The sequence below is a fragment of the Diabrotica undecimpunctata genome, chromosome 5 (genome assembly GCF_040954645.1).
Source record: "Diabrotica undecimpunctata isolate CICGRU chromosome 5, icDiaUnde3, whole genome shotgun sequence".
In the NCBI taxonomy this organism is placed as follows: Eukaryota; Metazoa; Arthropoda; class Insecta; order Coleoptera; family Chrysomelidae; genus Diabrotica; species Diabrotica undecimpunctata.
Genome location: NC_092807.1, coordinates 18,872,026 through 18,944,114, shown reverse-complemented (window position 1 = coordinate 18,944,114; position 72,089 = coordinate 18,872,026).

Here is a 72,089-nt window from a genome sequence, read left to right as displayed (position 1 = left end):
CAATAATGACATACGCAGCAGAAACACGACCTGACACAGAGAGAACAAAAAGGATGTTAGAAACACCAGAGATGAAAACACTTAGAAAAATTGATGGCAAGACACTATGGGAGAGAGCTCGAAGTACAGATATATTACGTAGATGCAAGGTGGAGAACATCAACAACTGGGTATAAAACATAAAAGAGTAGAATAGAACGATCATATAAGCCTAATGACAACAAATAGAGTAGTAAAGACGGCAAGAGACGGTTCCCCAATAGGAAGACGATCAGTAGGAAGAGCACGAAAACGATAGAACGACAATTTCCTGGAGGCACATTGAAAAACAGACAAAGTCATGTCTACATAAAAAGAAGAAGAAGAAGATTCTCCTTCTCAGAGTTCAAGAACAACACACAATAATTATTAATAACGAATTTTAGGAGCCCACCCTAACTACTCCAAATCCTTTGAAATAAAGTAGCTAGCCAAACCGATTTTCCATGTTGTTTATTTGAAATATAGATTGTACTTTTGCATTTTTTAATAATATCTCAACAATTACATCAGAATGCAGGTCAGGTCGACTAGCGTAAACATATGGTATAACAATCGGTAAGATAGTTTCGAAACAAATTCAGATTTCTGCTTTAATCTGGAGCCTTCTAAAAATTGCAAGGCATGGCCAGACGTTGATAAAGATGTTAATAGAGACATGGAGAATCTAAAATTTGCATTCCACGACATGTCTCGTCAACTAAGCAGAAATCCTTAACGAATTTGTTTATTGTACTCATACAGAGTAGATCCGAATAAAATGAAAAAGACAGAAAAGATTCGATTTCACGTTCAAAGCGTCTATGTATCTGTTGATACGTATTTCGACTTAGTAAGTCTCATCAGAACAGTTATTCATAGCCGTTCTTAACGTGAAAAATAATCTTCTCTGTCTTATTAGGAAGCAACAATAAAATGGCTTCGTTATGGACGCAATAGCGACATCTGATAGAAAAATCGGTAAGATAGTTTCGAAACAAATTCAGATTTCTGCTTTAATCTGGAGCCTTCTAAAAATTGCAAGGCATAGCCAGACGTTGATAAAGATGACGACATGTCTCGTCAACTAAGCAGAAATCCTTAACGAATTTGTTTCTTGTACTCATACAGAGTAGATCCGAATAAAATAAAAAAGACAAAAAAGATTCGATTTCACTTCAAAGCGTCTATGTATCTGTTGATACGTATTTCGACTTAATAAGTCTCATCAGAACAGTTATTCATAGCCGTTCTTAACGTGAAAACTAATCTTCTCTGTCTTATTAGGAAGCAACAATAAAAAAATTTAGATTCCACATGTCTCTATTAACATCTTTATCAACGTCTGGCTATTCCTTGCAATTTTTAGAAGGCTCCAGATTAAAGCAGAAATCTGAATTTGTTTCGAAACTATCTTACCGATTTTTCTATCAGATGTCGCTATTGCGTCCATAACGAAGCCATTTTATTGTTGCTTCCTAATAAGACAGAGAAGATTATTTTTCACGTTAAGAACGGCTATGAATAACTGTTCTGATGAGACTTACTAAGTCGAAATACGTATCAACAGATACATAGACGCTTTGAACGTGAAATCGAATCTTTTCTGTCTTTTTCATTTTATTCGGATCTACTCTGTATGAGTACAATAAACAAATTCGTTAAGGATTTCTGCTTAGTTGACGAGACATGTCGTGGAATGCAAATTTTAGATTCCCCATGTCTCTATTAACATCTTTATCAACGTCTGGCTATGCCTTGCATTATTTAGAAGGCTCCAGATTAAAGCAGAAATCTGAAATTGTTTCGAAACTATCTTACCGATTTTTCTATCAGATGTCGCTATTGCATCCATAACGAAGCCATTTTATTGTTGCTTCCTAAAAGACAGAGAAGATTAGTTTTTACGTTAAGAACGGCTATGAATAACTGTTCTGATGAGACTTATTAAGTCGAAATACGTATCAACAGATACATAGACGCTTTGAACGTGAAATCGAATCTTTTCTGTCTTTTTCATATGGTATAAACTCTACTATTAAAAACAAAAGTTATTCATAAAACCAGAAGTTTTAAAAAACTAATTCTGTGATACATAAGTTCTGCTGATTCTGCAAGGCTGAGTAACAGGCGTTTGTATTGTAAATTTACGTATTGCTCATTTAGCTTTGAACTGAATCACGTAATGTTTTTTGTTAATACGATACTTATTTCCAAGCTTCTACTTTAATAATTAAATGTAACCTAAATATTCAAAAACTTAGGAGAGAATCTCTCTCCTGATGCCACCTTTCTATCTCCTGAATATGTAGCTTCGTTAATTTTTAATAATTTTTAAACTGTTTGTCCTTGTGTCGTGTTTTGTTAGTGTATTATTTAATGTTTATGACATTCTCCATATATTGTTGGATAGTCTAATTTTGACGAAATGCCTCTGAAGATGCTCTAGGATCGAAAGTACTTGGGCAAGATTTAATAAAAACTGTGCTCGATATCTGCCTTTTATTAGATTAAAATTTATTTATTCGAGCATTCAACCTTAGATCACTTAATTATCATTGAGTTAAACATCGCCATTAAATTAAATGTGACCACCATTTTTAGGCACGCCACTGAACAATTAATTTTTCACAGGCTTTCAACAGCTTTTCTTCTTTAGCACGTTGATTAATTAGAGGAATAATGAGCTTGCTTCATTGACCGAAGAAAATAACTCATCTTTATTTTGTACATTTCATATTAATTGCTTTTTTGCACGAATATTTTTATATTATGTAAGGCCCTATGTATTAGTTGTTGTATGGATGTAACAGGTCGTGTTTTACAATGTAGTAGGATGTTTATTAATGCGGTTTAAAAGTACAGGGTGAGCTATGGTTAAATATATTCTATAATAAATTGGACGTGGCTAACCAAATTCTACTACATTTTACTGAGGAGTTTATAATATAAATTGATTCGTTTACTAAAATAAGCATTTTTCGTTCTTCACGTAGGTATTCACTGTAATATATTTGTTTTTGTATATGAATCCGCCCAGATTGCCTGTTTTTAATGTAAAATTCATTATATCCACAAAAAATAATTCTTTCTAAGATTCCTGCACCATACTATTCTGCTCTTAGGTTTGCCAGTTGGGATCTTAGATCTTCTCAGCATCTTGCGTCACACCTTGTATCACCCATTTTTTACTTCCTTCCTTACCTTAATATATTTGAAGAAAACTTGGAATTCGAACTTACCAGTTAACAAGGTAAGATTTTTTACATAATTACAGTCCGCTTTTAATTTTTTTTTTTATAAAATTAGCATTTTGCGACACCATATTTATTTATATAGCTAAATATATTTATATTAAATATAAATTATTTCTATTATATTTTAAGACTATTTTTGGGGTTAATAATTAACGTGAATTACGTTAATACAGCTTTCGTAGAGAATCTTGCTCTAGACGCATGTTGTCCCTAATGTAACTGTCGGACAGTTTGTTAGTGACCTCAATACAAATGACATTAGACTTAGGTCATAATTTAATTATATACTACAACATTAAAGTTTCTTCGTCTAAGTCAGGACATTGGATGTCAAGACTTCATTGTAGCGTTGGATTTGTGTGTTTTGTGTTTTTCTTGTGTCTTGGATGTATCAGCTGTCCTGTTTTAGGCTTGTGCCTCTTCAGGACGTGTTTCCTTTGTGATGGGTGTATGGCACTGGGATTTTTTATGTGTCCACTGGTATGTTGCGGTGTTTGTTGGTGGTTGTTGCTGCTCTAACTAGTCCTGGACAATCGGGGGCGAAAGGGATATAAGTGAACGGTTCCTTTCAGAATTTATTTGGTCTAAAACAGAATTAGTAAATATATGAAAATTTTTATATGTTTATTAATTAACAAAATCTATTAAATTATTGTATAAATGTCGCGACGCGTGAGGGCAGCTGTGGACTGGTACCTCGAAAAATCGAAAAATCGACGGGGTATCATTGTGCAATGGGATCGGAAAACCACAGAAAACCGATCCCCCCCGTCGGTGTCAGTTCGAAGTGAACATTTAGTATTATAATAAGCGACGGTAATAGAGGGGAGTTGCCTCCTGAATGTCAATGTATTCATCAGGGAGCTCGTTGCTGGCGAGTTCCAGCAGAATAGCGGGTAGGAATGGGAGTTTGGGTTTAGGTCGTCTTCTGAATACATTGCCGAGGGACGAGCAGGTAGTTTTGAGGATGCTTTGGGCTCTGAGGTTTTGGCCCCGGATGGTGCGAATTGTATAACTCCTGCTCAGAGAGGAAAGCCTCTCATTGATGGGCTGGATATTCGACAGGCGATGAATGAGTGCAGAAGGATAGTCGCGTCGTTTTCTGTTAAGTTTACGTAAGATTCTCCTTTCCAGTGTAAGTAGTCTATTGTTGAGATGTTTGGGCATCACAGCACAGATGCAAGATCTGTACTCGATGACCGGTCTGATAAATGTTTTGTATGTATGGATAAGTGTGCGTGAGTGTGTGCGGCCGAATCTGCCAGTAAGAGCGTTGGGAAGTCCGAGTCGGCTCCTAACCTTATTATAGGTTCTGTCAGTATCGTTACTCCAGCGTAATGTTTGCGTAAACAGCACGCCGAGATATTCGACCTGGTTTCGGAGACGGAGTCGTTCTCCCCATAAACTCAAATTGTGCCTTTCGGTGATGATAGGTGTGATGTATTGGCTGCGATAAGGGTGCCTGAAAAGGATCATCTGTGTTTTGTTAGGGTTTGGTGTCACTCTCCATCTCTGACACCATTGTTCAACAAGGAGCAGATGATTTCGAGCGAACCTAAGTGTAGAGTCGACGTGTGGTGTAGTTGTAAGGAGTGCTGTGTCGTCTGCGTATAGTAAAGTAGTTGTATTGGTATACATAAGGTTAGGGAAGTCGCTGTTGTATATTGTGTAAAGTATTGGTGCCAACACGGAACCCTGAGGAACTCCCGCAGTGGGAGTGAAGGATGTAGAGAATCGATCACGCTCCCTGACTGTGATCCGCCGTTGAGAGACATATGAGTGGATGAGTCTGACGAATGGAGTTGGTAGCCCGATGCTCACGAGTTTCTTGACCAGTCCCACATGCCAGACTTGGTCAAAGGCTTTTTGAACATCGGGGAAGATACCTAATGACAATTTGCCGTCGTTCAGACTTTGTGTAAGGTGTGTGACGATTTCAGTCAATGCCGTTTTGGTAGAGTACCCTTCTCTAAAGCCGAATTGGTAAGGAGGGATGATATTGTGTTTTGTGGTGAAGTCTACGAGTCTTTCTTTAAGGATTCTCTCGAAGACTTTCGCCAGGACGTTAAGGAGAGATATCGGCCTATAAGAGTGTGGGTCGGTACGCGGCTTGCCTTTTTTCAAGAGCATAGTTGTATATGCTACTTTCCAAGGTTTTGGGAAGTAGCAGAGTTTAAGAGTGGCATTGACTATGTTCGTCAAGTATAGAGTGACGCTCAGCGGCAGGTGTCGCACACAGTTCCTGGCAATCTTGTCAGGCCCTGGTGCGTTTGATTTGCCAATTTGGCAGAAATGTTTGAAGGTTTAGTGATCCACAGGCGCCATGATTGGATGTTCATGGGGTGCCTGAGGGTCGAAAGGGGTTCTGAGCAGTCGTGTTATGTCTCTCACTGCGCGACCACAGAAGGCATGATCAAATCTCGGATCGTCTGGGGAGACTAAGGTATTTTGTAAGTGGGTTTTGAAAGCTTCTGCTTTCTGTTGGTTTGAGTTAATAATGTGATTGTTCACCACAAGGTGAGAAGGATTGGTTTTTTGTTTGGTTAGGCATTTGAATTTATGCCAGAATCTACCGCTGTCACGGTAATCAAGACTGGAGGTCGCTGCAGCCCATTGTCTGGACTGCAGATTGTTGACCTGAAGTTTGATCGCCGCAGACAGCCGGTTGTATTCTGTTTTGACAAGGGGGGATGTCAAGAAAGTCCTGTTACATTTTATAGGGTTGATAAATCAAATTAAAATAAACGTTATCCCCGCATGATAAAAGTGAAAAGGAGTTCTGAACAACACACTCAAAAAATTTTTTGTAACAAAAATTAACTTTTGGAAACAAATTTACTAAAACTTATTCTGTTATTGATGACAAGACAACTAGGCAGCAATTTCTTTTAAAGGAATTTCGTACTGAGCTTGAAACTCATAAAAATAATGGAGGAAATGACCTTACGATCAAGTATGTGAATGGCTGTCCAAAGATAATCAAATTTCGTTCATAATTTTTTTGCACCAAAATTTACGGATTGGCTTCTTATGTATACGAATATAAACTTTCTTAGGTTCAAATTTAATGAATTTATAACTACTGTTCAACTTTTAAAACCTCATATTATTCTCCTAACAGATACTTAATTCCTCCATCCTAGATGCTATTGTAAACATTGATAATTTTACTATATTTCTTAGAGATGGAGTACCCGTCGAGGGGGAGGGCTATGCACCTATTTAGAAAAAATGAATTAATTATAATACTTTTTCTATCAGTAATACAACAATAGACGTACTCGGTACATAAATTATCCACTTACTTATTACTAATAACCCTTTTATAAATATTTATTATAGTTTGCATTTACCGACCTCTGAATACAGCACTGACTCAGATTGACAAACTTGAGGAATTATCATCCCTTGAAAATCTCATTGTTGTTGGAGATTTTAATGTTCCAGAGATTAGCTGGCCCATTATTTGCAAAATTGATCCTATCAATTCCCAAAATTTGTTTAAAAACTTTATTATGAAATTAAATTTATTACAACTAATAACTGAACCTACAAGGTTTAGAACCAACAATATCCTTCAATTTTAGACTTATTTTTCACAAATGACGTTCAATTAATTTCTACACTTGAAGTGTCCTCTCCTGTGGGTCTTTCTGTCCACTCGCTTATTACTGCTCACATTCAATTTAGTTTAACATCGCTTTGCAAAAATAGTTTTGTAACGTATGCCACTACTGATTCCTTTAATGTAAATTCAAGTTTTATCTCAGTTAAACTGGCAATCTATTTTTCTTAATCACTCTGATCCATCGTCAATGTGGGACTCTTTTCTTCATACTGCTATTACAACAATTTCTGATCATACAACAGAACGGCAGCTATACAAAAATCGACTAAAACTTTGGAATAACCTCTAAATAATGATGATTTTCTCGCCCACCGTAATTTTTCTAACCGAGTCAAACAATCGTTACTAAAGTTAAGAACAGAATTTGAAGAATCTATCATTGCAAGTGGTAATAGTAAAAAAGTTTATCGGTACATTCGCACATCTTTATCTTCTAAAGTCTCCATACCATTATTTTACAAAGCTGACGGGACTTTATTTTCTTCGAATAACGAATCTTCGGAATGTGTATCCTTATTTTTTCTCAGGTTTTTACAGATGAACTTAACGATACCATTTCTCAAATAATGTGCCCACATTTGTCTAAAACTTTTGATAATATATCTTTCACACCAGATTCAATTAAACATCATTTATGGAAACTACGCAATAATTCATTACCTGGATTAGATGGACTCACCTCCTTTTTCCTCAAACAATGTACAGAATCTGTAGCCATTCCTATATCTCTCATAATGAATGCTTCTTTTAATCAAGGTTCTCTCCCCCTATCCTGGAAATTGGCTTCAGTTACTCCTATATTTAAGAAAGGAAATAAACTTAATTGCAATAATTATCGTCCAATCAGCCTGGTTCCTATTGTCGGCGAGGTCATGGAATTGATTATTTTGGAAGTTATGTCTGAGTTTCTTCTTCAATAAAATGTCATCCCTCACCAACAGCATGGCTTTATCAAAGGTTGTTCCTGTCGATGTAGTCTACTTATACTTCTCCAAAGCTTTCGACTGTGTTTCAAAACGTCGATTACTAGCTAAATTTGGTCACTATGGTATCCACGAAAAGTTAAACAATTGGATTCAAGATTTTCTATCCGACAGATACTTTAGGGTTCGTATTGGGCAAGACCACTCACTAGATAAGCAAGTCACGAGTGGAGTCCTACAAGGATCAGTACTCAGGCCGCTACTTTTTTGTATCTACACTAGTGATATTACGCTCATTGTATCCAGTAAGCTTTTCATTTACGCTGATGCTTTGAAATTATATGTGAATCCAATCATTAACCAACATGTTCTTCAACAAGATCTTGATGCAATATTTAAATGGTCCTCAGAATGGTTACTTCCGCTTAACATTAAAAAATGCGTTTAACCCATCACTACCGTACTTTATTAATGGACTTAAACTCGGTAACCTCCCACAACGATCTCGGAGTGATAATTAATAGTGACTTAAATTGCTCTGATCACATAGTGTCGGTGTGTAAACGTTCAAACTCGAAACTGTTTTTGATCCGTAAATGTTTTACACGTATATATCTAACCTGTGTTAGTAAACTTTACTCAATATACTTTCGACCTATTCTTCAGTTTGCCGGCCCGGTATGGAATCCAGATCTCAGTCACGATAAAATCCTACTTGAAAATATTCAGCGTAAAGATACAAGACTGGCATACGGCCGTGCAAGACCTAATTATGAAGATAGACTATCCATGGCTCATCTTACGGCATTTAAGCAGAGCGACGTCTTCGAGGTGACCTAATTATGTCCTTCCGTATTTTAAAACATAATTTTGGGAACCTTAACACCATTATTCACTTTAAATTAAGACAAAAGATTCGTTAAGGCCATCGTTACAAATTAAAGAGGGAACAAACCACTGCATGGTCCAGGGTGAACTTCTTGCCAAATAGAATATTATTTAATATCTGGAACAATTTGGATCAAGACGCCATATCGGCAACTAGTGTTAATATCTTTAAAAATAAACTTGATAGCGCTGTATTTTATTTATAGGATTGTGTTATTTTCGGACCGCATTATTTATTTATTGTTTCACAATTTTTATATGATGTACTTAATTGTAACTTTATAATTGGTATTAGTTTTAGAAGGATATTTTTCTGTTTTTTTTGGACAAAATAAGAGCTCGCTCCTCTGCCCTCTTTATATATTGTTATGATATGTAAAATCGAGAAAAATATTGGTTTGTTTAAAAATATTTCAAAGTTCAAAAACATTAAAATAATTCAGATAAGTAGGATAATATCCAACAAACATTTCGGAGAAGGAAAGTTATTAAATCCTTGGATTTCCTGTACTAAACAAAGTGTAAGCTTTACATCAATCATTTCTTTGTTATACTTGAGTGACCCGCATAAGTTTAAGTGAAAGCCAAAGAATTGAACGGGGTTTTTCAAAATCCATTAATGCAGTGATTAAAGACAATAGAAGGGATTATAGAAAGAGGTTTTTGTTAGTTTTTAAGATTTATAGAAAAATATTATTTGTAAATAAGTTTTAGGAAATTTATAATTATAGGTAAAGATTTGTTTGTTATCGAAATGAAGAAATGGGGGAATTGTGACGAGTTGTGATTGGCGGAGATTGAAAAAGGTGGGATAAGTGTGTGGGAGAAAGTTTAGCGAGATTGGGGAGAGAGAAAAGATATAATCAGTTGGTTTTCCAAATCTGTAAGAGGAACAAGGATTGTTCTCTGGCGGTTCCTGAGAAGTATCAAGCAGTAGTGTTGAATGTTAGTGAGTTTTTGTGGAGTTAGTGTATCTGACAGAAGCTGGAGCAGCAAAATATTGTAAGTCATATTTTCCTACTTATATTCCAAGAGTCACTGTTCAGGCCAACGAGAGATTCAGTTTATCGTAAAGAGAAGATATTCCAAGAGTCATTTTTCACTCGGGCCAACGAGAGATTCAGTTTATCGAGAGGAGAAAGGCTATCATAATTTGAATGATTTGTGCTTTTGAAGGAGATCATTAAGGACGATATACTTGCAACAATCTGTTGTACGATTGCTGATTACATAGGGAGCGGTTGAGAGGAGATAATATAGTCTACAAGGAACAAGGATTTGGACCACTCATCATCAGAGAGAGATATTTTGTTTCTGCAGTTTTTTTTTCTTTTATTGATAACACAATTTTTACACGTAATTTGGAAAGGATATAAATATTTTGATTAGGAGAGTTAGAATAGTTTGGGATTTTGAGATTTCAATTAATATTGTTTGTACCATTAATTTTGATTGTTCACGTACGGAGAACAAAATTTTGAGAATCCTTATATGAGATTTGTATATTGAAAACTTTTGAGTGTGAATTATTTCATTATTTTTATTTCAATATATAGTGTTAGATCATATGTGTTTTTTATTATTCCGGTATTCTCTGGACCTTACCTTTCACATGTAATAGCATAGATATTGAAGCACGAATTTAACCCTGAGATAAAAGAATTAAAATTGTGATAGAGTAATAATCATATCATTTAAATAATTTTAATTAATCAAAAAAAATTTAATTAGCTAATTATTGCTTGGCGCACCAAGACTTTAAATATCACAATAACTGGCTTCCAAAACGTGGGGCTTGAAAATATCGCAGCTTTACATTTGAAGGAAGGGAAAGAGATCTGGAATAAGTACAGGTGATCCAGAGATAAAAACATATAACATTGAGGGAATTTGAATTTGAAAATATTTTGACAATTTTTCCAGGGAATATAAATTTGATTTATTGATTGATCGTAGTTAGTGGATATTTACTGCTATTGAATTATTTGATTTTATTTTCTTTACCAATCGTACATTTGATATTTATTTTGAATTATTTGAATTTTACTGATTGCATATTTGATATTTGTCGTGAAAATTTAATACATTTGGGGAGAAATATTGTCGTGTTCTGAAACATATAGAGTGTTGTAAAAGTTCACATTTGGCGGGGACAAAAACAATAACAAAAAGTAACAACATGTCTGTCACAAGGAGACAAAGTAAAATGCAGGAAAGGAAGGAGGATAACAGAGAAGAGGAAACAATTGTTGAAGAAGGATCGGATAATGAAGGAAATGTTACAATAGTTGAGGAGAAAAAAGAATTATCAGGAATAGAGAAAATATTACAACTAATGCAAATACAGACACAAACAATAGAGAAAAACCAAAATGAAACATCAAAGAAAATGGATGAAACAAAACAAACAATGGCAGAAACAAAACAAACAATAGAGAAAAACCAAAAAGAAACATCACTAAAAATGGAAGAAAACCAACGGGAAACAAAACAAACAATGAACAAGCAAAATATTGTAAGTCATATTTTCCTACTTATATTCCAAGAGTCACTGTTCAGGCCAACGAGAGATTCAGTTTATCGTAAAGAGAAGATATTCCAAGAGTCATTTTTCACTCGGGCCAACGAGAGATTCAGTTTATCGAGAGGAGAAAGGCTATCATAATTTGAATGATTTGTGCTTTTGAAGGAGATCATTAAGGACGATATACTTGCAACAATCTGTTGTACGATTGCTGATTACATAGGGAGCGGTTGAGAGGAGATAATATAGTCTACAAGGAACAAGGATTTGGACCACTCATCATCAGAGAGAGATATTTTGTTTCTGCAGTTTTTTTTTCTTTTATTGATAACACAATTTTTACACGTAATTTGGAAAGGATATAAATATTTTGATTAGGAGAGTTAGAATAGTTTGGGATTTTGAGATTTCAATTAATATTGTTTGTACCATTAATTTTGATTGTTCACGTACGGAGAACAAAATTTTGAGAATCCTTATATGAGATTTGTTTATTGAAAACTTTTGAGTGTGAATTATTTCATTATTTTTATTTCAATATATAGTGTTAGATCATATGTGTTTTTTATTATTCCGGTATTCTCTGGACCTTACCTTTCACATGTAATAGCATAGATATTGAAGCACGAATTTAACCCTGAGATAAAAGAATTAAAATTGTGATAGAGTAATAATCATATCATTTAAATAATTTTAATTAATCAAAAAAAATTTAATTAGCTAATTATTGCTTGGCGCACCAAGACTTTAAATATCACAATAATATATATATATATATATATATATATATATATATATATATATATATATATATATATATATATATATATATATATATATATATATATATATTTAAATTCTCAACGCGGTTCTTCCCGAGAACTCAGTAATTTTCATATATATATATATATATATATATATATATATATATATATATATATATATTGTTATGATGTATTGTTTGTTTGCATCATTAATGACATCAAAGCTGCCATATTGACATTTTCCTCTCTTTCTGGATTCATTTCTGCAGTATCTTGTAGAGCTTGAACTAAAATCTCCTCTTGTACAGGTTGTGTTTCTACTTCAACATTTTCTTCATTCTTTTTGCTTCTTGTACCTTTCTTTCCTTGAGACATTTTGAGACTTTACTTGTTCAAATATAATTAAAAATAAAATCTATAATTTTTGCTTTCTAATGAAAATTAATTTAGTTATATGAGAGCACTTATCTTCCCAAACTAATTCTTTTAAATAGAGAGCCACCGCGTTGGGCGCCAAATTGTTATGATGTGTTGTTTGTGAATGATGAGCAATGAGTATTTTTAATAATATAATATATAGGGTTCTTATCGCGGTTCTCAAAGAATTAGTTTGTAAGTACTTTTTTAAATTACCTTTATTATAACTATTATGAAACACACATATATATCTAACCTAGCCAATGTAAAGTTAAAATGAACTATCTTTAATTTGAAGTTCTTATGAAACTAATTAAATTCTCTAGACAATGTAAAATTTATACAAACTATCTTCAAAATTGAAATTGTTATGACACTAACTAAATTATATTAACAAAATTTTGTACCTTTCTTTCACTGAATGCCTAAATGAACTGTTTTCCACTATATAGATTATAATCACCACTCAAATGTCTTCTTCTCAGCTTCAGATATCCTTGTTTTTGTGAAATTACTTTTTTCAATTATCAGCTTTTACCAATTTAAGATATATTTTTCTTCACCAGCATTTATAAATCACCAAGCAAACCAGCAAAACAGCATTTATATTTATTCTTCTTTTCAATATACCAATATCCAATTATTATAAGTTGATTTATACTAATCTCCAATCATAATATAATTTTAATTTCTTCCAATATTCTTCTAATATACTTTTTTAATCTTTAATAATTATTTGTGTATAATTATAAATATGCATTAAAATATATGCATAATTTTTAATCTTCATTTAACTCACTATATTAAACAATTGGACTATTTGTAACTGATTGACTAATTGAATGGACTGGACGGACTTTCTTACTAAACTGCTTGACTGACTGACTTCTTGAATCCAAATCACCGGGTATTTATATCTTTTTGGATGTTCCAGAACCATCTGGTAAGAAATCATGTTCCATTTGTTCTATTAAATACATGTCTGAATTTTCTGGAACAAACCATTTCGCATACAAAGCCATCTCCGGTGATCTAGAGAATTCCTTACTTATCTATCGAGAATTTTGTTGGCATTTAGGCTTTTCAGATCAGAGTATACATTTAAATCAGTAACTTATATAAATTAAACATTTTAATTTAATAAATTACACATTTTAAACAACATATTATCATTATAACCCCACTTTATATTCGTAATTATTCTTAAACGTCACTTCAGAGTATGTATATCTGGTTGCCTAGTCACATGGCTCACTTAAATATATCTACAACATCATAATTACTAAAAAAATACTTTTTATATGCTTATTTCTTAAAAATGCCCTCACATAAATATATTTTTATTAAATTCTCTAGTATATAACTTCTTAAAATAACCAAATACTTGTTATATCTAAAATTATCTAGTATATAACTTATAAATTATTTTCTTTAAACACCAATCATATCAATATATATATATATATATATATATATATATATATATATATATATATATATGTATATGTTAATAATAATAATTTTCTAGTTTTAATATTAAGTTGACAGTGTTTTCAAAGATGATGGAAGATGGTCTCTTTTTTTCGGACTCGTGCTACATGAACCCTACTTAAACTTATTGTGTTTTTTTATATTTCATATAAGCCTATTTTTTTATTAAATATATTATTTGATAAACTTGTAATATTACTAAGTGATATTTTTTCTAAAAAAATTGCTTTTTACAATGTATAACGCATAATCACATTCATGGAATGACACTAGTAAGGTCATGGGAAATAACTGCGTATATTTCACGTTATTGAAATGTACATTTACATTTAAAAAAACCTAAAGGCACTAGTAAGTGATATTTAAGTGAATGCAGAGACCTAAAATTCCGCTTCAATGCCTTCGAGTTTCACGAAACAGGCTGTGTGTGCGCCTAAGCGCCTCTGGCATGGGAGGTAACACTTACGGCCCTCTAGATGGCACACATTCAAAACTGAAGAAAAAAAACTACATTAAAAAGAGTACTATATATTGTATCGTATTGGTGACAAATTTTTATTATATAGGGTACACAAACATTATCTACAGAGTACAACAAATTGTAAAAATACTTTATTGTATTGTGTTTTTTAAGGCTCTATCTAAAGAAGTTAATAAACAATATAAAACGTCAGTTTCTGAGATAAATTCACATTTAGACTAATTTTTGTGTAAAATAGACCAAAAACCTTAATTTTTTCAAATTACGTAACAGTTTTATCGTGTTTTTAAATTGATATTTATTACACTCTTAGGTAGCTATTTAATTTAAAGATAATCATTGGTGACATGAATGCGAAAGTTGGAAAAGAGGAAATATATAGAAGAATAACAGGGGGACGAAGTTTACATAAGGAATCAAAATAATGAAAACAGGAAAAAGTTAATAGAATTTGCTACAGAGAACAAAATAAAGATAGCTAGCACAAGGTTTGATCACAAAGACATTCATAAGGTAGCATGGACTTCTCCCGATGAAAAAATAAAAAATCAGATAGATCATGTCCTAACTGAAAGCAAACATGATAAGGCAATGATCGATTGCAGGAGTTACAAACGAGCAGATACCAACATTGACCATACACTAATAATAGCAAAACTGAAACAAGAACTACTAATAATACCAAAACCTGTTAGAGATAGATTAAATTACCAATTAGGGTGCCTTCAAGAAAAGCAGGTTATAAACAGACTAGAGAAAGAAATAAAAAAAAACTAGAGAATCAAGTCAAACAGGATATAGATGAAGAGTGGCGGACCATACAGACAGCCATGTCGGTAGCAGCGGAAAAGTGTATACGAAAAGAGCATATAAAAAGACGGCAAGACAGGTTCGATGAAGAATGTCGAAATATTTTGGCAAGAAGAAACAGGGTAAAACTAAAAAGAGATACTCTAAGAGAAAACTACTAGACGACTCACAAAAAACGAGCCCAATAGTGAGATCCAATACAGGGGAATTATTTGCAACAACAGATGACTAAGTAGAAAGATGGAAGGAGCATTTCCAGGAGACGCTGGGTACTTCCAGAGATAATGTAGATAAAATTGTCGAAGACTCGAAAAATATAGACTTGCATATACCTTGCATATGCCATTTTTAAGAAACAATAAGTCGTTGGGAACCGAAAATATTGCTGCCGAATTTATAAAATCTAATCCTCTACTAACTGCTGAACTTCTGCTTCCCATAATCAGATATGTGTGGGGAAACAAACCGGATTCCAGCAGGCTAGAAAGAAAATACCATGATCAAACTTGCTAAAAAGGACAACCTTATACTCTGCAGAAAATGAAGAAGAATAACCTTGCTTACCGTTATAAATTAAATTCTTACGACCATCATACTCAAAAGATTAATCAAACTAAGTTGAATTTCGGGCCAATCAAGTAGGTTAGGTAAAAAGTAGGTTTTAGACCAGAATCCTCTTGCATAGACCACATCAATACTGTGAGGGTAATAATGGAACAATCGGTGGTATGGAACACACCCTTACACTTAGTTTTTGTCGATTTCGAGCGGGCCTTTAACAGCTTATCACATGCTTCTATGTGGAAAATTCTGGAGCCAAAAAGCATCCCAAAAAAATAACTTTTATTATAAAGTTACTATACACTGAGGCCAAATGCAGGGTGATACACAATGGAATCAATAGTGAAAAATTCAATGTTTTTACTGGAGTGAGACAGGGATATGTGCTTTCTCCGTTTCTTTTCAATATAGCTATAGACTACGTTTTCTCCAAACTAGACGCTTCTAGACACAAGAGGCATTCAATAGACATTAACCTCACGCCTAAAGAATCTAAAATTTGCTGGTGATATCTGCCCCTTAGAGCAGAGGGTCTAAGGTGTGACTGACCATTTATCAACACTTTCCACTGAAGCAAATAAACTAGATTTGAAACTAAATATTAATATCACCAAACTCATGAGATTCAATGTACGAAATATCTTACTATTTACAATTAACAACTTACAGATTGTAATTACATATCTTGGAAATGTCATATCAGAAAGCAGAGGCTCGGAAGATGATTTTCGTATGAGAATACTAAAAACTCCGCATGAATTCAGCATCTACATATTCCAGTCGAACGACAACTCCGTTCTATTCTACGCCCGTGAAACCTGGAAAGTGACAAAAAAACTTATAGATAAACTGCAGGTATTTGTTAACGAATACCTACAAAGAAGGGTCCGTATTTTGTGGCTAAACACTATCAAAAACGAAGATCTTCTACACCTTACCTAACAAAAGAGACGATAGAGAATGAAATAAAGTCCAAAAAGAGGGGTTGGATCGGCCATACACGCAAAAATAGCTCCTGACTTGCAAATACTGGTGGAATCACAAATGAAAAAGAAAAGGAAGACGGCCAGCACAAACTTAAAGATTAATTATGGACGAGATGACAGATAAGACTCAACGGCGCGTTTCACCGAAATCCAAATAGTATAGTAGTATAGTAGTATGTACTTTAGCGTACTTTGACTATTGACCTTGACGTTACGCCTTTTAACGTCTACCACGTACACAATATTACGTACGCCAGATTAACCTTACAAGTCACAATTCTAATGGCATATTTTGACAGTTTGACGTGGACACAAGTTTACTCAGTTTTTGCACAAACAGTTGTACTTTTTGATGATATTTTACATTGGTTTATATGGGGACAAATAAATTTTTTAGCATTATGCAAGTGTCTCATGCTGCTTTCAAGTGTCTTTACCATTACGTAATGTCTCATTTTGACATCTATCACGTACACAAAAGTGAGTGCGTCAGATTGACGTTAGAAGTGACAATTTTAACGCACATAAAGTGCTTAGCTAGTGCTCTATGCTCTACTTAGATATTGAGAGATATTGATGTGACTTAACCCATTAATGTCCATTGCTACATATTTCGCCATCTACTAGTCAGAAAAATGGTAAACATTAGTTGTTTTCCCAATATAGGTTACAGAGTAGATGAAGGTAATTGTTTATCATAATGTTAGAAATTTATAACCGCTTTTCGGTAAAGGGTGATTAGTTTTGTGCTAAGTTTTCTTAGGTTTTATTATAGTTCACCGGTTGCATTTTAGAAGGGTTTGTAGGATTTATTTTGAAAAATCTTTTGTAGTGTTCAACTAGTAAGGTTTCTAAATATTAAATAGTGATATAAATAGTATTGAAATTTATACTCATGAGTATTTTGAAGGTCTTTGATTCTATAATACGCTAAGCAATCGTGGTAACTAATCAATATTGTTTCTGTTTTAGAAAAAAATGACAAAACATATGATCCTTATAATTCCAAAGATACAGAGGAATTGTTAAAAATATACGAAAGTTTAAAAGATGACGATATTTTGGCTCAGGAAATCGACCATTGTAACGAAGCTCAACTCACGTTGCATTATCCAAATGACGGAAATAATTCTGACAGAGATGATGCCGGAATTAATAAGGAAGACCAGTTCAATTACACTTTTCAAAGTATTGGCCAAGGTACACTATCTCAAAGCTGAAACAGCAAGGATATTACAGCTGTTTCTCGAAAAAATACAGCAATTGAGAAATCAGTGCTGTCAAATATAACTGTGACTAAAACTTACGAAGCAGGTAACAAAAGAAAAAGGGATGCTGCAGAAATTTCACAAGATTCTGAAAACAGAAAAAAAATATATAAACGCCATAAATGATATTTTCAAAAACAATATGGAACCCCATATACTAAACGAATGGAAACAAAATTTAGCCAATCGATGTGTTTAAATTATTTTTTGATGAAAATTCATGGACTGTCTTTGCAAAGAAACGGTAAAGTTTGCTTCACAAAAATTTTGCCCTTTCTCTTTGTCCGTTGATGATTTATATAAATACTTTGATACCACCCATTGCCTTCTAGGAGAATGTATTAGGAATGGCGAGAGGACTCTCACTCACATCTAGTTAGCAATACTATGAGTCGAAACAGATTTGAACATTCGTAGATTTTTGCACATAAAAACGATAATACGTTAAATGGGTAAAACCCATTATAAATTCTCAAAATTCTCCCCACTCAAAGATATAAAAAAAACAGATTCGTGGAACTTTCCTGGCTCTATCTAGCGAAGAACATCAGCTCACTCTTGTTCGCTGGAATGACAATAATGAAGTTACAATGGCAACTAATATTTCAACTCCAGAAATATTTACTATAGGAAACTATAACAGATGGTCCAGAAAAAACAAAAAAAATTATAGTGGTCTCTCAACCTCTCAATTTTGGAAATGTGCAAATGTATTACAAGGAAATGGGTGGTGTAGAAGTATTCGATAAGCTAAGAGATTTATATAGGATTCGAATTCGATCTAAAAAATGGTATTATGCGATATTTAGATTTTCCTTGAATGGAGCAATAGTCAACATGTAGCTTCTTTACCGCAACATAGAGGTAATTTCTTTACTAGAATTTTACAGGCGAATTGTGGATGTCCTGCTGACAGCTCCAGATATTCCAACGCCACGTGGCGTACGTTCAAAATCTTCAAAACATGCTCCTGACGAAATTCGTTTGGAAAATCTGGGTCATTTGGTGGAAAAAATTGATAAACAACGAATTTGCGGCAAATGTGGCAAGTGTACCAAATATCGATGCATTAAATGTAATGTAAATATCACACGTAAAAATTTTAAAATAAATAATATTTTATGAAATATTGTGTCCTTCATTGCCCAGCGTATGATATATCATACGTCAAAAAAAGACAGTTACAAAGAAAACAAACGTACATTTTGCAAATTTTTATTAAAAACAACCTCTCCTTATTTCCTTCTGAAGTTTTGATTTCGTTTTGATAAAAATTTAATTTTGGACATTAATGTATTAAAGCACTATTTCAATTTTGTTACTTTGTTGTACCCTAATATTATGTTACTCTAATTTGAATTAAAGACTGCTATTGGGTATTTACATTTTGTATCCATATCCAAATAATGCAGACAGATATTATAAATAATTCTCCCGTAGGTGTCATAAAAGCAACCAAAGAGCTTAAAAGTGTTTTTTATTTTGGTAAATTTGGTGTTTTCAATAAAGCAGAGAATTGTAAACATCAAGTTAGATTATATTACATATTCTAATGTGGGAGTGAATAACTTTCCAACCGAATGAAGACTTATTGCATGGCCTACTCAAATTATGATTTTTTCGATGGCTCGATATATTTTCTCGTAGCTCAATGAATAAGACAAAACTTTTCAGAAGTAATTCATTATTCGTGAAGAATAAAAGAGAAAAAAATATGACGACGACGATAATATGTAAATAATATCTGGAGGCGAAGTAATATTTTAGAATACGAATCTCCATTCATTGTGTATTGGAGTTGAACCGGGGGCAACGCACAGTAGACCAGCCCATACATTTACATATTGCCAAGTTGGCGGCATGAAATATTCAACTGAGCTCGCTATCTCACACAGTAGCATGTACCTACATATAATACAAGAAATCGTCTCGGCAATATAATAACATGCTAGAAATTATAATGTTTAAGATACGAAATAAAAATATAAACTACGTTTACACTACAAATTATTTCGACAGAAAGTGAACGTGTAGCTTACGCAAATAAAAAACTCAGCATTTTAAATAAAAGCGCTCTAAAATAATATTATCGATACATTTCTGTTTTTTTTTAAATTCTGAGCTGTCTTTTCTTATTTCTGTATCATCTTTCCCTTTAATACAATGAAATTGTGATGGGTTTTACTCCCATCTAGAACACACCATTAAGAGAAGAAAATTGGAATATTTTGATCATGTGATGAGAGGGAAAAAGTACCGATTGCTCCAGTTAATTATTCAAGGAAAGATTCAGGGCAAACGAAGCGTGGAGAGACGATGTATATCTTGACTGCGCAATTTACAAGGCTGGTTGCAGTGCACATCTAACCAATTATTTAGAGCAACAGCTTCAAAGATACGAATAGCAATGATGATTGCCAAACTCCGTAGCGAAGAGGGCACTTGAAGAAGAAGAACACATCCAGCTCATCCAAGAGACCGATCCAGATATTCTTTGTCTACAAGAAACAAATTTGAAGGAAACCCAAAATCCGTACCTAAAACAAAGGCTATTATCAGATTAGATCCACATCTCTACGCTCAAGTGGTGGTAACTACCTCTATTTTTGTATCGTCAGATATATATTCCGAAAAATTTAACATCATTTCTAATTTAGAGGTAGTGGCTGTTTTACTCTAATATTTTCAACTCTATTGTAATACTCTAATAATAATAAGGGGGTAAATCATACAGAAATTTCTAACTTATAAGCAGAACTCCCATCCCCATTCATCCTCGTAGGGAATTTCAATGCTCCAGCACAATGTGGTGTTCTAACAGTACATTTGGCAGAGGAAAAATGATAAAAAACATAATTAGCAATGAAGATATATTTTTAATCAATACTGGTTGTAGCACCCAGTTCAATATATCTTCAGGAAATTTTCCAAATATCGATCTCAGCCTTTGTGATCCAAAACTAGGTCCATCTCTAACATGGTGTCCATTAGATAGTCTGTTTGATAGTGATCATTTCCCTATACTAATCTGACAATAAACCCAAATCGTACAACCCAGTACGTAAATGGCGAATTGCACAAGCGGACTGTTGTCAATTCAATTAAATGTGAATATAACATAGACTACCTAGTTGATCAGTTTACCAATTGTATAATTAACTCCGCTCAAAAATATATAGGACAATATTCTGTTAAACCTGCACAAAAATTAGTTCCTTGGTGGAATGACACCTGTGCTGTAGCAGTTCGTGTATGTAAGAAAGTTCTGAATAGTTCTGATATAGAACAAGACTAATGAAAATCTTATTAAGTTTAAATTAGCGAAAGCTAAATCAAAACGTATCATCAAGGAAAGCAAAAAGACTTCATAGAACCTTTATATCAATTCTATTTTTTCGGACACACCTCCAAGCCAAGTTTGGAACAAAATTAAAGATATAAAAGGTCAAAGCACCGCCTACAAAATCCCCGCCTTAATTCATGACAACAAAATAGTGACTCAAAGTCAAAGTATCGCCAAGATTTTCGCGCATCACTTTCAATCCAAAACGCTAAACCAAAATAAGTCTCCTTATGACAGAGGTAAAAGAGTGTAAACTCTTTTAACATCCCAAGTGGTAAAACTAACGATATTTCCAACCCAATAAATCAACATTTTTGTAAACAAGAATTGACTCTAGCCCTATTCACTATAAAAAACTCAGCTGCTGGCCCTGATGACATCCCCTTAATTTTCCTCAAATATCTCCATGAAGAAACTATAAACAAATTGCTTCAGTTGTACAACCTAATCTGCTCCCGACAAGAATTTCCTTCCAAATGGAGGGAAACCATTATATTTCCTATCAAAAAAAGCAGCTTCCTTCCCAACCCCAAAATCGTTTAGGCCAATCTTCCTAACATGTACCCTTTGCAAATTATTGGAAAAAATGATCAACAAGCGATTAATCCGGTATCCAGAAAAAAACAATATCCTCAACCCTGCTCAATCAGATTTTAGACCTAATAGAAGGACCACTGATAATTTATTGATCCTACAAACATATATAGCAAATTCTATGGCCTCCAAACAAGACGTAATCATAGTAATTTTTTATATAGAAAGTGCTTTCGATATAACATGTAAGTCGGTTATTCTTAAAAAAACTGGTAAAAAATAATCTTACGGGCAACATATTATGCTTTATAAACAACTTTTTAAATAATAGAAATTTCAGCCATCAATGATATTTGCTCTCATATAAAATCTCCCATTAAATTTGCCTATATGCATAAGACCTTATTGTATACTGCCAAAGAAAATCCTCAGCTGCAACCTCATCTTTATTACAAAATTCTGTTGAGTCCCTTACTACATGGTCCGAGAAAACTGGCTTTAGGTTCTCTTCCAATAAATCCAAAATAATTAAATTCACCAGGAGATACAAAAGCGCAGAAATACCCAAAATAACAAGAATAAAAGAGTTAATTGAGCATTACAAGTTTTTATGACTAACTGTCGATGGTGTCACCTCACAAACTCACCTGGTGTCGTAATAACGATGAAATAAAAGGCAACTGTTTAAGCAGAATGAATTTGTTAAAGACATTATCCCACCATAAATGGGATGCCGATGAAAGTGTACTACTCAAAAGATATCGAGCTATAACCGATCCAAATTATTAGACTATGGTTGTATAGTTTACTTGTCCGCATCCAATAATTTATTACAATCGTTAAACTCTGTTCACAACACTGCTCTCCGAATTTGCTTAGGAGCTTTTCGATCCAGTCCTGCTGAAAGTCTCTATTGTGAATATCATGAACTCCCCCTTTACCTTCGGAGGTAGCAACTACTCCTATCTTATGCTAGTAGAATTTCGTCAAATCCGACTAACCCTGTATTTAATCTTCTGACTTCGTCAAGACCTGTACTCGTAATTTTGCCCAGATATATACTTTCAATCCCACAGATCCTACAACCTTTGTGCCAAGACACAAAATTATCCCAAACAATTGCATCTATAAAATCAGAATATTGGTCTAGAAGATACTCCCCTCCGTAAATTTAATAAGCAACAAACAATGCTTTAGCACTGATGCATCACGAAACGCAGATGGTTGGCTGTTCTGTCATCACAGTTGATACAGTATTAGGAAAATACCGAATATACAACGAATGTAGCGTGTTTTCAGGAGAACTTTTTAGTATTTCAAAAGCTCTCGAGTTCCCTTTTGACAATCATCAATGTGTTACTCTGTGCATCGATTCCTTATCCGCAATTCATTCTTTAAAAATTATTTACAATTATTGCAAAAAATACTAGAATCAATTTATCTCCACACTTCCCAAGGGACTTCAATAATATGGGTCCAAGTCCATGGGTCCATAACATCCAAGGAAATGAGATCTCTAAGAGCGCTGCAAAAGAAGCATCTACATCCAATTTACTCGTCTACAACATATAGCTTCAAGAAGATTTAAAATCAAAATTCAAAAGGAATATCCAAGACAAGTGGCAGGAACTTTGGATCACCAAAAACACAAAGCTCAGAGAAATACAACTTAATGTTAACAGCTATTTATCTCTAGCATATCTGAACAGAAAAGAGAAGATAGCAATATGAAAATTGAGAATAGGACACACACGTTTGACACGCGGGCATCTAATGTCCTCTACAGACCAACAGTTATGCTCTCACTGCAACGATATTCCTATTACCGTCAAGCACATTCTCACAGAATTTCAACACTACCAGGCCACTCGCGTTGCCAACAATATAACCCACAGTCTAAAAGAACTTCTGAACTGTTCAAGCTGACTCAAGAGCCTAATAGACTTTTTAAAGACTATACAATTGTTTAACAAAATATAATTTAAATTATATTGTTATTCTTTACTATCGTAGACTCTGTATCATAACTGTTTAGGTACTGTTGTAAACCGTTGCTTCTGTGTCAATGAACTAAGATGTCGAGACACGTTAATTCGAAATAAAAAAATAAATAAAAGCGTATTATTTAAACACAAAAACACTTTACTTAGTCTTCTTCTAATGTTTTAAATTTAAACTAGCATTCACTTTAGTACTTTTTATTTCACCGTCTCCTTCCGAAGTTTGGCGACCCAAATGGCAATTGTATTTTTAGAAACTGCAGCACAATACGAACAATTCTTCGAAGGCATTTGTTAACAAACACCTGCAGTTTATCTGTAGGTTTTTTCACTTTCCAGGTTTCACATACGTAGTCTAGAACGGAGTTGTCATTCGACTGCGAGTTGTTAACTGTAAATAGTAAGATATTTGGTGCATTGATTCTCATGAATTTGATGATAATATTAAATAAAGTTCCACCGTGAAGATGGTTGTTTCTGAGCGAAGTTTGAATATAAGATTAGATGCCGGGAAAACTATAGCTGAGCTAACACCATCATAAGATTTAGATGCGTCTGTGAAGATAGTAATACAATTTTTATGTGATTCTAAAAAGTTTATTTTTAAGAAAAATATTTTTAAAAATTATCCATTTAAGAATTTTCAGAAAAGTGGAACAAGACATCACTGAAACCCAATTTGGATTTAGGAATGCCATGGGTACACGAGAGGCATTATTTGGATTTAGCTTCCTCATGCAAAGATGTATGGATGTAAACCAACCACTCTATGTTTGTTTTATTGATTACAATAAGGCATTCGATAAGGTGCGACACAACCGTCTTATACAGTTACTTAAAGATAAACACATTGACAAAAAAGACTTAAGAATAATAACTCATCTCTACTTTAACCAAACAGCAAAAATCGGAGTAGGCAAAGAACTTTCGGACGAAGTAGAGATAAAAAGAGGCGTAAGGCAAGGTTGCATACTCTCCCCCTTATTTTTCAATCTATATTCGGAAGAAATAATTAAAAAATCACTCAAAAATGTAACAATTGGAATAAAAGTCAACGGCAGACACATAAACAATATCAGATATGCCGATGATACTATACTAATTGCAGAGAATATACAAGATCTACAGACACTTTTAGATAATGTAGTAAATGGTAGTGAGGAAAGCGGACTAACGCTTAATGCTAATAAAACAAAATTTATGACAATTTCCAAAACACAACAAGACATTTTAAACATAAGAGGGGTTCCAGTAGACAAAGAAAAAAAAAATACAGATATCTTGGTACAATTACTAATGAAAATAACGAGTATACAGAAGAAATAAAAATGAGAATTGGACAAGCTAGAGCAACATTTAATAAGATGAGAAAAGTATTATGCATTAGAGACCTTAGTATGCAACTCAAAATAAGAATATTACGTTCATATGTGTTTTCGATGCTGCTGTATGGGGTGGAGGCCTGGACCTTCAAGAAAGAGTTAAGCGATCGACTTGAAGCATTCGAGATGTGGACCTACCGAAGAATATTAAAAATAAGTTGGGTAGATCGAATAACAAATGTTGAGGTCCTTAGAAAAATGACAAAGGAAATGGAAATCATGAATAAGAATAAGATAAGAAAGTTACAATATCTCGGCCACGTCATGAGAGGGGATAAATATGTGTTGCTACCAACAATAATGCAGGATAAAATACAGGGAAAACGAAGTATTGAAAGAAGACGCATCTCCTGGCTCAACAATCTGAGAAAGTGGTATAATTGCAGTTCCGTCGACTTGTTCAGAGCTGCAATCTCAAAAGAGAAAATAGCTGTGATGATTACCATCCTCCTTAAAGGAGACGGTACCTAAAGAAAAAGTAGAAGAAGTTGAGCTTTTAATTAAAGTCATTGGGGTATTCCTTTTATTGCATTGAGTATGAAAAAGTATATACTTGTGAACAATGTACCTTTTTAGTACGCAGGGGGTGCTTTTACTTCCTAGGGGGAGAATGATCAAGGTTTGTTGGGAGAACGATTGAGAAACTAATGTTTAAGGAGTTAAGCGCTATCCTCACCCGCTGGTAATAAGGTTTTGCCGTGCATTTTTTGTTGCTGGTTTTTATTTTCTGCGATGCATATGGCATGAGTAAGTGTGAGAATGTGCGTCTATGTTGTAAGTTAGGTTTTGCGCCTTCTCTGCATAAACTTTCTATTGGAGTGGTTCGAAAAGTACCAAAGGCAATTCAAAGCAATGTTGTATGTGCCTGGTCAAGTGGTTTTAACATTGTTAAGGTTGCGGATGAGTAGGCAATTGAACCGTAGTCGATTTTTGATCTACTAAGAGATTTATAAAACAAAATCAACGTGAAATAATCTGAACCCCAATCGCGGTTTGAAACAGTTTTTAAAAACAGAAGAGACAAGCAAAACCGAAAATATGCCTAAATCAAAGTAGAAGAAAATGTTTGTAAGGATGTAAAAAATGGATGATTATCTATTTACCGATTCGTAATAAAAAAGTATATTAAAACTGACAAAAAGATACTTTTAAACTGTATGTATAATGTACGTGTACATATATTAATAGATTAAACTAATATGTAAACGTAGTCTACCACATAGAATATTCATGACGCCATTGACATATGAATTATTATCAGACGGGTTTATCATAACTTCCATCTTGTGTAATAGATTTATTACTGTTTTAATCTAAAGGTGAAGATTTTTGATTTTGATAATCTCTATATCAGAAGTCATGTGGGTATCAAAAGTAACTAATAATTTTAGAGATTCACAAGTGATAATTCATAGATTTTTATTTGTTATAAAAATCAGTAGCATTATTTTTCAAGAGGAATAAGTAGACTAAAATTCTGTTAATAATGTTTCATTTTTAGAATTGGTCAATACGCAGACATTTTGATAATAAACATAATCAGTATTCTAAAAAAAATGATCTCGAATATTTTCAAGTGATAAACATGCTTATTACTTTAGAGCTTATAATAAAAAAGCTGAGACTTCTGAATACACTAAGTGGAAAATTTGGAACAGTACCGACAACTTCAAATTTATTTATTTATTAATATATTATTAATATACAGTGTGTAAACGCCAAATGGAATAAATTCATTATTTAGGTTACTGTACATATTTATAAAAAATTATAAAAAAACACCTTAAATTTAAATTATAACTTGAGATTCTTTAACGTGAAAATGCAACCCCTACTTTCAACCCCTTTAGAATGACAGGTACAACCCCCAATTTTTAAAATAGGAAGTATAGGCTTGTTTTATATCGTTTGAAAGGTCTTTTCATTCTCCATTCAAAAATGTTGTCGCTTTCAAGTTTATTAAGATTAATTAAGATAAAATAAATTAAAATCATGTGGTTACCGAAATTCGCTAAAATATACTCAAAACTTATTTCCCGCTTAGGTCTTGATAATGAAAAAGTGAACAAAAACCGTAGCAATGTGGTTTTTAGATGGTAACCATTAAAAAACTTTAAAGAATTTCCGTGGCAACGTTATTTTAACACGTATTAGTAAATTGTTTTTTTTAAGTTGTCAGTATTTTAATTTAAGTAAAAAGTTCGTTCAATTCAATTTTGAAAAATGGTTACATTAACGGAAATGCATAAAATAACAGTTTTACAAATGATTGGTTACGGAGATAACACTCGAACACAACAGGAAGTAACTCGCCTATTTCATGAGAAATTTCCTAATTTACCGCCTATATTTCAAGGAACAATAAGTATAATAGAGAAGCAGTTTCGCGAGTTTGGTCATGTAAGGCAGATAAAAAAAGCAGCTGCCAAACCACTTAGTGATGAACTCAAATTAAATTTGTTGCTTGAGTTTCAGGAAAATCCGCATACATCGAGTAGACAGGCATCCACTACATTCAATGCTAGCCATACATCGATAGTAAACATATTAAAAGAAAATAAATTGCATCCCTATAAGATGATACCTACTCAGGAGCTCATGGAAGACGATTTTGATAGGAGAACTTTTTTTTTGTGAGCAAATGATGGACATGTTGTCCATCAATTGTTGGATAACAATATTATCCAATTAAAAGACGTTATGTTTTCTGATGAGTGTACTTTTTCACTTAACGGTCATGCTAATCGGCAAAATTGCCGCTACAGGGCCACGGAAAATCTTCACTGGATGAGAGAAGAACACACTCAATACCCTCAAAAGGTTAATGTTTGGGCAGGGATTGTAGGAAACAATATCATTGGTCCCTTTTTCATTGAGGGCAACTTGAATGGCAACAATTATTTGGCACTACTTCAAAATAATGTCATTCCAACGTTGGCAAATTTATATCCTGATCCAGGAAACCCTCAAGTTCCAGCGAATACGTTATGGTTTCAGCAGGATAGAGCACCACCACATTACCAACTTAATGTCCGGCAGTACCTCGATACAATATTTCCCAATCGGTCGATAGGGAGGCGAGGATCGATTGAATGGCCAGCACGATCACCTGATCTTACATTATTAGATTTCTTTTTATGGGGATATGTGAAGAGCCATGTGTACAAAACTAAACCTTCTGATTTAAATGACTTAAAAGAACGAATAACGCTTGCGATTAGGTCGATCACGCCTGTTATGTTAAATAATGTTAGAAGACAGTTTTATTTGAGATTAGGATGTTGCCAAGACGTTCGCGGTGAACATTTTAAACATCTACTTCATTAACATTCATAGTTCTTTTTCGTGTTCTACATTTTATTACATTTTGCATTACATTTTAGTTTTTGATTGTATTGTAGCGAATTTCGGTAACCACATGATTTTAATTTATTTTATCTTAATTAATCTTAATAAACTTGAAAGCGACAACATTTTTGAACGGAGAATGAAAAGACCTTTCAAACGATATATCACAAGTCTATACTTCCTATTTTAAAAATTGGAGGTTGTACCTGTCATTCTAAGGGGGTTGAAGGTAGGGGTTGCATTTTCACGTTAAAGAATGTCAAGTTATAATTTAAATTTGACGTGTTTCGAGATTTTTTATAAATATGTACAGTAACCTAAATAATGAATTTATTCCATTTGGCTTTTACACACTGTATAAAGGAACTATAACTTGTCAAGCTCTTTTTATCCGATTTTTAAACGAAGCCAAGGAGACAGCAAATATTTCTAAATTGTTCCTATTTATATTTTCAGTGTTCGCTCAGTGGGTGAGTGCATACCATAATTTGTACGGTTAAGGTATATAAAACAGATCAACATCTATCTGAGACTTCTCTAGGGATCATATAAGTTAATAGATTGGCGAATTTTAGGATAACAAATTAAACCATTTATTAATTGAAAAACAAATACTACATCAGAGTTCTCTCGTCGGGTTTTTAATAAATTCAATAAAAATAATTATTTTAATCTATGTAGTGTCTTGATTTATGTGTGCTTGAACTGTTTCTATGTTTTTGTACTATTCCTTTTTTTATCCAATGACCTCAGTATGCTTCCATATACCTAGCTAAATTCCTTGTATCGGCATAATTAAGTAACCTGTCCGGATACCTTAAGATGAACAGCAAATTTTAGTACTCGGTACAACAAATTGCTTGTGAGAAGTATTAATATGTTTTTCTTTAACCTTGTTGTATAATATCAGAAATATCAGAATATGTAAAAAGCTGGGTATAAATCGTAAGATTGCATTGTATTCTTTTTATCATCCCAAGGCACTAAAATGTATCTGACTTAAAAAGGTATATTGCAAGTGGATTCGATCTGAAAATAAAAATTATTTCTCACGGAGAATTTAATTTTGAATTTGTAGTTCATTTTAATTAAGATATTCGAAAAAATCTATATTTAGCTTTATTATTTTACTCTCTACAAAATATAACAGCTATCGACAACTCAATGCCTAACTGTAAAATGGATGAAAGCATTGATGAATCCTTACACAATTTGAATAGCATCATCATAAGTAGTGCTGAGCAATTCGTTGGAAAATCAAAAAAGACAAAGAATAATCAATTCTATATATATCAAAGAATAATCAATAATCAGATTCCTGTACCTTGGTGGAACTCAGAATGTGGAGCAGCTATTAGAGCAAGTAAAACTGCATTTAATAAATATAAAAGACATAAAACACCTGAAAATAAAACCATATTCAAATCACTTAAAGCTAAGACACAACTTATTATAAAACAAGCTAAGAAGGCTTCCTGGTCCAAGTATGTTTCAGAAATAAATACCTCAACTCCTGTCAGCGAAGTATGGAAAAAAATAAGAAAAATTTCTGGTTTGAAATACACGCCAATGATTTCTAAATTAAAAGTTGACAATAGGATTTCAACTTCTACTCAAGAAATAGCTAATACCCTAGCTGAATCTTTTGGAGAAATGTCTTCAAACAGTACTACAGTGATACATTCCTTAAAAGGAAAATAATAATAGAGAATACTGATCTTTTTGCAAATGATAATTTCAATGATCCATTAGATCTACCTTTCACTTTTGAAGAACTGGAAAATGCTTTATCCGAATTAAAAAATACTAGCCCGGGCCCAGACGATATCCCAGCAATATTTCTAAAACATCTTCCTTACTCAGCAAAATTATTTATTCTTCAACTTTTTAACTTAATTTGGCAAAATAATAAATTTCCATCAATTTGGTCTAAAGCTATTATATTACCTTTTTTAAACCTCAAAAATCAATCCTAGAACCTGACTCATACAGACCAATCAGCTTAACATGTTCTATGAGCAAATTGATGGAAAAAATGGTAAATCTTAGATTAAGGTGGACACTAGAATTATCAAATCGTTTAGTTCCGGAACAAAACGGTTTCAGACAAAATCGTTCGGGTATTGACAATATTCTTGATCTAGAATCTGACATTCATGAAGCGCTAGCAACCAAACAACATTGTATTGCAATATTTTTCTACTTGAAAAGGGCATTTAATACTTGTTGGAAATTCAATATTCTGAAAGAACTACATTCATGGAATATTCGTGGAAATTACCTGAAATTTATTAAAAACTTTTTACAGAACCGGTCTTTTTGCGTAAGAGTACACAATACTTACTCGAGAAGAAAGGAGAAAAGTAAAGAAAATGGAACACCCCAAGGATCAGTGCTAAGCCCTACTTTATTCTTAGTGGCAATAAATAATATTATTAACAACCTTACTAAACCTCTAAAGGCTCGACTATTCGCAGATGACCTTGTTGTCTATATCAAAGGAAATAACACCGAATCAATGACAAACGCTTTGCAGTGTTTTCTAAACCAATTAGAACAATGGTCTCTAACGACCGGATTCAAATTTTCAGTAGCAAAAACATCAGGTATACTCTTCTCCAAAAAGGTCTCATCAATGCCCCCTACATTAAAATTATACAACACTATGCTACCATTTAAACCAACGGCAAAGTTCTTAGGTATGTGGTTTGATCAAAAACTTACTTGGCAAGGACATATAAAACATACAGTTTTAACATGTCAGGAAACTCTGTTGAGAATATATAAAACACTAATTAGATCTAAATTAGATTATGGATCAATTGCATATGCATCTGCTTCAAAAACACTACTTAAAAAACTTGACAGCATACACAACGCTGGTATTAGAATTGCACTCTAGCCTTCCGGACAACTCCCTCCGAAAGCATACTGAGCGAAGCCGGCGAACCACCTCTAAATTACCGAAGAATATACTTAGCTCTAGCGCATGCTACATCTATAGCCTCAAATATAAAAAAACCCCTCTACTGTAATACTTTTAGTAACAAATATATTAATTATTACAATAATAAGCCCCGTGCTCCCAAACCTTATTACGAGAGAATCCGATTATATAGCTCCAGACTGAACATTCAATTCACAACAGTATTTCAAACGAATACCAATAACTATCTACCTTAAACTATCGAACAGCCCAAAGGTATTACAGCGTTAAGTATATATAATAAACATGAAACTAGTCCTATTATTTTTAAAGTTAAACTAAATTCAATCCTAGATCAACAATACAATGAGTGGATTAAAATTTATACAGATGCATCCAAAGGTGAACTTGGCGTTGGAGTAGCAGTGGTAACCCCAAATGACACTTTTCAATTTAAACTTCCTCTAAATTCCAGCATCTATACTGCAGAACTATTTGGTTTGCTCAAAGCCATCAAGCAAGTAAATCTTAAAAACATCCCTTGTTGTCTAGTCCTTTCTGACTCTCTCAGCGCAGTCAAAGCTATGCAAAATGTATACCCTAAACACCCCATTGAGAAAATTATCAGGGCCGAATTAATGAAAGCTCAAGAAAATTTCAGAAGAGTCCACTTCCTATGGATACCATCTCATATAGGCATAGAAGGGAATGAAGAAGCAGATACTAGTGCGCGTAACGCTATCACTAGTGACGTATCAAAAACAGAGTGTCGGAATATCGCAGGCGATCTAAAAGTTTATTTCAAAAATAAGGTGTTAAGTGCGTGGAATCGGGAGTGGAATGACTCTAGTTCGAAACTGAGAACCATCAAAAGTTATATTTTTTCATGGAAGTCCACAGCCAGAAGTAGAAGATGCCAAACTATTATTACACGTCTACGACTTGGACACTGTAGGTATACTCATGCCTATCTCTTCTCAAATAGTGAACCTCCAAAATGCGAAACATGCAATACAGTAGACAGTATAAAGCACTTCTTGAAAGACTGTCCTAAATATGTAAATCAAAGACAGTCTTACAATTTGCCAAATAACCTGAAAGCACTCCTCAACAAAAGTTTAGTTCCGAACAATTTATTAGGTTACTTAAAATCTATAAATATGTTACACAAAATTTAACTTAATTAATTGTTACAAATGTTCAATTGTTCACAAATTTTAATTAATTGTTACAATGATTGACTGTTACAAATGTTAATTTAATATTATTACAAATGTTACAGGAATGTCGCTAATAACCTTTGGGTGGATGCGACTTTGTTTCTTTAAATAAATAAAAAAAAAATATATAACAGCCTGAATTTTTGTTAAGAAAAGAATAGACACCGTCATGTATAAAAACTAACCCGTATAAAAGAATATTATCTATTCTTATTTCAAAACCAAAGTTTACCTCCTAAAACAAAGGGACCAATCAGACCGAGCTTGAAATGTGTTATTTTCTACAACCCCTTCTACATATAGGTATATGCGATTATTATAATGGCGTAATTGTTTCGAATTATCTCAACCACTCGAAAAAGTTAATTCACATGCGGCTGTGTTCGAACAACGCAAATAAATGTACATGCATATATATATATATATATATATATATATATATATATATATATATATATATATATATATATATATATATAGATGTATACATCCATCAAAAATAATCGACATAAGATACCTCAACTAAGCAGATGTAGGTAGCAACCATAGGCTAGTATTAAGTAACATAAGAATTATCATGAATTACTTCACACTCAAGAGAGCGGCGCCAATAAAAACAAAAATCAGAGTCGAAGGACTAAATACGGAATCCACGGAATACTTATACAGAAAAATAATATCAGAGGAGATATTAGAAAGCTGGGAAAACTCAAAAATAACATAATTACAAACCCGGAAATTTACAGAGGATTTAATTAATCAAAAGCTGCACTAAAATAAACAACCAAAGCGATAACAAATCAACTAAATGAAATTATAACACTAGAAGAAGAACAACAAGGGTTTTGGTCGGGAAGATCATGCACCAACGTTAAATTTATAATGAGGCAAGTGCAAGAAAAATTACTAGAATACAACAAACCGGCATATATATGTTTCGTTAAGACTTAAGAATGTATTTGACGGTGTCAACCTAAAGGACGTATTTATCCACTTATTTTACTGAAGAGAGATACCTCTACGAATAATCAAAACAATCGAAACTATCTACCAAAACAACACAATAAAAGTAAAAGTAGGAGAAGAACTAACTGACATAATTGAAGTTAAAAATGGAATAAGATATGGAGATTCCCTAAGTCCTCTACTGTTTAACTTGATCATGGATAAATAAACAAAGAACCAAAAAAGATACCAAATGGGAGAAAAAAAACTTAAAATAATCTGCTGTGCAGACGATGCAATACTACTTTCTCAAAGTAAAGATGTTTCAACGTATGCCGCACCAATTTAATATACTCGCCAGAAAATTTAACTTGTTAATTTCCCCAAAAAAGACAAAATGCATGGCTACTACAGCAAATTTACTAATATTTAAATTGGAGCTGTTAGGTCAGATATTAGAACAAGTGATGGAGTTTAAATATCTAGGAATCACGTTAGATAGCTACGGAAAGTTTGAAACAGAAGTGAAAGATCAAAAGTAAATAGAGCAAAAAGATCCGCAGGTTACCTGAATGAAACAATAGGAGGAAACAAAAATATCGGAAAGGAAACGAAAGGCAGACTTTACAAAAGAGTCATCAGACCAATACTAACATAAAAACAGCTGAGGTGAAAAGTGAAAAATTGATGGTAAGACACCATGGGACAGAGCTAGAAGTAGAGCTATACGACGTAGATGCAAGGTGGAGAACATTAAGGACTGGGTAAGAAATAGAAGAGTAGAATGAAACGATCATATAAGCCGAATGAAGACAAATAGAGTAGTAATGACGACAAAAGGTGGTTCCCAAACAAAAAGAAGATCAGGAGGAAGACCACGAAAACGATGAAACGACAACTTAGTGGAAGCAAACTGAAAAAAAGACAGCTACACAAAAAGAAGAAGAAATATTTAGTTATTTAACGTGATATATGGAAACTGGAATAATGAGTCCAGTTGTTATTTGTTCTTATTGAAGACCATTGTCAAACCAATTGTTGTATACAGTATAAATAGTTCTCTAATTTGATATAAGGTTGAATGCTCGAATAAATGAACTTTGATAAAATGAAAGGTAGATATCGAGCACAGTTGTATTAATTAAATCTTGCCCAAGTACTTTCGCTTCCTAGAACATTTTCAGGGAGTTCACTATACTAAACAAGGACAAACAGTTTAAAATTATTTAAAAACTAGTTGAAGCTACATTCTGGTCGGCAACAGGAGAGAGAATGCGCTTCGAAATCATTCTCTCTTGAACAAGGCTGACATAGGTGAAGATCGAAGAGAATGGCTTGTTATTTTTATGTTTTTTGTGTCTATTCCATCTTTTTCAGCTGACATTTTTGTTCACTTAGATACGGTGTTGATTTCAAGTAGGCAGTTTTTGAACCAAGATCCATTCTTCCAGTTGGGGTAAACGGTAAGAAAGAGTCTATCTGATAAAATCTTTGGTCTCCTTTTTTCCCTTAATTTCAAAAATAATCTAACTGGGCATAAATTTTCGTTTGATGAATTTGTTACCAGCCATTTGCTGCTTTTCGAACCGACTTGATTTGTTTTAGAAAAAATGCTGTTGTATTCAATTCGGCCCATAAATTCTCACATAACATCAAATTTCTTCTGGATAAAGTGAATCTTAGAGTTTACGGCCTAATTGCCTCTTCAAGTAAGTTCAAATGAGCAAACGTGAAAAAACATTTTTTATGCTCCATCGGGGGTTTCCTCGTCGTAGCTTTGGATGATTTTTAATAGTTCTTCGGTGGATAATGCTTTTGAACTGAGTTTTCTTTTTTCTTGAACACTTTGAAGCTGCCTCCGCTTGGTATCTTTTGGCCAATCTTGCACATTTGAAAGATATATCTGTGAAAGGGTCGATTTTATGCCCTACTTCGTAAAATATTCTTCTTGTACCATTTTTGCTGTAGTATTCCATATTGACTTTACAGACGACTCTTTATAGTCTTCGCCATTGCCTTTTTTTCATGTTAAAGGCACAATCCTTTAGAATTTTCGCTAGTTCCGTTATGGTAGAACATCTTTTAAGTGTAAAATTACTTACCCGTAGGAACTCCGAAAATTGGGTCTAAATAGAGCTTCTGGACTTCTGCCAATTTTTTGATTTCTTCACCTGATGCATCCAAATCTTAATTTTTTCGTTTGGATTCATTATATCTGTCCAAAATTGATTACGCCTCAATGACGTTTGTCAAACTGACAACAATAGAATTACCAGTCACCTTCGTGACGGATCTGTCATAATTTGGTCGCTGAGAAATCGCGGGCAGGAAGGAGATTTGTCAGTAGGAAACGTGGCGTTGCTATGGCGTTTTCTCAATTAAAAATAGTCTAGTGAAATATAGTCACCTAAATTAGTGTCTAATTATTTTCATTCAATTCTTCATTGCTAATTCATTTGGCTTATTACCATATTTATTACTGTCTTTGTGTAAACTTTTTCTCCCTTTTACGATAATCAAATTTAGTTATATATATTTGTCGTCAAATCAGTCCCTTTCATAATGATCTTTTAAATAAACCCTCGATAAAAACTATTAATACGTTGTACTCGATGTTATCATAAATAACAAATAACTGGTAGAGAAAGATTTTTTAAATCTTGAAGTCTACTAGTAACCAGCCGTAGACCTTTCATTATGTATTGATGAGAATATGATTGTAATTGAGGTGAACAATTCATTTTGTTGAAAAATAGAGAACAAACGGCCTGCGGCGTTTTTCTCCTCTCTCACCGGATTGCGTGATTCCATTGGATATTAATAAGTGAAATGGCGGTAAAATAGTTTCACTTTGCTGCATTATTGATGGCATTGTATGTATCCGTAGGGCAGGGAGAATTTTGTTTTTTTTTGAGAGGGATAAGAAGGAATTTGTAATGAGCGATTTCGGTTTAGGGTTAGGTTGGACTCAAGAACTATGTAAATCTTTTACTGTTATTTAAATATTTGTATGGACAATACAAATTGTCTTTTGTTGCTTAACTATTATAAATATTAGAGATAGGAAATATGTATAGGTTCCGTCATTTCGGATAGCAATAATTTGCATATTCTGGCGCTCTAGTACTTATACAAGAACCGCCTAAGTAGATGATTATTAACTGAAAGTAATATTTTGGGTAACTGGCAGTGGCGTTTGCTAGATACAGCTAAAACATATATTGAATAAATGCGACTTTTTAATTTTCAATAGTAAATATACAGTAAAAATTTGAAAAACGTCCAGTAAAACTAAATTGGTTATTTCAGAAACTCGCTGCTCCACCAGATGTCTCACATCTTTCAATTTAAATGTTGTATTATTTTGAGCGATGTTGTTTTTAAAAGTAGCCCATTTTAGTTCTATCTGATTCAAATCCGGATGTTATGGAGGTAAACGTAAAGGAGTGTGACCATATTCACGTAAAAGTTCATCAAACTCATGTGTTACAAAACGGTTTTTGTGGTAGTTAATCAACGCATACAATTCGGGTTTAAAATTTTGAGGAGTAACAGTTATATCTTTTTAATCAGGCAATCAATCATAGCATCTTTTCTTGAATCACTTAGGTGCAGGATTTACTTGTACATAATGGATGAATTTTGAATTAGTTTTTCCTTTAGGCATTTGTGGTAATTTGTGGCATTCGTTTCTAAGTGGTAATTGCCGGATTTATTACCAGACTTGAATAAAAAAGAAAGTTTGGAATAAATCCTATTTCGCCATTAGCATCTTCTTCCTAGAGTGTCGTCTCCCTACGAAGGTTGGCAATCATAATGGCTATTTTTATTTTTGAACTTGCTGGTCTAAACAAATCAATCGATCTGCATTCATACCAATCACGTAGATTCTTTAACCATGAGTTCTACCTTCGTTAAACAGATCTTCTTCCTTGAATCTTTCCCTGTATTATGAGTCTCAAAATTTCATATTTTGGTCCCCTCATCACGTCGCCTAGGTATTCCAGTTTTATGGTTTGTACCTATAGTGGTGATTAGTTCTGTTTCTTTACCAACCCTCTCCAGTAGTTCTTTATTTGTAATTCGATTAGTCCATGATATTTCTAATACTCTGCGGTATAACCAGAGTTCGAAAGCCTCGATTCTTTTTATATCGCATTTTGTTTTAATGTCCAAGTCTCAGCTCCATATAATAATATTGAAAATATATAACAGCGAATGGTAAGTAGTCTGATCTCCAAATTTAGATTTTTGCACGTTAGGAGTGGCTTCATTCATATTAGAGCTGATCTGGCAATCTCTATTCGCCTATTTATTTCTGCAGTATGATCATTGGTTTCATTGATCGAAGTTCCCAAGTACTGATATTTTTCTTCTTGTTTTATGACGTTACCATTGATTGTCAATAGGTGATGTATATTTTGTGGTCTTTTTGTAATTAGCATGTACTTCGTTTTTTTAGCATTTATAGTAATTCCCATCTCAGCACTATTCATACTTAAGCTTTCGATAAGATGTTCTTCTATACTTGTAGATCTTCTATACTTGTTGCTATAATCACAGTATCGTCTGCATATCGTAAGTTGTTAATTAATTTTCCGTTAACGGTAACTCCCGCTTTGATATTATTGAGCGTGTTTTGGAAAATTTCTTCAGAATATAAGTTAAACAAAAGTGGCGATAAAACACATCCCTGTCTAACTCCTCTACAGATCTTCATTACTTCTGAGTGTTGCCCATCAATTTGAACTATGGCACTTTGGTTACAATATGATGTTTGGACTATATTTAGGATTTTACTGTCAATGCACTTGATCATAAGTATTGATATTAGTTTTTCATGTCTTACTTTATCGAAAGCTTTTTCGTAGTCAACAAAGCATAAGTGTAGATCAACGTTTACATCCCGACATTGCTAAATCAATATATTGATGGCAAATAGTCCTTCTCGAGTACCCATTCCATTTCGGAACACGAACTGCGTCTCGCTAATATCCTCCTCTAGCCTTTCGTATATTTTTATATGTATTACTTTCAGCAGTACTTTTAAAGGTTGACTCATGAGGCTCAGTGTTCAATAATTAGTGCACTCTTTTGCTACTTGTTTTTTAGAGATGGTTATAAATGATGACTTCAGCCACTCTTGTGGTATTATTCCCGTAAATAAATCTGCCAATACTTCCAAGTTATCCTCCTCCACTAGTTTTAACAGTTCTACAGAATTCTTAAAACTTATGGACTATGATGGCATAAAATGGTTGACAAATATATTTAACAGTATATATGATACGGGCGTGGTTCCCCAAGAGTGGTTAGTGTCAACTTTTATAAATCTTCCAAAAAAACCCAATGCGAGAAAGTGCGAAGACTATAGAATTATAAGCCTTATGAGCCATTTACTTAAAACATTTCTAAAGGTCATCCACAAAAGAATATATACAAAATGTGAGGAACAACTAGCAAGAACACAATTCGGATTTCGTGATGCTCTGGGAACACGGGAGGCCCTTTTTGCTGTACAGGTGCTATTTCAGAGATGCAGGGATGTGAATTGTGATATATACGTATGCTTTATAGATTACCAGAAGGCATTTGACAGAGTAAAACATGACAAATTAATGACTCTAATGCAAGAAATTGGAATTGACAACAAAGATCTTAGAATTATCAGAAACATTTACTACAAATCAAACGGCCAAAATCAAAATAGAAGACCAGTTAACTGATAAAATTGCAATAGAACGTGGAGTACGACAGGGCTGTATTTTGTCTCCATTGTTGTTCAACATTTATTCTGAATGGGTATTTAAGGAAGCTTTAGACGGTTGTGCGAAAGGAATACTAATAAACGGTGAATGGTTGAATAACATTAGATATGCAGATGACACTATAGTTTTTGCCGATAATCTGAATGACTTACAGATATTAACAAATCGCATAACAGAAGTCAGCAACAGATACGGACTAGCTCTTAACATAAAGAAAACCAAATTTATGACAATTAGTAAAAAACCAATACTAAACGCTCAACTTACAATCAACCAACAGAATATCGAAAGAGTCGAGCAATATACATATCTAGGCACCAATTTAAATAGCCAATGGGACCACTCAACAGAAATTAAACAGCGAATAATAAAAGCAAAAGCAGCATTCGTTAGAATGAGAACTATTTTCAACAGTCGAGACAGATCATTAAAAACAAAATGCCGTCTATTGAACTGCTACATATTCACAGTTCTGCTCTACGGAATGGAAGCATGGACACTGACTGTTGCATCTATGAATCGGCTCGAAGCTTTCGAAATGTGGTGTTATAGGCGCATCTTACGTATATCCTGGGTTGACAGAGTTACTAATGTGGAGGTCCTGCGTAGAATGGGGAAAGAATGTGAAATTCTCATGACCGTCAAAACTAAAAAGTTGGAATATCTAGGTCATGTAATGAGAAATCAAGAACGTTACGGCCTTCTCCAGCTGATTCTCGAAGGGAAAGTAAATGGTAAGAGAGGACCGGGAAGAAGACGCATTTCCTGGCTTCAAAATTTGCGAAAGTGGTATAACACGACTACCACTGAACTGTTCCGCGCTGCAATAAGCAAAGTGAAGATAGCCGTGATGATCGCCAACGTCCGGAACGGATAGGCACTTTAAGAAGAAGAACTGGTATTTCATCTAATCCAGCTGCCTTATTGTCTTTAGAGTTTTTGAGAGCATATTTGATTTCATCTATCGTGATCTTCTGTCTCTCTAAAGGATTTAATTCTTGTATTTTCTGCATTTCACCTCTTTCATCTTGGAAAAGTTCTCTAACGTACTCCTCCCATCGTCTTAATTTCTCCGGTAAATCTATTAGTAGTACTCCTTTTGTGTCTTTTATGTGTCCTTGCTGTCTATTTCGACCCATTCTAGTCACTTCTCTTATTTTGTTGTGCATATTTCTCATATATTGTTTTGTTTCTAGTTCTTCTATCTCTATACATTGTTTCATCAAATAGATTTCCTTAGCTGTTTTGATTTTTGCCTTAATTATTCGTTGTATTTCTTTATACTTCTGTAGATCTTTTCCTTTATATTTCCTTCTTTCTTCTATCTGTGATAGTATTTCTTCTGTCATCCACTGTTTTTTAGCCTCTGACCTATGTTGTATCAAACTTTCTTGAGCTGGTTTCAGTAATGTTTTTTTATATTATACCACTTTTTATTTACATCCATAATTTGTTTGTTGTCAGTTAGTGTTTTTTGCATATTAACATTCAAATTATTTTTAAATTCGTTTTTTATTTCTTCGTTGTTTAGTATTCTGACATTAATTTTTGGTTGTTGTTTTCTGAGTTCAATTCGTTTTAATTTTATTTTCACGTCAGCAACTAACGGATTGTGTTCTAAGTTAACATCTGCTCCAGGATAAGTTTAAACTGAGGTTATAGAGTTTTTATATCTGCTATTTACGAGTATAAAGTCTATCTGGTTTCTGACAATGTGGTTTTCTGTATGTGAAGGAGACGTCCATGTATATAATCTTCTCTTAGGAAGCTGAAACCAGGTATTGGCAATTACCATATTCTTTTCTTGGCAGAATTCTATAAGCTTTTCTCCTCTCTCGTTTCTAGTTCCTAATCCAAACTGACCAACTATATTTGCAACTATACCTACTCCAATTTTTGCATTAAAGTCTCCTAAAATGTAAGTAACATCTCTAGATTTTATTAACTTGAGTGTATTGTGCAATTCTGAATAAAACTCTCCGATCTCATCTTCGGTCTTATCAGCTGTGGGAGCATAGACTTGGATCATATTAATATTACAGTTCCTTAAATTTTTAGCATTATTACTCTTTCTGAGATTGGAATCATACCTAGCACTGATTTTCTAATAGTGTTGCTTATGATGAAAGCTACTCCGTATCGATGATCGATGCCATTAGCATATACTATTATTAAAAGTTGCCCCTTCGAGTGCTCATAGATATTTTATATGAATAGACCAAGTTTTAACCTTGTTTACGCTGTTGCCTCTTCAAGGAAGGGTTGCCTCTTCAAGGAATGTGGTTAATGACAGGGTGATATGCGTATGGTGATTTTGGTGGTGAAGTGCTAGAAAGTTGGAGTTCAGAAGGTGGCGTTTGTGTTGAGGAACGGACAAGAGAAATTGTTTAGGAGGAGGTACTTTAAGATGTTATCAGCCATACTAGGAATGGCTTTTAATCAGCGTTTTTGGCTTTCAGTTGTTAGCTGCGGTTTTATTAGCTGGCTCAAACAACCGAGCTGGTTGTTTGAGCCACCTATAGGGTGAAGGACATATCTCTTACTGAGGGTTAGGATTCTGTCCTTAATTTATATTATGTTGGCTACTTTGAGTGCTGACGGGTAGTCTCTGCGCTTCCTCGTGCAGAATCTAAGGATTTTTCCTTCTGTGGCCATAATGGTGTATATTTGGCGGGTGTTAAGTGACGCATAGACGCATGCCTTTTATTCGATTATTGGTCTAATATAGGTTTTATAGGTGTGCAATAGTGTTTTATTTGACGTGTTGTCCAGTTTACCAGACAACGCTGCCAGGATTTTTGCCTTTTTTCTTACCCTGTCTAGGGTGTTTTGTATGTCGGTCTTCCAGTTGAGAGTCCTGTTAAAATGAACTCCCAAATAGGATACCGAGTTTCTGAAATTAAGGTCTTCTCCTAGCAGGGTTATCCGGCCCTGAGCATTACGCTACTGGGGAGATTTAAATAATATTAATTGAGTTTTAAAGGCATTAATAGTTCCTCTCCATTTATTGCGCCACCTAACAACTCTGTTTATCTAATTTTAGGCTCTATCGAATACAGACATTTGTTCAAGCATAGCCCTATGTGGGCCTAACGAGGAGTGCAGTGTCGTCAGTTTATAGCAGTAGAGATTTCGATCTATCTTAAGGACGGGGATGTCACTGTTGTAGACTTGTATAACATTGGAGCTAGAATTGAGCACTTCAGCTTGTGGAGTGAATGGTGAGGATAGTGTATTGTCAACTTTAATCCGGATAGTCCAATTAAAGGGATAGGAATTTATTAGTTCAACGAAAGTTGTGGACAGTCTAGCAAGATAGAGTATTTCAATCAAGCCTGTGTGCCAAACCCGATCGAATGCTTTCTGGACGTCTAGGAATATGCCTATGACGTGTCGTTTTTTGTTAATTGATTGTGAAATTAAATTTACTGCTTTAATCAATGCATTTTGTGTAGAATGTTCAGCCCTGAATCCGAATTATTTATAGTTTGGAATGGAAAAGTGAGCCTCTAGGAATCCTACGAGTCTTTTCTTAAGGATCCTCTCGAAGACTTTACCTAGGGTGCTTTGTAACGAAATAGGTCTATATGATTTAAGGTTGGTTGGGTGTTCATCAGTAACCCTCTACTAGAATTATCAGTCAAAGTTTTCGCTAAAGTATGTCCACCGTGTACATCTATTTCATCGAGGTAAAAAATAGACCTGTTTTTGTTTCTATAACGTTTGACAATGCTTAAGTATTTAATTCTCAAAACCCTTATTTCATCTTCTCAATCAACACTTTTCAGTTATTATCTGATTTTCAAGTTTTCTGATGTTTTAATGTCCAAATCTCTTTCAATTTTGTTCTGAAGCTTTTTTCTTGTGGCATCTTAAGTTTATTATGTTTCAATTTCCACATCGGAAATTGTTGTCAAAATACAAACATTAAAAATTAATAAATTTTTTATGACAAATGAATTGCGTTTTATACTTACCTACCGATATCAAGTTAACTTGTTCTAAAAACCAATATATAGCTGCTTTATTTGTGGATATTTCTGGTGCGTATCATAACGTTATTCTCTACCTGCCGTTTGATCAACTTATTAAATTAGGAGTACCGAGTAAATGTGCTTATGTCCTGGTCAAACTATGTACAAATAAACAAGTCAATATTTGTTAAAATAATTCATTGATCTGCCCAAAACTAGTTAATAAAGGTTCGCCTTAGGAGACAGTTCTTAGTCACTGCTATGTAACTTGTATTCATTAAACTTACATACTATGGGAATGGAGTGTAACATTTTATAGTATGCAGATGACTTCTGTTTTTATCTTGAGAAAAAACTTTTGAACAATATGTTAATACCCCAAAAGTAAATATATTTTATTATAAAAAGTATTTTGAAAGTTATGGGCTTGATTTTGTTCCGAAGATGCCAGTTGTAGTATTTTTTTCGAGACACAGGTTACCAAAATTTACTATTTTAAAATTCTCATTGCTAGAAATCCATGTATATAACAGTTTTGCATACGTATGTATTAGCTTAGCTTCTGGAATGAGCATATTAATAATGGCATTAACAAATGTGAAAAAAGTCTTAATATCGTTAAAACCGTTAATCGGTAACATTAGGGAGCAGGCCGGAAAAATGAACTTTTACAGAGCATATACCAGGTCAGTTTTAGACTATGGAAGCTTTTTTTTATGGATCAGAGACAAAATCTCGTTTGATTAAATTGGATCGAATACAATACAAAGCCTTAAGGTGAGTCCTAGGAATCCTCAAACATACTCCTACACCAGCCCTTTTGGCAGAGTCTAACGAGCCGCCTTTCCATTTAAGACGCCTATTTTTGACAGAAAAATTTATTTCTAAGTGCCAGTTTAATACTCAAAACAAAATGTTAAAAAAATATCTTGTTTCTCTGTTGAAAATTTAACAAATATATGGTGGGCAAATAAAAACTCTCCGACTCTAGCTATTGCTTTTCCCAATCAATCACAATATTTATTCACAATGGAGAAGGAATTCCATTCTTTGGCTCTAATTATGACATATTATATGAATATAAACCTATTGTAGTAATTTCTTTAAATAGTTCAAATGTTCAAGAAGATTTAGTATTACAGAATAAACTGAAAGAGTGTAACTACTCTCGTAAAATTTATACCCATGGCTTAAAATCGTCTAATTGTATTGGCTGTGCCATTTACATAGGCAATCCTCAGGATTACTTTCAGTTCAAATTAAAATAAGATTGCTCAACATTCACAGCTGAATTTCTAGCCATTGTCAAGCTGTTAGATTAGATAATTAATGGATAGTTCGAAGGATATATCATTTTATACGACTCACACACTGTCCTCCTCGCAATAAGACGCTTCTATAAACACATATATACCAACAGACTAATGCTGGAAATGCAAGGCTCCTAAGTTGTCTAAGAAGAATAATTAGCTTGTGTAGGTAAAAGGCATTAAAAAAGTTCCAAATATTCCAGGCATATAAAAAGTTGACAATTTGGCAAAAGATACTACTTTACTGGGTCTAGAATACAACTAGGGCTGCCCAAACGGGATTTAATTGTAGCTAGGAAGAAACATATTAGACTTAATTGGAAAATTGAGTGGCAATCCTTTACTAATAGTAGCATAAATGCATACTGCAATATATATCCAACTCTTCCATCTACTCCTCCAAACAAGAGAAGCATCATATCTACCTATATAAAATAAAACTTTCAAAAACAGATACATGTGAATGTGACAGCAGTTTTGATGACCTTAACTACTGGATGTTTCAGTGTTTCCTCCAGTGAGACCCTAGGCGATCAAGTACAAAACAAACCTGCACCAAAAAATCCAGCATGTCCAGCCACTTCTACCTTCGTGGTCGTCGGTAAAGGTGTAGATCGCATCTATACCGATGCCGACCTAAACGCCTAATTCACCGAGATGGAAATCCCCGTAGTACGGCTATGCGGATCATATCTCGATCCAAAACACCAACCACCTTCGTAAAGCTAATTACATCAAGTGAAATTTAATACACACAAATTCTAACACGAAGTGTTTTCCTAGATGGACTCCGTCTCAGCTTAGAGCTCCCACTCAACGCCAATCCTGTCCCTCCAGTCTCCAAGTACTGCGGCAAGTGCTGCCAAAATAGACACACTATTTCGGAGTGCCGACAAAAACAGTTCAAATGCCCTACTTGCGGTCAAGACCACAAAACCACCGCCTGTCCCACTCTACAATCCCCAAAGTGCTCTAACTGTCCAAGCAGCCAGATATGCAAACACAATTATACTCCAAAAAAGGCCAAACTCAGGACCCATCTACACTGTTATAGACCGATTTCAGTACTAAACGTCTTTTCTAAGGTCTTCGAGAGGATCCCTAAGGAGTGACTTGTAGACTTTACCACAGAACATAACATCATCCCAACATTCCAATTCGGCTTTAGAGAACGTCACTCCACCTCAACGGCATTGACAGAAATCGTCACACACCTCACTTAAAGTCTAAACGAAGGTAAACTTTCACTAGTCATTTTTCTCGATGTTTAAAAAGCCTTCGACCAAGTTTAGCATGCTGGACTGGTCAAGAATCTACTGAACATCAGCCTGTCATTTCCATTCGTTAGACTTGACTGTTGAAGTATAATAAACATTATATTCATTTAAAAAATAAAAATTCAGTATTGCGTGTCTTAGGCCATGGGGGAATTTTTGCGACTGAAATTGAGATGATTTGTGAGAAATATTAATCATTACCTGTCTAGCTTTTAAACAAGCCGGAAGTCTGGCTTTCTTTCGTCAGGTACTTAGAGCTTTGAGTTCTAGTTTTAACAATTTCCAGTTCAGTTCATTAACAGCTTAGTAAAAATTTCTGTCTCAAATTGCTTGCCAGAGATGGAAGTACTAACATAGGTTTTTTTGGTTTTTTATTGCTGGGAAACCTGCCATGGTTTAATTAATATTAGACGGTAGTATTTATTCACTGCACTGTGTACATATAAACAGTGCAGTGTTAGTTTTTTTTAAAGAGTACAAAACATATTTTTTTTACATGTTTTAATTACTATTGTTTTTTTTGTGTATAACGCTAAATTTTGTAGTAGATTGCAAGAAACGAAAAATCTACATATCATGATTTAATAATAACCTAGGTAAATTAAAATTTTTTTTAATGGCATTTAATATTGAGATCGTTTTTAAATATGTTTACCATGTTATCGAGAGAAATTTATAGTGAACTTTCTATAAAAATAAAAGAAGGTATTAATTTGTAATGGACATTTCTGTTTTAATATGTCTAATTAAATTTATGTTTGCACGTGTTAATATTGTTTTTTAATTTCCCTAAAAATCTTCTTTTCTATTGGACCACATAAGTAATTCCTTACAGGTTTGCTGAGCGAATATACAAGGTAGGCGTGATTGTTTGTTGTTATTTGTTTATATATTAATTTTGAGTTTAGGTTTTCTTTGTTTTTTGAGAAAAAGATAAAGTGGAGTCCTTTTTGGCAAATTATTTATGATTTTTCTATATATGATCTATTCCATATTTCTGGTTTAACTCTAGTAGCTCTAGTATTATCTCCTAATTTTTCTTCTTTTTAGTTTTTAATTTGCTTATATGCTAGAAAGAATGATCCAGAGACCAACGCCCACATCTCTTCTGATTCTGAGTAACGTGGCCTCGTTTATTATGTGTGTCTCAAACACTGCCTATCGTTTGCTGAGTTACATTTCTAGTCTTACGGCAACTTATGACTAAAAAGCAAAAAAGCCATTTTCAGTAAGAGGACGCTATCGTTTTAGCCAAGAATGTGGCTTTACAGTTAAAGTATTAATTTGTTCATTATATCTCTTGGTTTTCATAACAATGTTAATACACACACACAACAATTTTTGTAGAACCCCAGGTGCTAGTTTCGTGTGTGTTCCAATGGAACAGTGGGACCCACATGTCCAAAGACCAAACTGGTCACACTCCGTAATGGAGTGGTACCTATCTGATCCCTAAGCTATAACCAACCATCCCTTCCCATCACAGGATATAACGAATGAGAAGGTTTTGTACTGAAAGTCACTTTGGATGCCCTGGGTAATGGGACATCCTCTGTTTTACTTTATGTGGTTAAGCCACCTGCTTTTAGGGGTAGCTAGAAATGTTTTTATCTCTCTGAACGACTGAAGTTAATTTTTAAATGACTTTGGACTTGTATCCCAAAATGTGTATTCCGGACAGCAAGTCACCGACCTAAGTCGGAGACTCCTCGCCCGGATTGTGTGTGCTCGGTCACTCAGCCGCCGAATTTGCAAAATAATTTTTGTCCTCCTCGTCGGCTGAGCACCCGAAGATTCTGGCCATCAAGCCAACGTTTGTCAGTACGTGACCTCTATCTTTAAGTTCCGCGAACTTTGTGTTTTTGACCTACCTGAAGGGCCTTTTAACTCAACAGCTTTTCTGCCTATGCTGCTGATCAGCATTCGCTCTACTTTTTTTGTATGTACTGGCGCTGCATGGCTGATGTAACAGAAGGTTATAAGTATTAAAAATAAAAATAACTAAATAAAAGAAATAAAATACAAGGATAGGGTAGTTTTTTGGGCCTTTTGTTATTTCGTTTATTCAACTATTGCATGGCTATCATTTCTTCATTGTTCTTCTGGGTCTTCTCTATATCCAGCTAGCTGCTGTCTGGACCGCCTATTACTGTCCTTTGGTTTTCGTTATAGTCTGTCAACTCTCTTAATAGTCTACTAGGATGGTTCCTGAGATCGTTGAAAATCATCTGTGCTTTTTCGTCCATTGTTCTTCTCTGATCATATGATTCCGGACTATTTGTATTTTGTTTCTGTTAGATTTGCAGGTGTATCAAATTATGACAGGTGTTGACTAATTATTTTAGCTTTCTAGACCGTCTGTTTCACGTATTCTGTGAAGATCACCTTTTGTCCAACGTTTCGCCTAGCTTGATTTGACCATTTGACCATAATAAAGATAGAACCCCATTTGGTCCGTCTCTTCTTTTTTGGTATATGATGGCCTGTGTTTTGTCAGGATTGACAGCTATCTTCCACTGCATACACCAATCTTGTAGTTCGTTAAGTGCCCTTTGTAGGTGTCTTGGTTCTAGATCTGGGTTGGTACTGCTAACAGCTATTGATGTATCGTCTTCGTATAGACTTAGCAACGATCTGGGTTTAGTTGAGGTATCTGCTGTGTATATGGTGTATAGATACGGCGACTACACCGCTCCCAGTGGCACACCAGCTCTCATGGTCTAGCTTCGGACAGGGTTGGCCCTATCCAAACTCTGAACCTTCTGTCGGCTAGGTATGACGGGAGAAGACATGTCATCGCCTCTTCTTCTTCTTCAGTGCCTTATCCGGTCCGGATATTGGCGATCATCAAGGCTATCATGGTTTTGTTGACTGCTCTGCGAAACAGCTCCGCTGAGGTCATCCCAAACCATTGTCGGAGATTTTTCAACCACGAGATACGACGGCGTCCCGGTCCTCTTCTGCCAAATACTTTACCCTGCATAACAAGTTGAAGAATTCGATATTTTTCTTCGTTCCGCATCACGTGGCCGAGGTACTCAAGCTTACGTTGTTTAATTAAATTAAGCACTTCTTTTTCTTTTGTCATTGTAGGACCTCAACGTTGGTGACATGGTCCACATAAGATATTTTTAGTATCCTTCTGTATATCCACATCTCGAAGGCTTCGATTCGTTTTTCAGTGGCTTGCGTCAGTGTCCAGGCTTCAACTCCATATAGTAATACTGGAAGAACGTAGCACCTCACTATCCGCATCTTGGTTCCCAAACTGAGATCACTGCAGCACAGCAAGGATCTCAACTTAATAAATGTAGACCGTGCCATTTCAATTCTGGATCTAATCTCTTGAGCGTAGTCCCATTGTACGTTGAGGGTAGTTCCAAGGTAAGTGAATCTGTCGACTCTCTGGATCTCTTCGCTACCTGCCATTAGTGCCCCGGGATCTAAATTTGTACGGCTGACAACCATGAATTTAGTTTTCTTAATATTAAGGTTCAGTCCGTATGATACGCTCACAGTTCGCACTCGGTCTAGTCTCTTGCTAGTAACACAGTGTCATCGGCGTAGCGGATATTATTGATGTATTCACCGTTCACTCGGATTCCCATGTCTAGGTTTGTGAGGGCTTCATTAAAAATCTCCTCAGAGTATATATTGAAAAGAGTCGGCGATAGCACACATCCTTGCCTTACTCCTCGCATGATCTTCACTTGGTCGGTCAGTTGGTCTTCGACCTTGACTTGAGCACGCTGGTTCCAGTATAAATTCATGATGATCCGAATGTCCTTCTCATCCAATCCTACTCTTTGTAGTGCGGTGACCATCGTCATCGCCTCACCATAACCTTATTGGTTCATTTTATACAGCAGGTTTTTACGCCAGACTCTGTCGAATGCTTTACTGACATCTAGAAAGGCGGCTGCTGTATATTTCTTTTCATTGAACCCTCTTGTGATATATTCCGCTAGACGCAGTACCTAAAGTTCACATTTTCCTTATTGCTGGTAATAAGCTTATCGGCCGATAATTCTGTGAAAATGTGACATTTTTCTTGGTTTTTTGATCATTATTACGTGAGTTTTCTTCCATCTGGAAGTAAATGTCTTAATCTTAGGATGTGGCACATTAAATTTGTTATGTATACTATTGCTTTTACTGGCAGATTCTTCAGAGCTCTGTTCGCAATATGGTCTGGTCCTGCAGCTTTTTTGGCGTTATTACGCTTGCTCAAGTCTCTGACTTCTTTAGGGGAGGTATGGGTAATATCTATCTTGTCCCTTCTTTTGATTGCCCTATATCTTCTTTTCTTCAGTAAAGTCCACTTCTTCAGTAAAGTCAAGATCTTCATTAGGATGATATTTTTTTCTACATCCTCTTTTTAGCGTATTTTTTATAACTGCCGCTTTGTCTTCTTTGTTTTTTATCTTAGTATTTTAGATAGTCTCCAGAACGCATTTTTATTTGGGTTTAGTTGCTGGATATAACAATGTTAGTAATTAATTATGTACTTAAATTTTTAAAAACCCTTCAAAAATGGTACAGCCGATATTGGTCAATTCTATGTCACGACCAGTTGAGCGACGCTAGACGGTAGAAGTTTTGACTTGTTGGCACACAGCCAGTCAATAAACAGCATAGTTTAAGCCAAGCAATGTAATTTTATAATTTTCCCCTTATTTCGTCACAAATTACTCTTCAGGAACATGTAAACCAGGTTACTTTTAGTCGAATCGAGGCAGCTGCAGAGACACAGTCAAAAATAAAGTCCAAATTGGCACTATTTTATTTATTTATTATTTTATTTAGACAATTCGCACAAAGCTGTCGGTATGACTTAGGTATAAATCTCTTAATTCGATTTTAATAACAGACGAAGTCGGAAAAATGAATTCCATTCCTACGAAAGTTTCAAATGTAAGGAGTAAGAAGTAATATATCTAAACTTGAGACGATAATTGTCGGTTACCGAATAAGCCTTAAGCAAGATGGCGCCAAAAACAAAAGAAAGTCGCGGCGGATGTGCAGTGGTGCCACGTTTTGTGCTTGTGGAGTGATATAACGAAAAGTGAAAATATGTTTTTCTAAGTGATTTTCTGTGTGTAGATACAAATATTTTTTGTAGAATTAATTATTTGTAAGTGAGTATTCAATAAATAGTTCAGCGTGATATTTTTTATAGCTTTTTATTTAGTATAATATATATATATATATATATATATATATATATATATATATATATATATATATATATATATATATCTTGTTATATCAGCCAGTTTGTTTATTAATTCTTAATTCTTTGGAAATTCTTCGCTCTTTTATTCCATCTATTTGACCGAGCCATCTTAATATTTCAATTTGATCAAGTATTGTTATTTTGTTTTCCATTTTATCTTTTTTTATAAAGAGAACATAGTACTGCTTGCCTCCATTCCATTGGTAGTTCTTCCCTTTTCCATTTATGTTTATTTTTATTATTACCAAACTATACTTTTTTTCTCTAATATATTAAAAATTCCTTTAAACTCAGCGGGCCTTCATGCGATTAAGACAAGATCATTCACATCTGCTACACATCGAGGCCTGTGATGATATATTGGACCTTTAGTGTGTATGTTACTTTTTCGTACAATTTTCGTCAATAATAAATGAAAAATGTATTTGATAAAGGGTCTCCTTGTCGTGGTTGTCTGTTGATATTAAAACTGCTCGATAGTGTCGTTCTATCATAACTTTACTTTTAGTGTTTCTTATGCATTAAGCTTTTCTATTTTTTGGGAAAATTAAAATATTTTAGTGCTTTAAAAAGTTTATTTCTGTTTATGGTATCATACTCTTGGTGTAAATCGAAAATAAAACAAGATTAACGTTAAATTGAATTCGTATGATCTAGATAATATTGTTTATTTGTAAAAATTTGGTCTAATTACTTCTTCATTATAAGTTAAACCTACCAGCAAGACATAGTTAGGGAGATCAAATTCATTAAAATATTCCTACTCTTCAAACTGAAATGAAAATTTGTTCAGAGGATCCTTTGTAATGTTGTGAATTAAATTGAATATTCAATTAATAAAAAGATACATTGTTTAATTTTATTTTAGTAAGGATACAGAAGAATTTTTTTTACCCAATAATTTGAGACAATAAAAAATCCATTTTTTGACATCCCAATTATTGACATAATAAAATCCCAAAAAAAGTAATTAATAATGGTATTTTAACTACTTATAAAAATTAAATTGTAGATTGAAAAAAAAAAGAAATAAATGAAACAATACCTGTTAAATAAAAAACACACTTCATAGTAAGTAATTGAGGTGCTTCAAATACATCGATAGGCTTTAAAAAGTTATATTTTAGCCTATCTCCTCTAGTTACAATCTTAGAAATGTATAACTTTATTTCAAATTTTTATAGCTGAAACTTCATGGTTGTCGTTTTTAAATTAAGTTTTCAAGATCATTGGTTGCTTTAAGGAACATCACTTCTACCTCACTTTCTTTGAGTAATATGTTTTGAACAACACAATCATACGTATAATGTTACAACTTTTCTTTTTTCCCTACAAAACTTAACAAGTAAATATTCTCCCACAGTAACTGCACCAACAGTATCTACTTCTGACAATTCACTTTTTTTCTTGCTTTTTGATTTCTCTGTCATCTAAACTGTCACCAGTTTTTATCCTGTCTTCAGAATTTTTAGAATCGGTATTTTCTTTTCCCTTTTTCTTAATTTAATTTTATTTCTTTTGCTCTCTTAGAAAAGCTTTCTTATCTTTTTGTTCATGTTTTTTAGTTTTCGCATCCCTTTTTTCTTATGATAGTTTTACCACTCTTCTGATGGTATTTTCTCATTACTTTTTCATTTTTTGTTTCCTCTGGCGTTGGACTTGTCCAAAATAACGCTCTTTTAAAGGGCGATGGCACATCTAAGGGGCAGGTAATGTTTAAAACGATTTTTCCAGCATTAATTTTAGTAGTTATTAGTTTTTCGGAACTACAAAACTGCTAATCAGGATCTCTTGAAGTTGCTGGTTTGGGTGTGTCACAAATTTTTCCGGTTATTTCAGTTGCTTGACTAAATCTGTTTATAGGTCTGCTAGATTCCAAGGTTTCGTGGTTTTCAGACTCAGATTTTGCGCTAGGAGGATATGAGAAGGAAAACCTAACCATACTGATCACTTCTAACACTGCTGGTCAGTTGACTCCGCCGATGGTGTTTTGTTTAATTGCATAAGAATTCCAAGTTATATCTCATCTAGTGTTCTAAAAGAATGGGCAATTGGTGCTTCATAGAACGGGTGGATGTGTGGACCCACTTATGAGTACATATCAAACATTTTTTTCCTTTTGTTTTAATATAGCTCTCTTGTATTCATCAATGAATTACTTTTTAATATCTCATAATTCACAGAACGCTAAGTTTTTATCAAGTGACAGTCTACAAATGTTTTTTGATTTCAAATTTTACAATCGGTAAACTCATTCTAAATAATATTTTAAATTTGTAAAATATTAATCTAATCATAATAGATAAGCAACCTACGTACGTACATATATGTCTTCAGTATTTTTTCCATTCTTGTTTCTTGCTATATTCAGCCACATCTGTCCTGTCGATTTTTAAGTTGTTTGTCCAACAAATTCATGGTCTTTTCCACTTCTATTTTCCTAAGATTTCTACTCTCTGATAGGATTTTTTCCACTTGCATCTTGTCTGATAACGTGTCTTTATTTTCGTTATTGTTTTCTATTTGTTTTAGATGTTGTTTGTTTTATTTTTGCAAAATTTGCATTTGTAAAAATCCATACAAGTGAGCCATAACTCAGAACCAGGGAACACATTGGTTAAACAATTTAATTTTTAAGGATACAACATAATCTGAACAGCTCCCAAGCGAAACATGTATTTTTTATTTCTTGTTTTCCCATAATTAGTTATGGCAACTTGCTATTGACACTGTTTTGTCTGTAGACATTAGATGGAAATAGCTTTTTCTGTCCAGTTTAGAATTTTAATTATATCTTCTAAAGCCGTATACTCGAGATATTTCCACATTTGATTTAGAAGACTATGGGGAATCTTGATCATTTTCACTCTGTCTTTTCCAAGAGTTTTATTATTTTTCATTTCTTTTAGAAATTTTTTTATTTCTGATTTATTGATTTCCGGTTGGAGTTCTGACTTTATGTTCCTGACTTTTCGTTCAGAGATGATTTGCTTTGTAGAGATCGGTTCTGTTTTTCTCTAGCCTTCTCTCATCCTTGATGTTATTAATTTCGGTTCCCTCATCGGTTTTTGAGATTATTTCTTTTATTTGTCATTTTGGTAATTTTACTTTGTTTCAGTGTATCAAACTGACTTCTTTTGTTTGTTTTTCATTTTTATTGTATTTTTCATAAGTCCTGTTGTGTTATCGGACGACCCTTTTTGCTGATTCTTTTTTAGTTTATTCAATATGTTTGTCAATGTGTCGTTTATTTTATTTATATTTATAATATTATTCTTCTTATCGACAACAACGTATCGACAATGTCAAATACGACTTCGCCGAATAAAACGTCTGTAAACCTTTTGTGTAAAAAGAAAACATTATTCACAGCGGATGAACATTCGGAAACATATAAAAAACTTTGTTTTTCAAATATTTTCTGTTTTCTTAAATTTCAGTAGTAGACACCAGTTGTCTACTTACTCTCAATTTTGTCTTGACCGTCGGATATTATCTCGTCACATTCACTATTCTTCTCCCTATTGTTCGTTCTATTTTTATGTTTATTTGTTAATAGCTCGCTACACTCGCATGCTTCTCTTTTTTTATTCCACATATACCAAACTATACCAATTCACAGTTTAGCTTTTTTAAGGTATTTTGGTGAAGCTTTTGCTCACAGCGCGAGGATTTTTTCATCTTCATCTCATTTTAACTTTCACACCTAAGTCCGTATGTAGTCAAACTAAACGTTGGCAAAATGTTTACGTTGTATAATAAATGTATTACATATTTTTCAAGCCAATTTTAGATAAATACGTATTTTGGTGTATTATATTCTAATCATTTACCGTTTTTTCTCAAATTCTAGGATATTTGTACATGATCTAGATTGAATATCTTAGTTGTATGATTAAATAAATAATTCTTTAGATACATTGATCTCAGGACCATTTATTTTAAAACATTAGTTTATTGTTCTTTCCCTTAATTTGGATCTCATTGATTTAGATTCATATTTTGGCCTTTTATTTTCTGTATTTATATTTTCATATTGTTGCTTTTTGATAATTTAGTGCATATTCTTAATAGTCATACAATATTTGAGGAGCAGACTTTCGCACTTTGTCCATTTTAAACATTTTTCAAGAAGTGAGAACAACTGCTACTCAGTTATTAATAAAGTTAAAATAAAAACACAAAATATGAATAAATGAACTTTTTTATTATCAATTTATCCTATTTATAAGTTTCATCAAGCTTTATTAGTTAAAAAAAAATTATTGATGGACTAAAAATGCATTTCTGCCTGTTTGGAATGAAATATAGTAAAAAAAATCATATGACATATATGTCGTCCTCTAGAAGACAGCAACCTTCTTCTCTTTCAAAATCGGATCTAACCAAGTTAACTCTGGATCTAATCATAAATGTCTGATAACAAAATAAAGTCGTTACATGGTATAGAAGCAATGCAAGCAAAATATCGCTATTTATTTGTCTCTCGCTACTGAACAAAATGCATTTTCTTTGTCTAGGTGATTTTTGAAGCCAAAATATACGTAAAATATTTCGTTTAGAATATCTAAGAGTATGTAAATTAATAAAAGTTTTAAAGTATCCAACGCCAGCTCGAAGTCAGAATGTAAAAATATGGACAAAGTGCGATTTGAAAATCTGCAAATTACAGAATTTGATTGTCTTAAAATTTATTCAGTTCGTTCAAAAATTAATCTATATTTTTACTAATCATCACCATCAATGGTACTGTAGCTTTGGGCCTATACATACTATAGTCTATTTTGACAGTAACTCCTGTCTCTTGCCATTTTCCTGCTCCACTTTGTCTTTACACATCAGAGAGAGTAGCTTTCAAAAAATAGTGTCTAGGAGAGTAGTTTTCACGCGCTTTTGACATTTTTTCTGTCCCCATTAATAAAGCCTAGATATATAAATTTGTTTACAACCTTAAAGTTGCAATTCCCCCAAAGTACTTGGTAGTACTGCTCCGATATCAGTGAGACCGTCAAAAAGGTCTGAGTTAAATATCTATTTCTTAAGGATATATTTTGGGTAGCCATTATTTTCAAAGATGTCTAATAGCAAATTTAAATTTCTGTTCTTGAACTTTTCGTTACAAATATGTCTTACTGTATTAAACTTTTGATGCGTAAATTTATTTAAAAAATAGTAAAAAATAAATAAATATCTTTCAGAGTGTGTTGGCTTTTGATACTAATCTATCATTTTTTGTTTTGTTCAGTTCTTATTAACTTGGTGTGCAGAAATATTGTTTGCATATGTTTATTAAAATTATGTTCGTCATAAATCGTCTACAATTTTTTAATGAAGGGCAAAGACAAAGGTAATTGGGGAATTACCATATCTAGTAAATGATCCAAAATAATGGTTGCTATTATGGAGCTGAGTGGACTACCCATAGGTGCTTCAAATATTTACCGATAAAATTTCTCCTTCAAGCTAAAATACTTAGGTGTTATTGAAAATATGTTTTAGAAGTAATAAAATGTTATTCTTAGAGATTGTTTTATAATTATGAAATAATTTCCATCCTTATTGTAGTATATAAATGACCAGATATATTGGTATATAAGTAAATAAAGATATAACATCTAACGGAATTAAAACATAATTTTTCGGTACAACCAACCCTCCGACATCATTAACAAAAGAAAATGCTCCCTTGCATTATAGTTGTTCAGACAGTATAGTTGAATTACAGACCGATTAGCCTCCTCAGCCATATATATAAGTTGTTTACGCGAATACTAGTTAAGAGAATGGAAAGAAAATTAGAGACTTATCAACCAAGGGAACAGGCAGGATTCCGAAAAAGTTACGGAACAAATGACCATCTACAAAGTATAAAAACCCTAATAGAGAAAGCAGTGGAATACAATAAACCTCTAGTTCTAATATTTATCGATTTTCACAAAGCCTTTGACACAGTTGAGCTAAGCAAAATATTACAGGCGCTTAAAGAATGCAGGCTAGATTATAGATATACTAAATTATTATACAAAATATACCTGCAGGCAACAACCACTGTCAGATTACATACTAACAGTAATCGCATAAAAATAGAACGGGGGGTTAGACAAGGAGACCCAATGTCACCTAAACTTTTTAATACGGTTCTAGAACATGCTTTTAAGAATTTGGATTGGATGACAAAGGGAATAAAAATAGATGGAGAATATCTAAACAACTTACGTTTCGCCGATGATATACTTATAATAGCTGAAGATCTAGGTATGGCAAGAGAGATGGTACAGGAACTCGTTGTGGCTACAGAAAGTGTAGGTTTAAATATAAATATCTCGAAAACAAAAATCATGACCAATTTGGTACCCAACCAGAACATCAGTATTGGTGGGAAAGAAATAGAACTCGTAGATAGATATAAATACGTGGGACATGAAATTATGATTGGCAGGGATAACCAGACTCATGAAATGAAGAGAAGAATCGGCCTTGGGTGGGCAGCATTTGGAAAACTGAGAGAAACTTTTAAAAGTGAGCTGCCCACATGCCTAAAGAGAAAGGTATTTGATCAGTGCGTCCTCCCAGTCTTGACGCACGGAGCAGAAACACTTACCTTAACAAAAGCAGCAGCTACCAAACTGAGAGTCACGCAGAGAAGAATGGAGCGGTCCATGTTAGGAATAACTCTGCGAGACAGAATAACCAACGAAGACATCAGGAGAAGAACCGGAGTGACTGACATCATCGAGAAGATAGCCAGACTAAAATGGAGATGGGCAGGACACATAGCCAGAATGACAGATGGGCGATGGACAAAGAGGTTATTGGAATGGAGGCCAAGGGAAGACAAGAGAAGCGTCGGTCGACCAACTACAAGATGGACTGACGATTTAAGACTCAATAAAAACTGGATGAGAGCGACGCAAGATAGACGGGGTTAGAAATATGAGGAAGAGGCCTATGTTCAGCATTGGACTCTTGAGGCTGGATGATGATGATTATAGTTGTTCATTTCGTCAGAAGCGTCTTTAAAAATGTTAACAAGAAATTTGGGTAAGTCATACGGTACCGAATTTATAGAGCTTACAATGGGCCTAAGTAATATCCCTTCTTTATGAATTTTTGGTAACCAGTGATAACAGTATATAGTCGGTTTTTTGGTAAATTCTTGATATATTTCCAAATTTTTTTTCATATATTTAATAAGGTCATTATAAAAAGTTTGTATCGTAGTAGTTGAATCGTTTTTCTGCTGAGGATACGCCATTTTATCATTTAATAAGCCTTCTGTTTTTTCAATATTACTAATAGCTCTATCCGCACTTCAACTTTTATTTTTTTATGTATTTTAGAAACTTTTTTTTTCATAAGCAAATCCTCAGTGCTTTATCTAAGTTTCGTCAGATACCATACTTAGTTTCACGTTGTTTTTATTAGTTATTCAACAGTTTTTTTGGTTTTATGTGATTCTGAATTCTTTGTGCCTCTTAGATGGGAGACATTGAAAAGGGACTGTCTAGATATTCGCCCTTTTTTCCAAGACTTATTTTTTATTATTTCTTGTTTTACCTCTTTAATTTAACTCTTTATATTGTATTTTTGTTTGACCTTCTCCTTGTTCCAATACTTTTTGATACATTTCTTCTTTTTCTTAACCCTCTCTTCGATTTCCTGATGCCACCAATAAGGTTTGTTTGTTCTTGGATCTTGGATGTTCTTGGGTTTTCTAAAGCTTTTCCTTCTGCCTCTTTTATAGCCATCTTTATATGCTTATTTTCAACCTTCGGAGATTCGTGGGTTTGAGTAGACGTGTGCTCTAGTTGTCTAAACTATCTGAGTTGAACAATGTTTTTTTACTTTCATTTTATTTTTTCCGTTTATATTTCTATGGTTTATTTTCACAAAAGGTATGCATATTATTATCTTTCCTGTTACTAAGTGGTGATCCCAACCACACTCTGTTGCTTTAACCTTAAGTAAATTTACCTCTTAGTAGTTTCTTACCAATATAAAAACATTTTTTTTTATAATATCTTTTTTAACAGTTTTTTCAGCTCATTGCCTATTATCATTTAAAGCTACTAAATATGCGAAATTGTAATTTACAATATAATTAACTTTTTTTGTATATATTGTAATATTTATTGTTAAGAGATACTATTGTTAAGAAATTTTAGCAAATTAGATAACTGGAACATGACAAACAACAATAATAAAAAAACGAGTGGAAGTTACACTTCTATACACGCATTCGCCGTTACAAATTTATTTGGGAGTCAATCTGCACAATCATTACATATGTAATGCTATAGGTAAGACATAGCGGAAAGAGAAACATAATTAATAAAAATTTACTAACAATTAATAAACAACTTTTGACCTGTAATAGGAGTATAGTAAATGAAGGATCGAATCAATATTTTGATGTATATTTTTATTTTCATATATATATATATATATATATATATATATATATATATATATATATATATATATATATATATATATATGAAAGGAGTTGAATGCAAAAATTTTTTTACACATACTCTGCAGTAAAATTCATTGTTTATTTTGTTATTAATATAATAATACAATACAAATTAAAATGCAATATTCATAAGTATTTAAAAATGACAGTAATATACATAACTTTTCTACTTACGCATATATGTTTAATTTACCATGTAATAATATTAATAAAAAAGTCCTCCCCGACTGGGAATCGAACCCCGGTCTCCCGCGTGACAGGCGGGGATACTGACTACTATACTACCGAGGTCATGACACAAAGGTATTTAAAAATTGACAGTTCTGGATCATACAGTGATTTATTGAGATTATTATTTTAAAATACAAAAGACTAATATAATTATGAACATTTAATAAATAATACAAAACATATCACATAAATAATAATATTAATAAATATTTTATTATATATATAATATTATATGTATATATATCTTTATATAATATTAAATTATATATACAAAAGGAATATTTTTATATTCGAGAGAGGAAGAGAGAGAAAATATATCTTCTATCTCTCTCTTACTCATTATCTTACATATGTAATGATTTCACAGATTCACTCCCATACAAATTTCCAACGTGGAGCGCGCGTATAGAAGTATAACTTCAATAAGATCGCATTTTATTAAAAAGTTTTATGAGGTCATACTCTCATGAAAATATCTTATTTATATTATACATCACTTTAGATTTAATTTCTTTTTGTAATACATTCATTGCTTTTTAATTTTTGTTCATGATTTTTGAAAAATAAAGACATGTTTTCTTTCATAATGTAGTTTTCTGTTTTGTCTTGCGTTTTGCTGTCGTACGGAAGTTGGTTGATTGTTTTCTGAATTAGTAGACTCAATTTTATTTACTACACTTTGAGCAGTCCTCTGGGTAGGACGATTATGGTGATCGTAAAATGGGAGGCGAAAACACGTGGAACTTTCCCCAAGCAGGACACCAATTTTGACAAAACAATTTTATCATTTGCACGTGTTCTTGTATACAATATCCATCTATGGTGATTAGGAAAAACAAAATGAATAAATGACATCTAATCTGAGATTATTAGCTTCAACAATATGGCCGTTACCAACTGTCATTGTTCTAAAGTCCCTATTAGAAGTCCATATTGTATGTAGAAAAGTTATTTTTTAGCTCAAATATATTTGAACCTGTTTCCGTGTTGTTTTTTTTTTCAATGTCTTTTTCATTTTTTTCCTAATAATAATATGATGTCATTAACATGATCTTTTAAATCTAGTGTATTTATAAATTACAACGTAAATTTTTTACAGTTCCTATTTTGACAACAAATTATTTTGACAGTTTATCTATGGCCTGTTTCTTATAATTATAAACTGAAATTACTTTTAATTTTTTTTGTAAATGTCCATAACTTTTCTCCCTAAAACTACCCCGTTCCAGATTTACATCACCAAACTCTTTTTTTTTCAAACGTATTTATTATTAAATCACACCATTCTATTTGAGTTACAACCCAATTATTTTTAGTTTAGATTTGGTTTCCAGTTGCTTTTTTCAATTTATTCTGCATTTCATTAGGATATCTCTTGCCTCTAATTTTGCTTTAGTTTTTTAACTTTCTGGTTAAGTTTTTCTTCATTCTCGAATATATTTAGAAAACGGGAGAGGTAAAAAGGTTCTGAATATTCTGAGTTCTGAAAGTTCCGAAAGGATCTGAGTCGGTGCTGAAACTGTTTTCTTGTGACATTAGATATTTAAACGGGATTAAGCCAAAATTTATTGTAATGGAAATTAAATTATTAATTAATGCTTGACTTTTCAATTCCACTCCGGAAATCGTTTTTAAAAAAGCTTATTTTAAGAATTTTGCGAAAATGTATAACCAACAAAGTTGTTACAGGTTAAAAAAAAATTAATATTTAAATCAAATACTTATGTCAACATAGCAATAGAGGTTTTTGTTGGTTTTCTTCAGTATCTACAATGTAGTTAGTAACACAAGATTCTTGTTGTGATTGATTGTCAATCTGTGTATGTTTTATAAAAACGTTAATACATCGTAAATTTTATTTAAAAAACCTTTCCTGTAATCTTTTGATCCTTACGGTAATAATAATAACTTTCCAGAACGTATTTTTTAATACAAAATACCTAAAAAATTTAGTTATTATTAGTTATTACTAATAAACGCACTAACATAATTTTTAATCCGAAAAATACGAATCAATGATGGAGGTAAAAGTTTGATCGGCAACTCACTTCCGACGGTATGTGTTTTAACGGCAAAGTTCTACTGTGCAGACTATAATATTAAATTAGTGTTATTAGAAATTATTTACCAGAAACTGAATTAAAATGTATCGATTGTACGTACCAAGTTGATTAAAAATTAAAAATTTATGGGACAAAAGTATTAAATTTAATTTACAATTTTGGATTTTTCAGAAAAATGCTATGTAAGTAAATCTTAAAAATAAACACCGCTTATCAATGTTCAATTTTCAGATACAGAAAATATACAATAAAACAATACTCTCCAAATTTGAATTTGAAGTTAACATACTGTCTTATTATTTAACCGTTTCAGTCATAAATTATAAATATGTTATGATTACAATTATGTGCTTGTGGATGTATATAGATCATTTTTGTTAAATTTTTAGTCCCAACAAGAATTTTGTAAAAAGTGCCCTTTTCAAAATATTTAAACTAAAATAAATGTGCTTCACTATCACTTTACATTCACAAACAAAACACACTGGTTCCTCTTCTTTCTTCAACAAGTATTTATGTGTTGTAGAAGTGTTTCCTAATCTGAGACGTGTTATTAGGACTTGATGTTGTCACTTTGAAGGCCAGAAGTTCCATGGAAGGACGGAAGATTTTATTTCTATCAATTTAGTGGTGCTTCTATTCCATTAGTTTTGCCAAATATCGTGCAATTTTGCTTTTATGTAAGGTTTTATATTCAAATGCACCGTTAGATTTTCTACTGATGCGGCTGTACTGGTTACTGCGGACCTAGCTAGACTATCTGCCTTTTCGTTACCATCTACTCCAACGTGTGACGGTATCCAGAGAAACTCTACTGTCAAATTGTTTTGGTATATATGGTATAAAACTAACTTAATCTGCTGTGATATTGGATGAGAGGGATAAATCTGAGAAATAAGTGAATCAGATACTTATTATAAGATTATTGGGAAGTTTTTTTCTAAAATAAAGGTTAGTATAAGATAAGTGATGGGATCTTTTCACTAAACCCTGTCCTTTTATTAATCCTACCAAGAAATAGTACTCTTGATAAAAAGCAACAAAGTAACTTTCAGACTTTTCTAATTAAACACTTTCTTTGCATTTAAACCTCACGGCACTGATTATTTGAAATTTATAAAGGACATATCTAGCAGCTTATTCCTTTGTTTCGCAATTTCTTCACCCCCGTTTATTCATTCTAACTATATTGTAAAAGTGTTTCCACGGTTGATAGAGTCTATTGTCACCATATCTGCAGTTACACACAACGCAAAAGTATAGGGATATTTTTATAAATAGACGTATTTTGTTTATCTGTAATCAACTTGCATCTGCAATCAAAAGTAATATAAAATTTGTAGTTTAAATTGTTGTTTAATATGTCAAAAACCATAAATTGCAAAAAAAAACAGAAAATTGGAGCAAAAAAAATATATTGCAAATCACCCATGTTTCACATACCATCATAAAATGACAAAAATACGAAATATAAACTTAATATAAAGTATGGCCACCACGTTGGTTTATCACAGCTCTACATCTACTGTTCATGCTCCGAATCACATTGTTAATGTTTGCTTGAGGTAGTTGTGTCCATTGTTCTCTCAGAAGCTCTTTTAATTGAAACTCATTGTAGATATTGCCATATGTGGAGTAATTCTTCGTTGGAGCATGTCCCATACATGCTCAATGGGATTCAAGTCCGGTGATTGTGCTGGCCACGGCAATACATCAATACCCTCGTTATCCAACCAGTTTGTTACAATATGCGCAACATGTGGTCGAGCGTTATCATGCACAAGGTAAAAATTTTCTCAAACAGCAGCAGCAAACGGACGCACAACAGGTTCAAGAATAGTGTCCAAATATTACTGACTTGTGAGAAAGCCACGTGGTAAAATGAGGTAAGTTCTTCCATCAATCATGATTCCGCCCCATACCATTAATGTACCACCTCTGTATGCATACACTTGTTGAAGATGTCGTAATCGTTCTCCATATGGTCGTCTCCAAACTCTTGTCCGACGAGAATCTGGATGAAATCCATATCTAGACTCGTCACTAAACAAAACTGTGGTCCAGTCATTGTCAGTCCAATTCTGAAACTCTTGACACCAGGTTAATCTTGCAGCGCGATTGCCTCTAGATAGAGGTGGACATCTCAGTGGTCGGCGACTACGAAGATTGGCTTCATGGAGACGATTCCTCACAGTACTGCTACTTATTGTTACATTATGTGCAAGCTATAATTCATTAACCAGCTCAGGTGCTGTGATTGTTGGCTGCCTTCTGGCATTTAAAATTAAATATCGGTTTTGAGCGACGGTTGTAGAGCGACCACGTCCTAAATGTTGCTCGGCTGGACTCCCAGTGTCTCTAAACCGACGCCACAAACGACTTATGACGCTTGGGGGAGGCACCCAGCTGGTCAGCAACTTGAGTTTGTCGCATACCATCTTAAAGGAGGCCCACGGCTCTATTCCTCTCTTCCAATGTTAAATATTGTCGTTTCATGGTAAAAAGACAATATCTTTAACTCACCTATTAAGCAAGAATGGTATTAAGTGACTAAAGTTAAAAATAAACAAAACATAAAAATGTTGGTTTTTTTTGTACCTTAAAAAACATTCTAAAACACGTATTGCTATCAGTTTTACAATTTTTTTTTGTGATAAGAAGTGAGTATCTGTATCAACAATTATAGTACAAGCAAACTTATATGGTCATGAAATTTCTGTCATTGGTATTGTCAAATTATTAAAATATCCTTAGACTTTTGCGTTGTGTGTATTTTCACCTATTCACTTCTAAGATTCATTAACTTAGACCGAAATATAATAATATCTGATATTATCTGAATAAACACCTGGATTTTCTATTTTGTGAAATATCTTGTGCATGTAACAATTTTTATCTGGGAGAAATCTGGGTGACTACTAAATTTTAGGATAAATAAGCATGAATCATGTATTAAAAATAGAGACTTAAAGAGACAGAAAAAATGTAGCAGGCTTGGGTTACTAATGCTGAAAGAAAAAGCCAGCAATAATAATATAATTAACGTTAATGAGTTAGTAGGTTAGAGACACATGATCTGTAATTAATTACATAAATAAAGAAGGACCAGAATTTGATATCAATCCGAGGTTACAATAACAAATTTATATTTATATTTATATTTATATTTATATTTTTTGAGTTTGCAAAATATTACTAATCTTTAATTGTGCTTACTAAAGAAACTCAGGAATGATGTTCTTGTTAACCATTTATAATTTACAAAAAAGCAATGTCTAAAGGCCGGTTTTCACGCTACGTCTTATTGTACGTTTTGTTGAATAGGACAAATCCTATACAATAAAACGTGGCATGTAAACAGCAAAACGTACGTCTTGTCGAATCGAAATGAAATCCAAGGTCAGATCGTAGAAATGATGGGAGAAGTATAGTTTTGCGAGAACTGATAGGATAAAACGTTACGTGAAAATACATGTTCAGTCAGACAAGTCGTCCGATTTTGACTTATTTGACGACTAGTTCCACTGCAGTTCGTTTTATTTTTCCCAAAAAAAGCCTAATAATGTCAGATTTGCGGCAATGCACCCACGATTTTCTCGGGGAATTTATTGAATTGTATAAAAGTTTTTAAGTAGTTATGTTTTAAAACGAAGTAGATTGCATTACAGGTTTCAGGAATTATTTGGCTTAACGCTGTAATATGTATGGAGTTACCAACTCTAGCAATTGACAATAGGCTGAGGTGTCCATTCGCAAATAATTGCGCCAGTCATCTGGTTCTTCGCCTCTTTTAGTAACGAGACGTGGGAATACTGGCTTCTTTTTAGAAGCCCACTCTCTTGACCATCTTGTCTTTTCCCTCTTCATCCCCTTTTTCCTCAGTCGTAGTATCTTAATAGTTGAAAAAATAAAAGAAAGCAGCCGTGTTTCCTCCATAATAAAAAAAAAACACTAAACAAACTTCACACAACTCAAGACTCTGAATTAGAAATGAGGTAAAAAACGGAAGGAAAAACGTAGTGTGTATACACTGGACAAAACGTACATTTTGTCGTACGTTTTATCTGACCCACAAAACGTACAATAAGACGTAGTTTAAAAACGGGCCTTTAAGTTTGGTATGTTTGCCAAATGCTTTCGTTTTCTATTATTTTTTGTCATATTACTAAAAAATAAATTTTTCTGTTAGCTGTAAATGCGAACTCGTACACAAGAACTACAGTTATAGATTACAAATATAACAAAATTGGATTATGAAATAGTAAACTGTAATAGTTCGCTAATTATGGAAGAAAAAATTATTAATAAGGTACATTTTGAAACTATCCCGATACCAGTAAATATCTTGTTTTTGCAGGTTATAGCTTAATAATTATCATTTCATAGTGATTATCGCTAAAAACTAATTACTTTAATTATTGTTTATAGAAATTGAAATGGAATAATTTAAAATCCTTAACCTAAAGGTGAACTAGATATTTTTAAATAAAAAATACCCAAGCAGGTATTTTTTCCGACGGATATTTTGAAACACTTTTATTGGTTTTAATGTTTAACCATATTGACCCAACTTTTGTATGAGGCTTAATTACTTATACATAAAAATGATATTCTATACTGATCTGAATTAGTTTCTGAATAAAATTCATGGTGTTAAAATGGAAACTTCATTTTGTGTATAAGGGCATTTCCAAAGCCCTAAAAGAATTTCAGTCAAATACAAATCTGGTCATTCTTCCCGCCTATTAAGGAAATGTCTCCGTCATCCTAAGTACTTCTTCTTACATTATTGAACACTTAAGTCACATTAATACTCCAGACTACAACCAATTCCTAATAATCCAACAACCTGTAGAATCTGGAGAAAACAAGAAAAGCCATTATCAATATAACCTTTCTTCTTGTTGACACAAAACAATCTCTAATTCCTCGTGAAAAGTCTTCCAGAACACCTCAAATAACAAGGATAGCGAAAACGCGGTACAATGATAATCACTTCTAGCATTGTACCCCCAAAGTGTACAATGTCCAATATGATCAAAATTAAAAACGATTATCGAAATGCTTATCGATTCCAATCGATTATTATTGACAAGCGACGCACCAAATCAAAAATCGAACATTTCTTGTTAATTATTTGATATTTTTACACTTTTTATTTATATATAGAGTTGTTCTTATTCGAATCGACAGTATAATAAAAGGCTGTGTCAAACTAAAATATAAATAATGGGAAAACATTTTAGATTTTCTGGAGATGTGTAAGATAATTTACAATAATTTAAATCTACAATTCAGAAGTCAGAAGCCCTAATTTATTATGGATTTATTATCTTATTGATATTTGTTTGTCTTTAATATGAATGGATATCTGTCATGTTCTCTCAAACTTTGACGCATGGCTACTTATTGAAATTCAAACATTGTACAGCAATTCTTTTATCTATGTCTATATATGTCTATATATGTCTCGAAGACACTTTGTCTCAGGACCAATTAACCGATGTAGAGCCATACGTTGCCATGTTACCAATTCCAACGTTAACTTAAACATCTTAATTTTAAACAACATATATTGTAACATATTTGTAAATTTAAAACATTTAAAGGGTTTTCACCCATAACATTTAGTGGCTCATAGCATGTGCACTTTGTTACACTGATGATGGAATTTACATTCCGAAAACGTTCTGTATTTGTGATTTAGCCCATTTGGGTGTTTTATTTATACCTTTTATAAAAATTTGAAATAAAATTTTTTGTGATACATGGTATACAGCCAGCTTCAGGAACTTAGTTTCCTTGTAATACTTTTCCTAATAATTTTTGCAAGTATTTTATAGACTACTTCTAATAGTGTTATACCTTTATATTTTTGGCACTCCGTTTTGTCTCCTTTTTTATAGATAGAACAAATAAGAGCACTATTGTTTCGGCATTTTTTCTTTTTGCCAAATTATTAGTGTCAAGTGAAATATCCTTTCCTTCAATCTTTCGCCACCTGCCTTAAAAATCTCAGCTGGGATACCACCTTCTCCTGCACTTTTGTTATTTTTTAGGTCTCTTATTATTTCTTTGACTTCATTCAAAGTTGGTTCCTCGCACGTCCTTTCTTCATCTTCCTGCCAATTCTCATTTCCCTCAAGTTCCTCTTGTTGGTCTGTAATTAATAGATCTTCGAAATATTCCGCCTAACTGTTTAATTTTTCTGTTGTTTCACCGAGAAATGAGCCTAAAACATTATATAATGTTCATTTTATTTCTACTCGTATATAATTATTAAATATTGACAGCTCGTTGATTTTAAAAATACAGCAAATATAAGATAAATTATTCGTTTAAATGTTTTATTAGTTGAAATACAAGATATAATGAATATACATTCACTAAAAAGTTACCGTCGGGAAAAGTTTTGTTAGAAATGCAAGTTCAAAGCATTAACTTGTTATTATACAGGTATATAGGCCGAAGAGAAGTTTATAAACGATTAGAAAAAATAGATGGGCAGATAACTAGACAGTTATTATTGTATATTGATTATTATAATTTGCTGTGATGTAAAAGAGAAAGAGAATTAATATCTGAAAATTGAATCTTAGTTTATAGTTCGTTTTATAGGACATTTGTCTGATATTTCACGCTGCATTTCGAAAAAACTTATTTTATTTATTTTAAACTAAAGGGTCTTTCAATATGGACTTCCGAACTTTAAGAGTTGAAAGCGGCCAAATTGTTGAAGCTAAATCTGTCGAATTGGATGTCATTCATTCAGTCTGTTTTGGTTAACCATGGAAGGTATCTTTGACAATAAACATCTTAAGGAACATATGCAAAGACTTAAAAGAAAATGGCATCTGGCGAAGAAGATAAAATTTTGAATTATACAGACTTTACCAATAGCTGGATGTCATAACATCTATAAAAATAGGACTGCTAATTTGGATGGTACACGTTGAAATAATGAAAGGAAAAGGCACTTTTTAAATTGATAAATAAATATTACGTACAGCTGGTTTCTAAAAAAACTGATACGACTCTTAGTAAGATTTGATCATTTTGAGCAGTATATTTGATTGGTCTGACATTATATTATATTTATTATGACAGAAAAATAATAAAATAAACAAACAAATAACAAATAATTGATTACATGATATGTTAATTCATAAATTGTAATAATTGTTAATGTCTAAATTTTGATATTATTTTGAATTCCTTTGAGCCATTATGATGATGATGGTATATGAGGCGCTGATTGTCGCCATTTCTGGTCTAAAACCATTAAATCCCTTCACTCGAATCGTTTCTGCGTGCATTTTTAGTTTCGTGTTAAATATGTTGGCTATATTATTATTATGTTCTATGTGGTATTTATTTTTTTTTATGATATTTGGTATATTTGTTTATTTGTAGACACTATAATTCCTATATTTAGGATTAGGGATTAAACTATCGATAAAAGACATAATACAAAAGTTACAACGGGCACTGCAGTAGTAAAATAAAAAAAAATGACAATTTAGATAATACAATTTAGACTATCAGAATAGAAGAATAAAGGAACTAACGGGTCTATAATTAAGTGCTTCCAAAGTGTGTGTGAGATATCGAAATTTTTTATTCGTTTAAAGACCTCTACATATTATTATATATTGAATACAATATATCCGCAGTGACTTCGTTGGGTGACACGTATCCGAGATGTCCAATTTTGAACGACTCTGACGTTTAATTCAGACTAAATTTGACTGATGACATGTGTTATGTTGGTTTTGAGAAGCTATGGTATGTACCTTATCTGCATATATCTGGGATCGAGGTCAAATCGCACGATCTTGGTGGCCAGTTCACATCACCTCCACGTCAGATGGCCATGGCCTCAAATCGCTCGTGCAGAATGTCCAATATACCATGAGCTGTGTAGCACGTAGATCTCTTCAGTTGAAACCACACCTCGTTGGAGTCTATATCATCTAGTTCACATCAAAATATTTTGGTAATTGGTTGGTACTTTGTGGTCAATAAATATCTGGTGAATTGTCTATTTACCACCTCTGAAACCAGCCTAGTATTTTCCTACTATTCGTTCTGCATATGGTGCCATGACATAATACTGTGGAATATATTTTATACGCTGCATTTAGAAGCTTAAATCCTCTGTGGTTAAAGCATTCAAAGATATCTCCTTTTTTGTGTATGGTGTAAAGTATTCCAATCATTGGGGAGGGATTTATGCGTATATATTTCTTTTATAAGCTGCTGTAATGCCATTATGGTATCATGGCTACCTTCTTTATATAGTTCAGCTGGGAGATTATCTATTCCGGTCGATTTGTTTCTGGCTAGTTTTTTAACTTCATCTTTAACTTTAACAATCGTTGGTGATTTCTCTTCCCTCTCGTCTGCTCCACTTACCTTATCTCTTTCGTCTTCTAGGTTTTCTTCTTCTTCCTTTATATTAAGTGCCTTGTTAAAATATTCCACCCATCTATTAAATACATCTTTTCTTGTTGGTAATAGGTCGTCATTCTAACTGCTGCATTGTCTTGTGGTTGCCTTTAATTCTTTTCTGTTGATGTCAACTTTCTTATGGAATGCTATGAATTATTTCTCTCTGTTAAGGTTTTCTATATATTTTAGTTCCTTTTGAGTTGCATTCTTGCATTCATCGTCAAACCAATGATTTTTGCGGACACAAATTTCTGTTCCTATTTCATCTTTCGCTTCTGCTTCAGTGTCTTCCTTTATTCTGGTCCAATAGGAGTCTATAACTGTCTGGCCTTCTTCATTTACATTTTAATTCCTTAGCCTGTTATTGATGTTTTCCGAGTACCGTTCTGCAATTGTCGCATCTCTCAACTTTTGCACATTCCATTTTTTGTACCCTTTTTTTATTTACTGGTGTTTTAAATACTAGGCCTCAATATTGAGATCACTACGCAATGATCTGAGTCTATGTTTGCGCCTCTATAACTTCTGCAGTTTATTACGTCTGTTCCATGCCTTAAATCTATTAAGATGTGAGCAATCTGACTCGTTGTTCTTTAATCGGGAGAGGTCCAGGTTGCCTTGTGTATGTTCTTGTGTTCAAAATAGTTCCTAGCAACTGTTATATTGAGTGCTGCTGCTAAGTTTATCAGTCGTAATCCATTACCGCTACTGATGTTGTGTAGGCTATGCTTTCCTATCGTGAGCATGAAAACTCGCTCTCGTCCTTACTTGCATTCATTGCTAAAGATGATTTTCGATGAAAATTCAGTTTTCAACCGGTCTAGAGTACGTTCAGAGAACACACGTTGTTGTCTATGGTCGTTTATCTTCAACTCCTGAATGAGTTAAATTTTGTGGTGGTGCAAGCCCTAGTCAGGATGCAAAATTCGCCAAGTTATGGTCTATAAAAGGTCTAGTTCTTGTGAGCGACGTGAAATCGACTGCCTGGGATTCTCCTGTACGCTGTCTTTCCTGTGTAGGTAAGGCTGCAATATTTTCGGCAGATCTTAAGTTTCGTCAACGTACGGATATTGGTTGATTGTTGACTAAATCCGTGGACTTAAATTTATCTTATACACTCCGAAGAGTGCTCTTGGTAGGACGATTATGAGGATCGCCTTCTTTTTCTTCTTCTTTTTATGTAGACATGACTCTGTTTTTCAATGTGCCTCCATTAAGTAGTCGTTTCATCGTTTTCGTGGTCTTTCTACTAATCATTTTCCTATTGGGAAACCGTCTTTTGCGTGTTTGTATTTGTTGTCATTCGGCTTATATGATCCTTCCATTCTACTCTTGTATTTCTTACCCAGTTCTTGATGTTCTCCACCTTGCATCTACGTCGTATATGTAGTTCTGTACTTCTAGCTTTGTCCCATAGCATCTTACCATCAATTTTTCTAACTGTTCTCATCTCTGCTGTTTCTGACATCTTTTTTGTTCTCTCTATGCTAGGTCGTGTTTCTGCCGCGTATGTCATTATGGGCCTAATGACTGTTTTGTAAATCCTGCTTTTCATTTCTTTCCCGATATTTCTATTTCTCCCTTTTGTT